Source organism: Hevea brasiliensis, chromosome 2 (genome assembly GCF_030052815.1).
Source record: "Hevea brasiliensis isolate MT/VB/25A 57/8 chromosome 2, ASM3005281v1, whole genome shotgun sequence".
In the NCBI taxonomy this organism is placed as follows: domain Eukaryota; kingdom Viridiplantae; phylum Streptophyta; class Magnoliopsida; order Malpighiales; family Euphorbiaceae; genus Hevea; species Hevea brasiliensis.
In genome coordinates this window covers 105,554,378-105,622,968 of record NC_079494.1, presented here as the reverse complement: position 1 = coordinate 105,622,968, position 68,591 = coordinate 105,554,378, and the positions used below count along the sequence as shown (strand labels likewise).

General features: G+C 31.6%; 6 protein-coding genes across 10 annotated transcripts in view; 2 read left to right on the top strand and 4 right to left on the bottom strand.

The window, feature by feature from the left end:
• Nucleotides 1-8,084: 8,084 nt before the first annotated feature.
• Nucleotides 8,085-14,884, bottom strand: LOC110673144 (uncharacterized). Of its 3 annotated transcripts, none has more exons than XM_058137404.1 (4): nt 14,630-14,884; nt 13,712-13,985; nt 13,327-13,681; nt 8,085-8,662 (listed from the first exon to the last, which is right to left on the bottom strand). In XM_058137404.1, the coding sequence occupies exons 3-4, from the start codon at nt 13,640-13,642 to the stop codon at nt 8,181-8,183; spliced, it is 798 nt and encodes a 265-aa protein (XP_057993387.1). In that variant the 5' UTR covers nt 13,643-13,681; nt 13,712-13,985; nt 14,630-14,884; the 3' UTR covers nt 8,085-8,180. The 3 variants fall into 3 exon arrangements, with proteins under 3 accessions (XP_057993387.1, XP_021691876.2, XP_021691874.2); XM_021836184.2 differs by having other exon boundaries at nt 13,327-13,428; nt 13,534-13,985; nt 14,630-14,878; XM_021836182.2 differs by having other exon boundaries at nt 13,327-13,985; nt 14,630-14,883.
• Nucleotides 14,885-18,668: 3,784 nt separating this feature from the next.
• Nucleotides 18,669-21,505, bottom strand: LOC110672626 (uncharacterized). Of its 2 annotated transcripts, XR_002498341.2 has the most exons (7): nt 21,136-21,505; nt 20,951-21,049; nt 20,625-20,843; nt 19,963-20,059; nt 19,321-19,383; nt 18,907-19,164; nt 18,669-18,833 (listed from the first exon to the last, which is right to left on the bottom strand). XR_002498341.2 is itself a non-coding variant. In XM_021835444.2 (6 exons), exons 1-6 carry the CDS (start codon nt 21,370-21,372, stop codon nt 18,971-18,973), a joined length of 909 nt encoding a protein of 302 aa, XP_021691136.2. In that variant the 5' UTR covers nt 21,373-21,505; the 3' UTR covers nt 18,669-18,970. The 2 variants fall into 2 exon arrangements, 1 of the variants encoding a protein (XP_021691136.2); XM_021835444.2 differs by having other exon boundaries at nt 18,669-19,164.
• Nucleotides 21,506-24,714: 3,209 nt separating this feature from the next.
• LOC131177965 (uncharacterized) lies at nt 24,715-25,747 on the bottom strand. Its single transcript, XM_058143145.1, has 2 exons — nt 25,486-25,747; nt 24,715-24,854 (listed from the first exon to the last, which is right to left on the bottom strand). Exons 1-2 carry the CDS (start codon nt 25,745-25,747, stop codon nt 24,715-24,717), a joined length of 402 nt encoding a protein of 133 aa, XP_057999128.1.
• Nucleotides 25,748-45,228: 19,481 nt separating this feature from the next.
• LOC110672599 (casparian strip membrane protein 4) lies at nt 45,229-46,814 on the top strand. The gene is made up of 3 exons (XM_021835413.2): nt 45,229-46,113; nt 46,205-46,328; nt 46,424-46,814. Exons 1-3 carry the CDS (start codon nt 45,869-45,871, stop codon nt 46,637-46,639), a joined length of 585 nt encoding a protein of 194 aa, XP_021691105.2. The 5' UTR covers nt 45,229-45,868; the 3' UTR covers nt 46,640-46,814.
• A 53-nt stretch (nt 46,815-46,867) lies between these two features.
• On the bottom strand, nt 46,868-47,782 carry LOC110672598 (photosynthetic NDH subunit of lumenal location 2, chloroplastic). Its single transcript, XM_021835412.2, has 2 exons — nt 47,171-47,782; nt 46,868-47,077 (listed from the first exon to the last, which is right to left on the bottom strand). Exons 1-2 carry the CDS (start codon nt 47,633-47,635, stop codon nt 46,979-46,981), a joined length of 564 nt encoding a protein of 187 aa, XP_021691104.2. The 5' UTR covers nt 47,636-47,782; the 3' UTR covers nt 46,868-46,978.
• Nucleotides 47,783-66,759: 18,977 nt separating this feature from the next.
• The window catches only part of LOC110672615 (2-hydroxy-palmitic acid dioxygenase mpo1), a 4,759-nt gene continuing 2,927 nt past the window's right edge, over nt 66,760-68,591 (top strand). For both annotated transcript variants that reach the window (XM_058137385.1, XM_021835430.2), the window contains exon 1: nt 66,760-67,302. In XM_058137385.1, the coding sequence (XP_057993368.1) occupies nt 66,955-67,302 (348 nt within the window). In that variant the 5' untranslated portion in view covers nt 66,760-66,954. The remainder of the gene's footprint in view (nt 67,303-68,591) is intronic.

The window sequence follows — 68,591 nt, the reverse complement described above, 5'->3', positions numbered from 1 at the left end:
ACATGGTATTCCAATGGGGTGCATGTAATGCCCCTTTAATAAAATCTCCCATTGGCACACAGCCCAAGGGCCTAGATGGTCCATACTCAAATGGTTTAGAACTTGGGAAATCATTCTTCAACCTGGGAAAAACTCGCAACTTTGGGGAATTATCCTCATCCAATCTGTTACAGGGAGGGCAAGGAGGGTCATTTTTACTTGCCTTAGGTGTTGTCTGCTTGTTGCACTCATTTCATATAGGCATTTTAGGGTAGTTTTGCATTCATTTTACCCTTATATTTTAGTATATTTTATATTTTTATATTTATTTTAGCTTATTTGTTAACTTTAGTTACTTTATATTTGATTTTTATAATTTTGTTATTTTTAATACGTTTTTGTGGCAAATTGAGAGTCAATGAGTGCATTAAGAGATGATTTGAAGAAATTTGAAGCCCCTTAAGTATGAAAGAAAGTTGAAGATATCAAACCTTGAAATATTAAATTGGCCAAAATTTGCTTAAGACTTTGCTTATGATATTGTTTAGGGTATGCCAAATTGCTTAGCCTTAAGTTTGGGTCAAGCCGCAAGTCAAGCACAGCGTAAATCTAACACATTTAAGCTTTCTTCCCAAAACCTGCCGAGATTTACTTAGGATCCTGCTTGAGATCCTGCTTAGGGTAAGTAGCAGTGCTTAAGGTGTAATTCAGGTAAAGCTAGAAGTCAAGCATGAGCAGAAAAACTCCTTTTATCCTAAACCTGTCGAGATTTGCTGAGAGTCTGCTTAACCTTAAGCAAACAGTGTATGCAAAGGCCGAAAATTGCTAAAGATATTGCTTAGGATAATCAGTACCCTAAGCAGATTGCCCAGAACGTGAACAGCTTTGCTGACCTGGATATTTTTACACCTCATTTTCTATCCACTCCGCTCTTATATACTTTTAAGGCAACTTTTGGGGCCATATAAAAGCATTATTTTCTAGTTTTTACTAAGAAGAAGAAGTGAGGAGAAAGGGAGAACAACGAAAAAAAAAACGCAAGAAAAGAATAAGAAGGAGAAGGAGCACACCATTTCTGCTGGAGAGCTGTTGCCAATTGATATCCACTTACAGTTTTTCAGAGTTTTGGCTCTCTTTTCCCTGGGTTTTTCTATTCTTAGTCTATTTTTATGTTTCTTTTGTTAGTTTTATCATTTTCTCTTGTAAATTTTATCATGATAGAATAGTTTTCTAAGATTTCAGAGTTGGGTTATAATGTTTTGAATTTATTTGTGGATTTAGATTGAGTTTTATCTAGATTTATATAAATAAAAGTTTTGATTATTTTCCTTGTGTGCTTTATGACTTACCTAGCATTGGATCCAATTGGGTTTAGTTTTTAGTCTTTGATTGAAGGACCGAAATGTGAAAATCATTGATAGATAATCAAGGATTAAAACTTGAAATCACCTAGATTTAAAAATAAACTAGGGTTTTAAGAGGATTCATTAATTGGTTACAAAACTTAATGGGTTTTAAGTTAATCAAATATCGTACGAAAGTAGATTTGATTTTCTTAAAATACTATTTGGTTTGCTTGAAAAAGATATCAAAGGATTTTAAAATCAATCACCTTCAAACTCTATTTTCTTTTAAAAATTGGATGACCCAAGACCAATTCCAATAGATTTAATTCATAAACCCCAACTCAATTAGTCTTTGTTTTTGCTTATCTGTTATTAATTTAGTTAATTTTTGCTTAGATTAAGACTTTATTTACGTTACCCATTGCCTATTTTCTTTATTTTCTATTTAAATTGCTGCATTTAGTAAATTTAATTCTTCTAAATTGTCATTAATCTAAATAATCAAAACAACCATAGTCAAGTACTCAAATACAATTTATCGTAGGAACAATACTTTACTTATCACTTTATTACTTGATACGGCTCGTATACTTGCGGACACAACCATCAAGTTTTTAGCGTCGTTGCCGGGGAATTATTGTTTGATATTAGATGATTTGGTTGTTTGGTTAATTTAGACATTTTCTTTTTAATTTTCTTTTATTATTACTTTACTTTTTATTTTTCTTTTTGAAAATTTTCTTTTATATTTCTAATTTTGTTTCCATTTGCTTATCTTGTGAGGTATTTTGAAATGTTTCATGTACAAGTCTTCACAAGTTTTTGCTCAACTGCACTTGGAGCCCTTTTATGCTGCTTGAGAAAGATTTAATGATATGGTAGAGAGACTTTCTAACCATAATCTTTTAAATCAGTCTCTAATTCTTTGTTTCTATGATGGTTTGGATGAAGCGACAAGAAATTGAGTAGATTATGAAGCTTGAGCAACTGGTGATCATGTTCTTCAAAAATGTCATGAGGATGTCATTCATTTATTGAATGACATGGTAGATTTTGATAACCATTGGCATTGAGACCCTTCATTGCAGGGCTGGAGTCACCAATATCCCCCATACGATAATCAATCCAATATTTCTCACCAACCATTTGAGTTTGAAGAAGAAAAGGGAGTAGGACATGAAGAGGCAGAAGATAAATTTGAAAATCTCTTTAACCAATTATTGAAGATTCAAGAAGACCAAGGAATAAAACTTAAAGAGATTGTAGCTAAATTGGATGATCTTGAGACATCAATGAAGAAAAATGAGCTATCAATTAAGATGATGAATGGACTTTATAAGGAGGAACTAAATAATCAAGGTGGGGACAATGGGTTAAGCTATGACAATACTTCATGGGAATTTGAATATGTAGAAGAAGTGGATTCTCAATCAGAAAAAGAAAAATCCCTTGAAAATGAGTTACCAATAGAGTTTCCACAAGAAAATGAGTTACTTGAAGAAGAAATAGAACTTAAAGCTAAAGAAAATAACTCTTTTATCCTTGGAGGGTCATTGGAAGAGGGCTTATATGGAAATGAGTCAGAAATGAAGTTAGTGGTTGAGGAAATTGATAAAACCATCAACTTGAGCTTATTGATGGATCTTTCACATACACCACCAAAAGACCATTTTCTCTCATGGATACTTTCTTCATCATTTTATATCCTCCATGAGCTAAAGCTTTCTTCAACCCAAGCATGTGATTCAACTCCAAGTGTTGTTCATGCTACATGGAAATTTGCTTCAAATCTGGCCAATCTTGATGGCACTTTACATCAAGACCCATATATCATATTATATGACAATTATTATGGAAGGAAGCCGCTTTTTGATTAGCATATCTGAAGGGTCAAGCTAAGACCTTAAACAAGTGCTTCTTGGGAGGCAACCCAAGCGTATCCTTTTAGAGTTTATTGATTTTCTATTTCATTTCATTTTCATTTTTACCCTCATTAAACTCAAGGGTGACATTTGTTTATCTTTTGTAGGTCATTCATGAAGATTGGGCAAATTGAGAGGGAGCAAGTATAAAGCAAATTTCTGCACTTATTCAGTCCCTGTGAACAGTAACACTTTTAAACTTGTGCTAAGTTGCTGATATTGAAATCTACTTGATAGCACATGTTTAAAGATGTGTCTTGTGCAAATTTTATAAAATACAACTTGAATGAGAATCAATTTTGATATTTAGGATTGATGTGAGCTTTATTGAAGTGCAAAAATAGTGTTTGTTGACTTTTACCTTTTAGTATATATATAGTTTTTATAGTTTGTTAGAATTTGTATAATTTTGTTTAAATTACTGTTTATATTATTGTTCATGATACTATTCATGTTGCTTAAGAAGTCAATTTCTATGTCTTTTCTGTAATTTTTGAATGCTTGAAATTTATCTCAAATGCTGCTGAAAATGTGTTTTGGGTATAAGCTTTGGAATAAAATCATTTTTATTAAGTTTACAAGGGTAATCTACAATTTGTGCCTAATTTGAGCCATTTATATTTCAATTCTCACATGCTTATATCATGCTTGATAAGTTTTTAAGAGATGATGAACTTAAATTCTTAAATTTTCTGGTGTTTATGTGTATTTGATAATTGCTGAGGGTCATGATAGCATTCCCTAGTATTTGGATTGTTTTTGGTAAGTGAAATAACAAGTTTTCCCAAAATCTGCCAAAATTTGCTGATGATATTGCTTACCCTAAACTATACCCTATGCAAATCCTGTTTAACCCTAAGCAAATTTGTGTAGACTCTAAGCAACACCAGAATCTTTAGTTTAGCAATTACTACATGTTTAACCTAAGCAATTACCCTATGAAAGTCATGCTTAATCTTAAGTAATTTTGTCTACCCCAGCAAAATCCCTTGTGCCTACCCCAGCAAAATCTCAGTAGACCTATCAACAGCAGATTGAACAACAGTAAAGCCTTGACAGTAAAGCCTAAACAGCAGCAGTAGTTTAGTACTAGTTTTAGTTCTTCAATTCAGTTTTAGTTTCTGTTTTAGATTTATTTTGTAATCTGTTTATTTTAATCTTCAAACTTTAGTAATAGTTGCAATACTTTGGTAATTAATTTTTCTGAATATATTTGCATTCATTTTCTTCATTTTAGTTTATTTTATTTTACCTTCTGATATAAATATAGTTATTTTATGAATGTTTTTTTTGTTTAATTCTTGATTTAACTGTTAGATCTTATTTCATTACACTTTTTCATCTTCTTACACATTATTTTTGTACTTTATCTTTTATTCAGTCCTAATTTTGTTGATATTGATGAGTTACATAGTTTACTTTGAGTTGCATATGTTTAACATCATTATGAGGTAACAGCTTACTCTTCTACTATTTATGCTTATGGTATGTTGCCAATGTTTACTTAACCCTAAGCAACAAGTTAAGCAACATCTTAAGCAATTTCTTAAACAGTGTAAATTCATATATTTGTGATACTTTTTTATATTTTTCTCTTTAAAGCTTCATTATTAATATCATTTTGAGCTTAATTTTGAAATTCTTGAGCTTATATTATTTAATCCCCAATTATATATATTTCATTAATTGATTAGTTCACACAATTTTGTCCATCTTTGTATTCATTTGAGACATTGAGGATAATATCTCATTTGAGTTTGGGGGTGAGAGCAAAATTTTTAAAATTTAGTTTTTAAAAATGTTCATTCATTTATTTATTGCATTTCATTCATTCATATATAGATAATCCATACACTTATACTTATACCACATATATGTCTATTCTCATACACATACACCTGTATATAGTTTTTATATAGATTACACTTAGTTTTAATTTAATTTATGCATTAATTTTAGGATCACGCATATCATAAAAATAAAATTTTACCTTATCCTTAGAGGATTGAGAATTGCTTTGAAGAGCAATTGAGCTTACTTTTAAAAGGGTTTGATGGATTGAAAGTTCTGGATAGGTGCAAAGTTATTAGATTCTTGCTTTAGTTTATATCTTCTTAGCCAAGGGCCACCCAATCAATTGCATTGAGTTTAAGTGTCTAGAGAAAACTCTAGGGTAAAAAGTAGCTAACTGATATCTCAACAATTCTAGAACAATCCTTCTAAACCTTTCAAGGCGAAATCATATCATGCACTTGAGAAAGAAATGATCTAGACATTCTTTGAATTTTAAACCCACATTTTAGCCTTAGCTAACCTTACTTTAAAATTTCCCTTTGGAACTAATTTGAGCCTACATTAATCCCTCTCATTTCTTTGGAACTCATATTACTACCCAAACAATTACCTACCCTTCAAGAGAATAATTTTTTGAGTGATAAATACACTTAAAATAATAATAATAATAATAATAAAATAAAATAAAAAGAACAAAAAGAAGAAAAATATAGAAAAAAAAAGAAAAAGAAAAAAAAAATAATTAGTTAAGAGAAGTGACTAAAATAAAAAAACTAGCAAATTCAATTGTAGTATGTAAAGTAATTCACAACCCAAGCACACAAAGAAATGAGTTTGAGGATGAATTAAAAGGAACAATTATAATTCAAAATCAATGTTATTTATATAATCTCTCTAAAGGCTTCAAAATTATTTGTTAGCATTGGTGAATAGTTATAAAATTTCTTCTCCCATTTGATAAAAAAAAAATGGTTGTGTGTCTTGATTTTTTAATAATTTGATTATTCTCATTCTTTATTACCTTTATCTTTTCCTTGTGAGCCACATTATCACCCCCTTAGCCCCGTTACAATCCTCGAAAGTCCTTTTGATCTTTTGATGGTATTTTGCTACATTGTGGAGATTGTAATAGGAGAATTGTTTACTTCCATCATTATTTGAACACTTTAGTTTATGAATTGCTTTAGAATCTATTTAGGCATAATTATTCTTTGTGATTGATTGATTTGGACTTTATAATATGGATAATTGACTCAAGGCTAAGCGATGATAACTTTGGTAAGGATTGAATTCTTTGTACCTTGAAAGTGAGTATATGATTTTGTTGATGGCTAAAAGTAAACTTGAGAGCTTGGATAAGTAGTTTTCATGAATTTAAAGGAAGGCATCCCAATTGTATTAATTGTTTTTAATTTGCTTGAGGACAAGCAAAAGTTTGAGTTTGAGGGAATTTGTTGCATTCATTTTATATAGGCATTTTAGCATAATTTTGCATCTATTTTGCCCTTATATTTAAGTATATTTTATGTTTTTAGCTTTATTTTAGCTTATTTGTTAATTTTAGTTACTTTATATTTAATTTTTGTAATTTTGTTATTTTTAATAGATTTTTGTAGTAAAATGATGGTCAATGAGTGCATTAAGAGGTGATTTAAAGAAATTTGGAGCCCCTTAAGCATGAAGGAAAGTTGAAGAAATTAAGCCCTGAAAGATTAAATTAGTCAAAATTTGCTTGAGACTTTGCTTATGATGTTGCTTAGAGTATGCCAAATTGCTTAGCCTTAAGCTTGGGTCAAGCCGCAAGTTAAGCACATCTTAAATTTAACACATTCAAGCTTTCTTCCCAAAACCTGTCGAGATTTGCTTAAGGTCCTGCTTGAGATCCTGTTTATGGTAAGCAATAGTACTTAAGGTGCAATTCAGGTAAAGCTGAAAGTCAAGCATGAGCAGAAAAACTCCTTTTATCTTAAATCTGTCGAGATTTGTTAAGGGTCTGCTTAACCTTAAGTAGACAGTGCATGCAGAGGCCAAAAATTGTTGAAGATATTGCTTAGGGTAAGCAGTACCCTAAGCAGATTACCCAGAATGTGAACAGCTTTGCTGACTTGGATATTTTTACACCTCATTTCCTATCCACTCCTTAGCTTTTATCTATTTTTAGGGCAACTTTTGAAGCCATATAAAAGTATCATTTTCTAATTTTTACCAAGAAGAAGAAGTGAGGAGAAAGGGAGAACAACAAAAAGAAACACAAGAAAAGAATAAGGAGAAGAAGCACACTATTTCTGCTGGAGAGTTACTGCCAAGTGATGTTCACTTGTAGTTTTTCAGAGTTTTTGGCTCTCATTCTCCTGAGTTTTTCTATTCTTAGTCTATTTTTATGTTTCTTTTGTTAGTTTTATCATTTTCTCTTGTAAATTTTATCATGATAGAATAATTTTATAAGATTTTAGAGTTATGAATTTGTTTGCGGATTTGGATTGAGTTTTATCTAAATTTATATAAATATGAGTTTTGATTTTTTTTCTTATGTACTTTATGACTTATCTAGTGTTTGATCCCATTGGGTTTAATTTTTAATCTTTGATTAAAAAACTAAAAGGTGAAAATAATTTATAGATAATCAATAATTAAAACTTAAAATCACTTAGATTTAAAAATAAACTAGGATTTAGATTTAGAAATAAACTAGGATTTTAAGAAGATTTATTAATTGCTTACAAAACTTAATGGGTTTTATGTTAATCAAATATCGTACAAAAATATGTTTGATTTTCTTAAAATACTCTTTGATTTGCTTGAAAAAGATGTCAAGATTTTATAATCAATCACCTTCAAACTTTATTTTCTTTTAAAAATTAAATGACCCAATACCAATCTCAATAGATTTAATTCATAAACCTCAACTCTGAAATCATTTTTACTATAAATTAGTCTTTGTTTTTGCTTGTCCATTAGTAATTTAGTTAATTTTTGCTTAGATTAAGACTTTATTTACGTTACCCATTACCTATTTTCTTTATTTTCTATTTAAATTGCTGCATTTAGTAAATTTAATTCTTATAAATTGCCATTAGTCTAAATAATCAAAACAACCATAGTCTAGTACTCAAACACAATTTTTCGTGAGAACAATACTTTACGTATCACTGCCCAAACACTCTGCATGAAAAACATGACAACATGAATGAACCCCAGTAACAGGCATGTCTCCGCTTCTTACAATCTGCTGAGAACTCCATAGGGATCTTTGTGAAAGAAACCTTTCACACAATCCACATTTAAAAGTATCATATGAAATACACAACCGACCTAAAATTTCAGATTCAAATGGTTTAGAAATATCTGAAAAATCTACGCTACTGCTAGCACTGCTCTGACAGTGGGCATCTCTATGAAGGGCAGCAGCATCAAACTCTAAAAGCCCAGTAACTGGGTTTTCAGAAGCTTCTCTTGCAGCTTGGGTGGGAAAGAATAAAGAGTGGATAGCTTTGGACAAAGGAGCGACGACCTGAAAAGTTACAATGAGAGGATGGGCATAACTAGAATGTGTGCTCAGACTCACAGCTATTTGAAAAGGATGAAGTGGATCCCCCCACTCTCTGGGTTTCCAGAAGTTCCCTGCAGAGATTTAATCCAACGCAGGAAGTTGAATCATTGCAAGATACTAGACATGCCCACGGCAAACATAATACATTACCACTATAGTAGGTGAGGAAGGTAATTGCTGCAAAACTTGAGCTAGCAATTACAGAAGGCAAAAGAACACTTAGTTAAATTCAGAAAGCGGGAAAAAAAAAAATCAACATTAGCGACAAATATCAAAAGATGCTAATTGTGAGACTTTCTAGTCTGTTGTAGAACAGTTGATGTTTGAACAGTTGTGGTGTGTCCCTAATTACCTGTGACTTGAACAACTAAAAATTCAAGTTACAATTGCCCAAATCCACTCTTAGTACAAGATTCAAGAGACACCAGTCCAAAACCCTGGTGACTAAACAGACAAGTGATATTTCACTGAAGAAAATAAAATGTTGCTGCACCTATCAGGATATTCAGGGGACCAGATAATAGGCATGAGGGTCCACACCCCACAGATTCCACTCTCCACAAAGCCCCAACATGCAGGTTTACTTGGACTGGGCTAGGTCAAATCACCAGATCTGAACCTAAGGGCAACCAACTTTTTTACTTGTAGTCAAGCACTCGGAAACACAAGTATCTCATACAAGAAACTAAATACGATAATGAAGAGGATGAGTTATGCAGTTGCAGATTGTACCGTCAGATCTCCAAAAAGTTGTATTATATCTTGTGTTATACTTAAGATACGTATTCTGTGAGTGTAATTGTTATTTAGCTTTAACCTATAAAGAAAATGGCACCCTAAATTCTAATGCGTGAGGCTCTCACACAATGGGGGTCAAACATACCCAACTTGTCCCCTACTTTAAAGAGAGGCTTATCTTTATGACTAAAACTTATCATCTCCAAGTCATTATGGAGCAACCTTATTGATGCACCAAGGTGCACATTTTAAGAAGTGCGACATGAGGCCTTGAGGTCACTTGTTAAGAGTCTATTTGGTATTGTTACTGAAAGTGTTGTTTAAAAAAGCACCTTCTTAAATATATTAGTTAAAGGGTATTAAAAATTGATTTAAAATTAAATTTAACGTGTTTTAAATCAAAAGAATATTAAAATAATAAAACAGTTCTTTCCAAACTACTTTTTCAACGGCATCTAAAATTGTACTTTTCAAAAAAAGCATTTTTTGGCACCTGAATCTCAATGGTACTATTTTCTTCCAAGAATGATTAACTTCAGAATTTTGATAGGCTTTGAAGCACATCATGATCACACCACCAACCTAGAAGAAAAGGATAATTATTTTTTATCAAAAAATCTTCATCAATACCAAAGTAAAAACTTTGTTTCCAGATTTGCTGGCAGAACCCATAAACCCTTCTTTTTTTACATGAATGAGCTTTCTTACCTCCATCCCCCAACTTTCCCCCTAAAGGAGAAAACAAGCAACAAAGCATTATTTCTCTATCCCAAGTGGTTTCCATTTCACTTTAAACAAATAGAGAATAAATAGTTTATTAATTCCAATGGCAGAATTCAAGATAAGTAAGGTTGGACCATAACCTCAAATTCACAAGCATCCATGTGGGTTACATGGCCAAATTTCAGCATAAAACTGAAAAATTACTACAATTCAGATATACAAGTTTCAAATCTATCCTTTCCATTAGACCTATCTGAAAACAAAAGCAAATATTATATTGAATCTTCAGCTGACTACCAAGTAAAAGATAAAACAGAAGCAGAAAGGAATGCACAGGTATTATGTACGAGGTGTTTGTTTGTGCCACCACCAAAAACAGAAAAATAGAAAACCATATAAGAGATGACGATGTGGTAGCACATAAAAACAGGGAAATACTAAAACATAAGTACATAATAATAGTAGTGCCCCTTGTAAACCACGAGCAAAATCAATCATACCCAATAGCCTCTCAAACTGTGTCTCACCATCAAATTGCATCTCTAAGGTGAAAATTTTGGAGTTCTTTACAGACAATATGTACTATTATGCTTTAAAATTTTTATGTCAAAACATGTCGAGATTTATCTTTTTTTAAAAAACAAGCATTGGTTCATGTTTTAAGTTACAAATATACTGCCTTAAGCATTTTTTATGCAGTGTGCATTGCAAATATCCTCTCCAAATCATGTCTCACTATCATAATTTGGTTTGCCAAATTTTTTTCACTTTTTTTGGTTTCTTTTTCATTGCCATTTTAAAATTGATCTTGAATGACAGCGCTCTTAAGATCCCACAAACAATTCAATAGTCCAAACACTCAAGGACATTTAGGGTGCAACAGCATCTTCTAAATTTGTATATCCATTTTATGCCAGAAAAAGTTAATAGACTCATAGAATGCATGCATAGATAGATGTATTTACTTTTTTTTTTTTTTGAAAGTTGTGACCAACATAAATAGTTCAAAAACCTTCTGCCAATATGCGAATCTCACTCCCTACAAAGTTGCCTCTACTTCACAAATTTAGTTTCAAGAGGAAATTTCTTAATTTATCTCAAAATGTTTCAAGTCAAATCAAACTGCAGAGATGCAAATGTGTGAGAATAGATGTTATATTTCATAATATTTGCTGTACCTAAGTACCTTATTTTTATAGTGTTTTTAGTATTAATTTTAGTAGTTTTTATTATGCTTTCCTAGTTATTTTGTTAATTTCTTAATTTTATTGTTTTTAGAGAGTTTTGGTGTTTTTGTGCCTGTTTTCAGAAAAATTATCAATTTGGAGCAAGAATTGGGAGAATTCATCAATTGAGTTTGAAAAGTAGCAATTTTGCAGTGAATCTCACACCCAAGCCAAGGGATTCAGCAGAATTTCACTCCCTGGCCATGAGGCTTACTGCTTGCGAAGAGAATAAAAAAAAATTTGGTTTTGAGCAACTTAATTCGGCCATGGCAGTGAAACTCACGGCCAGGCCTTGGGAATGGGTCAAGGCGGTCTTGTGTGGTGTTTTAGAGGGGTATTCTTCCTATTTTGCTCTGGTCTCCTATTCAGATATGGAATTGGAGATTCCAGCTGATCCTAGCCATACAAAAGCCGATATTTTCATCTGTTGAGGACTTATGGCTGCTGAAAACTCGAGGAAGACTAATCTGAGCTGGGATTCAAGCAAGGAGAATTTAAGACCTAGAGATTGAAGAGAAGAACCACGTTCTCTACAATTATTCTAGAGTTTCTATTTCTCTCCCTTGTTCTATTTTGAATTTATTTTCTAGAACTCATTGTGAGGATGATTAAGGATTTTTATTTAAGTGAACTTGTGTTTGATTTTGTTATTATGAGGAACTAAATTCTTAGGGTACCTGCTGTAGTGTGGATTTAAATTCAATTCTAGAAATTTTGTATTAGTTTTCTTTATTAATGGAATTGTCTATTATTTGGGTTTAACACTTTTGGGCATTTTATTTATCCTTGATTGATTTCAATTCATAATTGGTACTAGGAAGGAATTGAGAATCCTAATAAACACATGACTAATAATTGGAGTGGGAATAGTCACTATACTTAGTGAATTAATTGGTATTTATTTTTCCATTGGAAGATAGGTAATAGATTTCAATTAATATTTTTATTAAGTCTCAAGACGGATTTATTAAATAATTTAGGATCATTGATCCTTGCATTAGTAATCAAATTTGGATTATTAAACAAATTGGAATTGATAATTAGACCAAGAGAAATCAAGGATACCTCGTCCTTTATCGACTGAATTTTTAACCAGCTTTTATTGTGTTCTTTAGAGTTAATTTTAATTTTAGATTTTAGTTAAATTTATTGTCCATTCCCATTTAATTTCGACTGTTTAGATATTAGTAAGGTTAGTGCATATTTTTGGTATTTAATTGCATTCCTCATGGGAATTATATCTAATTGATCACTGTATTACTCAAGCGATTTTGTATGCTTGCAAAAAAGCCTATCAATATTATCAATGACACAAACATCAAACGGGAATCAGTTTGATCATCCATCAAAGTATATTACTCCTCCAATATCTACTTCACTCTAAAATTAAAGTAAAATCAAACATGCAAAAGAAAGGAGGGAAAAGGGGGAAATTCACATCAGTGCACCAATCAAGCCGAAGAAACTGACCTACTTGGAAACCATGAGACAGAAGAGGTCATACATAAATTAAGGAAAAGATGAGGTTAAATATCAAAGCCCTGAAAAAATAACTACTAGCTATCATAACAAAGGGAGAGAGGAGGAAGAGCCATATGGTCCCAGCATCGTCCAAAAAGGGCAAACATGAGTACGGGGGAGCTGTGATCATGAACAATGTGTCTTCCAAGATATATCTTGTTGACTACTAATAAAAATTTAAAATCTTCAAACAGGACAACCACTTTTGTCTCTCTTAGCAAGGAGTGAAAAAATGCTATGAAGAAAAAAGCCCCATTTTGAAAATTAAAATGATATATGGAAATGGAACCATCTAAGGCCCCAGTAAAAATTATGATTGTTCTCCTAATTAAGTTAACTTTGCTATATTTTGTAAATTCAAGAAGTTTTGAGTCCTAAACACTATCATGTGCACCCTTCCAAATTCCTTTTTGAAAAAACAAAATTACAGTTCAAACAAGTTTATTAATTATCAGGTAATTTGCAATAAGAACAATATTGGACAGGTTAAAGAAAATGTCAAGAATGGAGGAAATACATCTTTTTACCTCTCCTTGTTCCAGTTTCATAATCATCAGCATTAATTTCCTGTATGACTGGAGGTGTCCACTGAGGACCAGAAGAAAGATCAGGACTAGTCAAAAGCAGGCCTGTGCCAACAGATGCAGAACAACAATTATTATAAAGATGGTTGCCTCTCATCCATCTGCTTTCTTTTCTGTTTGATGCTGTTGAGGACCAAAGTAGTAGGTTACCTTTGCGTGAATCATTCGGCAGCTCTTCAAATGGGAAAGTAAAATCCCATCTTGATGGGGGTGGTGAGACACTTGTATTAGTTTGCCAGTAACGCTCATGCTGAACCATGGACCAATCTCCACTGGTCGTATTTGACCCATGTGGCCTTGCAGCCACACAACACAGTGAACCTGTTTTAGTTATTTTCAATAAACCTCACCAAAATCAATTCTGTTGGCTTTCAACCTTTGTAAAGCTACAACAGGTGATAGCACATCTCAAGGAATCGAAGATATCATCTTCACTGTAGTACCGAACTGAAGCAACATATGCAAGTCCTCTGGAATCAAGTGCAATCTTCAAGATAGAAGGATAATGCAGAGGAATCTCCAACTTTTTAATAAATACACACATCGCAAGCATCCCCTTGTGCAAGCTGGATAAGCATCACTTGATCAAATGTCAATCAGTCCTGACAATAATAAAATCAGCAGGTGAATTGGATATCTTCTTGAAAACAAACTTGACTCTACATCCACCTGAGAAACTTTGCTATAGTTGTCAAGTGGAAAGTGGAACCACCTAACAAATTGAGAAAGTATAGAAATCAAAAGTTGAGTTCTATAGTTTGTAAATCAAAAACTATAGTTTGACAAATTTATCCTGACAAACTTTGCCATAGTTTGTAAATTCAACAAATTTGAGTCCTAAAAGTCACAGGCATCATAGAGAGGGAAAAAATAATTAATAATGGAATGCTACATCCACGATCCAACAGCACACTGCATTATGATATCATATTAAGAAAAAAAGAAAATTCCCATGCTTTAATCCAATAAAATAATTAAAAAAAAAAACACATGCAGGCAAATAAGAAACCAACAAATTGAGAAAATATATAAATCAAAAGTGCCAAACAACAGAAAACCAGTAAAATCAAAAGACAAAATCAGAAGAGGTCCCTCTATCTCTCCCCAAGCTAAATTTTATGGTCAAATTTAGTGGTTGGCAATCGTGAATTGCACATAAGTCTCAAAACGAAGTACCAAATTAACAAATTAAAAAACAAAACTGAACCGCATTATTAAGAATGCAAAAAACAACAGAAGAACTTACAAGCTTATCTGTACACTGAAACATTGAAGTAAAGATTGAGATTAGCTGAAAAGCATAACATCTGAGAGAGAGAGAGAGAGAGAGAGAGAGAGATACAGATGCTGGTCAAAGGACAAAACAACGAGGTAGTGAGAGAAATGCTGTGCTTGGCGACTACCGGGTGACAGACACAGCATTAATTGAAAGTGGAAACCCTAATTTATCAGTGAAAGGGAAATTACTTTAATCAATTGAAATTTATTGAAAGCCCGCCCCTTCGGCGCTAGGCCATCCGTATTTTACAGTACTTTTGCGGCCCGTTTGCAGAAATTATTCAGCAAGGCGGTAAGTAAATTCTTATTGAGTCTAAAATTAATTATTCAATCCTTTTATATATATATAAAAAAATTCTATTATAATTTTATATTATTAATTCTATATAATTATTAGTTTATTAAAAATTATTTATTATAATATAATAAAATTAATAAAAAAATCTTAAACACAGAATTTATTTTTATTAATTATTTTAAATATTTTCAAATTTATAATATTTAATTATAAAATTATAATTAAAAATTAATTACTTAGTTAAAATTATTTTTAATAATTAAATATTTAATTAAATAAAAATTTATATTTCTGCTACTATATATGAAATTCTAATTTTATTCACAATAACTATTTTATTTGTTATAGATTTATAACAAATATTGAAATTGAGAATTTAAATTTTTATTCTAATTTTAACTATAACAAAAAAATTATTGGTATCAATAGAAATATATTTTTTACTATATATGAAAATTTTTTCCATTAACTTTATTTTCATTAAACATAAAATATTCTTATTTTTCAATTCATTATTAGCTATAATAAATTAAGAAAAAATTTTTATTAAAATCATTAATAAGTTTATTAGAATTTCATTTGAATTTTAATTAATTTAGATAAATAGAAAAATTCATAATATTTTTAAAATTTTGATAAAATTAATTAAATCATAAAATTATATATAATTAATTTTAGCAAAAGAAAAAAATTATATAAAATTGAAAAAGGTGCTCAAATTTTTTTTTTTATTAATTAGACCTGCTTTCAAATAAATTTTAATTTTATTGCATCAAATAAACTATTTTAATCTATGAATAAAAATCATTTAAACATTATGAATAAGTAATCATCTAAAATAAAAAAAAAAAATTGATCTTTGTATTATAATGTAATAAAATATTAATGCGCATTCATTCAAAATTTTATCTATTTAAATAAGTTTTATATTATTATCTTAATTAAATATATAGATATTTAAAGTTATATTAAATAATAAATTAATATATAATATATAATTATAAAAATACATTTTTAAATTATATAATTTAAGTTTTCTCAATATATTGAAATATGATATATAAATTTTTATTATAAATATTTAATTTATTAATTTTTAAAAATTATATATATGCTAAATCATATATTTACACGATATATTGTTACATTATTTGATAAAAAAAAAATTGGTATTAACTTATTATCCTACATCTTATACTTAAGGTAGATGTTTAATGAATAATAAATACATTAGTCAACTTGTTTTTGTTTTTAATTTTTATATTGTTTAATCAATGTAGTTTCAATTATTTATACTATTTAATCCATATATAATTTTAATTGTCTATACCATTTAATCTCTTTGATCAAATTATTTTATATGAAATTAATTATAAATTTCATATAAATTATTTTATATGAGATTAATTTAGCATGTAAATTATATTATATAGAGATACTATTATATTATATAAATTTTCCATTAACATTTTTATCTTATTTTATTTATTTATTTATTTATCCAATTCTTTCTTACATTGATATTTCATTAATTTGTCGTTCTCTTTGCACATTTTACATGAAACTATTAATTTATTATATAGCTTGCTCCATTTACCCTTTGTTTGGGAGGAGATTTTTCAAAGTAATGAGAGATTTTTTAAGATTTAAAAATATTGAATTTGCATTTGAAATAGTGGAATATTTTTTAAAATATAATTTTTAAAATTTTTTGAAAACCTCTAAAAATTTCTATTTTTCAATTTACAAAACCGGCGAGTTAATAAAATTTTCACTTTAAAATCTCCAATTATTTCAAAAAAACTTTCCATCTTTCTAATCACTAAAAAATTATAAAGATTTGAAAATTATGAAAAATTTCATTTTATAAAATCTTACTTCACTCTACCTCCTCCCAAACGCAGAGTTAATATAAGAAGTTAAGAAAATATTTTTTAAAAAGGCATATATTTATAAATATTGTGTGGAAAAAAAATTATTAACTATTTTAAAATTTTTACGATAAAAATATATCAAATTTTAAATTAATTTTTAATACCTTTAACATATTTAAAGATAAAAATTTCAATAATAAGAGTAACTTTCATAGCCCGTCATTGAATTTTACCTTATTATTTTACTTTTTTTTTTTAATTTTAATTTATTATTAAAAAATCTTTAAATTTTAAATTTATTTCATAAAAATCTCTCCAATTAAATCAAGCAGTGCAAAAGATTGATAAAATGTTTAATTTAGAATAAATTTTGTAAAATAAAGTTAAAATTCAAAAATTTTTTAATAATAAATTAAAATTAAAAAAAAATAAAATTTAAGAACGACCTATAAAAATTACCCAGTAATAATGTTAAATGCACTCTTTTATACTCTTTTGCTAAAGCCTATATGTCCATATAATCCTTTTTTTTTTTTCTTTTAAGAAATATTATAAATCCGTACCCTATCGTGGGAAAAGTTTAATATATAGGCTTTAAATTTTATATTTTTTAACCGAGCCACTTAGTTTTATTTCCTCATTTTGCTTATCTGATTTTTTAAATTTTTAGAAAAGGTAAAAAAAATGTACTTTAGAGTTGTTGGATTAATTATTAAAATAATGTTAAAAAATAAATATTAATCAAATTAATGTAAAATGAAAACTAATTGCCTAAATAATGTCGGAGAGAGAGAGCAAGTGGCAGCTTTTTTAGATCATAAAAATTGTCTATCTATGTGGCTTTTCTTTTTTATTGTTATTTTCTTGAGTAATTATTTATTAATATTTTATTGTTGGAGATGGTGGAAGTTTAATTTAATTTATTTTTAATTTTTTTATTTAATTTAATTTAAAAATTTTAATTTAATCTCAATTTAATTTAAAAATGAAGAAAATTAGGAAAATAAACTTTTTAATTTTTAGGTTAAATTAAGAAATTAAAAAATTAAATTTGTTTATTTTTTTATTTAAATAAAAAAATTTAATTCATAAATTTTTATTTTTATTTTATATTAAATTTAAATTAAAACTTTTAAGTTATTTTAAATAAAAAATTAAAAATGAATTAAACTGAGCTTTTTCAATAAATACAGAACAGAATTAAATATTTTACCAATCCCTTGTAATGCTTGATTTAGCTACTCCAAATAATTTTAATATAATAACTTGTTCAAAAATCTAACAATTAACTCAGTGGCATTGTAGTTGGATTATAAATCCTTGAATTCAATAAATTATTTAGAAAGAATTTCCATAATCTTTCTATATTTGAATAACTTGCATTTATCTTAAAATGACATGTACTTTTTAAATATGATTTTTATCATTAAATTTTATTTAGAATGTATTTAATTTAACTTATAAAAATAAACTTACAAACACTTATAAGCTAATTTGAATTTATAAACATTTAAAATTTTAAGCAGTTATGTATTTTATTAAAGTGTTTATAAGTTACTGATAAATAATTAATGTGTTTAATAAAAAATAACTTATAAGCACATTTATTATTAAAATGATAAGAAAATATATTAAATAAAATTTATGATGAAATTTTAAAAATTAAATAAAATTAATATAATAAAATATTTTACCAAATTAATTTATAAATATCAAAAATAAAAAACTGAGTCCTTAACTTACTTTTTTTAGCTTATAAATTTAAAAATTGTTATAAATAAAGAAGACTGATTGACTTATAAGCTAGTTTAACCGGTTTATAAGTTAAGGTAAAATCCACTAAACTTAGAATAAGATTTTTTTTTTTTTTAAAGGAGAATAGTAGGATTCTTGAGATATAGAGCTCATTACATCCCCATTATGTTTCCAAAACCAACTAAACATTCCCTCGAAGTACATCACCAAGGAAGAAACAAAAGCATAAACCTGATCGAATTGACCTGCAATAAACGCATTAAGGGTTATTTTCAGTATATACAAGTGCACTTGCATATTAACCGGGATTAGTCTCACATATTCTGCAGCTACTTTCTTGATGATTGGCTGAACAGCATGGCTGCCGTAATCCATAGTGTGATTACTTGCTAGCTATTCCATACACTTGAGGGTTTACAAAAGCAGCATTAGACAAGAAAGCTGTGCTTAATTCAACACCTGAGAAACCTGCTTCATTAATTTTCTTTCCTGTTTCTCTGGTTAGGTGACAGCCATCAGCAACTGTCTGTTGCAAAGGATCAAGGATGTTCTGCAGAAATCTAAGCAATGTTCCATCTGCATCACCCAAAACCAACAACAACTAAGCCTTAATCCCAACACCGGAAAAAAAAAAAATCAACAACAACACTAACAGCATAGAAAATCTAGTAAGTTTGACATTTGTAGATCACTCTGATCTCACCAATGAACCAAGAAATTCAAGCTCTGTACCTTTAGCTGCCACATGCTCCACAAATAAGTAAAGCCCACCTGGCCTAAGCACCCTCTTCACCTCTAGACACAGAAGGTTCAAATTAAATCTCAGTAGCTTGCATTGACACGATTTTAGCATTGCACTCAACAAAAATACATAGATTAGCATAAATTTTGAGAGTAATAGGAATTAAGTGATCTTAAGTTGGTTGTATGGAAAACATAGTTCTGGTATGGAGACATACGAGATAGGGAATAATTTAATTGACCAAACAAATTATAAGCATTGAACTCTCAAGGGGGATTTGGAATTCCCATTGAACAGAATACATTCATTATTAATACATAATGGGTTTATTACAAGGATAATGTTGACCAATCAAATATATCCATGAGAACTAGTTTCCATCATGTCTCTCCATGTTTTCTTTCTGACGTGCCGAAAAAATGTCTCTCCATGTTCTTCCACAGGAATTATTAAGCTGAACAAAATATTGAATATCTTCTCTTATAGAACTAAACAAAGAAATCCAGAATAAACTAACAGAAACAGAAGAAATTCAAACTGGACTATTTATGTTAAATGTTTTCTAGCTTAAGTGCATGAATATAAAGTTTGCTAAACTTCAGAGAATACAGAATCCTCATAAAATCATTTACCTTGCAATGTCTGATCAACATTGGCAACTGAGCACAGTACGAGAGTTCCAATAACTGCATCAACTGAAGCATCACTTAATGGTATGGCCTCCCCCACCTGGATGTAATGAATATCTTGAAAATCAACGAAAAACAACAACTTTCTCTTCCATTTTACAACAATTCCATTTGAAAATATATGTTACTAAAGCAAAAATTGACAAAATAAGCTTTGAACTCAATAGCATTAAAATTGTGAGTAACTTGGATTATTGCTTTGTGATGGAATTAAAAGTAACTGTCATCAAGTAAAGCCTGTCATTTCCTTCCCATCTAAAGACAAATGAAAGATCAACATAAAGGGAGGAAGGGAAATGGGTTGAGGGAAAAGTTTTACCTTTTCACTTCTTTCCAAATAATTTCCCCTTAACTTCCATTTCTGTAGAAAGCAACTTTTCATCTTTTTGGTTGCATAAGATGCCACCATGTGATGGCTATCTCTAAGGTTTATACCAATTTGGTTTCAAAGCAGTAATGAAAAGGCCAATTGAGAATTGTGATACTGATACCCTCGTCTAAAAAGAAACCAATCTGCAATTTGGTTTCCGAGGGTGTAATGGTCATGTATGGCAGGCATTTTAATGGGTTCATTATAGATAATGAAATAGGAGAAACGGACTTACTGCTTGTATAAATTTGAAATTTGTGGGCAGCAGACCAGCAGCCTCTGCAGCTTCCTGCGCATATCTTTCCATCTTTACATTTGGATCCATGCCAAAAACCTCTAAATCAGCATCATTGGCATAGTATTTGAGGTTAGGACCAGTGCCAATGCCAATCTCTAATATTCTCTTGGCCTTTCCCCTCAAATTAGTAAAAAGCTGTGACTTGTAAGCCGCAATCTGACCAAATAACAGAAATATAGCACCACATCACCAACTGGGGAAGCCAAGAAGATGTCAAAAATGAAAACCCAACATGGCAAAACTAGTTCAAAAAGCTCGCTAACCTCTGCCTCATAGGATCTCGTAGCGTCTGAATTCAAAACCGATGCATAAAATTCCTCGTACCAATCTGGTCTTGGAGGGTGAACTCTATTCAGTACAGTCTACAAATTATGCATCTCTTCGGATCAACAATGACACAAATAATCAACTCTTCTTGTTCAATAAATCCATAAAATTTAAGCCATACCTTATAATCAGAAGCATTAGCCGGAGGCACTGAAACTGAAAGTAAACCTGTTGCTGTAGCTTCAAGAAAATGCCTCCTTCCACATGGGCAAAATCTCGATGGCTTGGGCTCATGGTTACTAGTTTTTTCTAATCCTCCAGGGTGATTCGAGGGCGTGATTATCGAAGTTGAAGTCTTATGGGAAGAAGTACAGAGAGTGTTGGGGTTTAGAGGAAAAAGAGATGAATGGAGTAACATCCTTCAGATTGTTGGGTTTGTTGTGATGGTTTCTCTATGAAGATTCAACGCCACGGAAGTGATTGTAGCAATATCTATAGCTGTCGGATGGGAACGTTTGGCATCGCCGTTGAAATTACGGCATCTAAACCCGAACTTGGGTGGTATTTTTAAAGGGAAATTATAATTTAATCCTAAAAGATAAAATTTATTATTTAATTTTTATATTTTTAAATTTAAATAATTTAGTTATTAAAATTTAATAAAATTTTTAATTTAATATTTATTGTTAAAATTTTATTAATTTATCATTCATTTTAATAAAAATAAATAAAATATTTTTATTTTTATTTTTATTTTTAATCTAAAAATATTTTAGTCTATAAGTTATATTTTTTTTAATAATTTAATTCATAATATTTTATTTATTAATAATTTAATCTCTATATTTAAAATATAAATCTTATTAAAATAAAAATTTTAATTTAAATTATTAAAATATTAATTAATTATTTTAAGATCTTTAAAATTTTTAATTAATTAAAAAATTATCAACATATTTCAAACATTGATTTTTAAATATTATAATTATTTATAAATAAATCCTTATAATTTTATAAAATTTTAATTATGTCATTGTTATTTGAATAATATATAAATAATTTTATTTATTTATTTATAATATTTTTATATATTATATTATATTATATTATATTATTATATATATTAAAAAAATAAATGTGAATGTAAATTATTATTAAAATAAAATTTTAAGCATTAAATCATTTTTACATTAAAAATAAAATTAAAAATATTTTGATATTTTTATTAAATTTAATAAATAATTAATTGTAATTCTAACGATAGTAAATAATTTATAAATTTATTAAAATTTTAAAAATTAAATTATTTAAAAAATTATGATAATTAATTTATAAATTTAATTAAATCCCAATCACTAAAGTCTCAATAAAATAAAATTTTAAAATTAAATTATTTTTAAATATAAAATAAAATAAAAAATATTTTAATTTTTTTTATCAAATTTAATAATAATTTAAATGAAAATCTAATAATAGGGATTTAGTTATAAATTTTATTATCGTATATTAAATTTTTTAGTTTTAAAAATATAAAAATTAAATTATAAATTTTATTAAATATTAAAAAAATATATTATAATTTATCTTAAAATTTATTATAAATTATTCAAATTTATCTTCATTATTATTATTATTATTATTATTATTATTATACCTCAATTAATTTAACTTCATATATTTTAAGAGCAACTTTCTCGATCTAATTGTTAGAGTGAGAAATTCTCTTAATTTTCTCATGTTTCTAGAGACTTCGTCTCTCTCTTTTTGTTGTTCCAACAATTCTCTCATATCCCTTCAGTTAAGGGACAACACTCCTTCCATTGTCCAAACGTGGATTTATCCTAGCCACCATCAGGTAGGGTATGTATATAGTTTTCGTTGTGTTTCTTTTGCGATTCTCACAGGTGGAGTGTTGCCCAGGTGAAGGATCTTTCTGTTACTCTGTGATGTTATTGTTGTTTGTCCAAAGGACCTATGCATCAACTTGGTGTTTGCTTTTTGGTTTAAGCCACGGGAAGGCACCTTGATGTTGTAAGGACAAAAATGTTAAAGGGTCCTATAAGCGGCTCGCTCGGTTAGCCACCTGATCCTTTAAGGCGCATAAGCCATATGAACTCTGCCCGTTGACTATCCTTGCTGATTGCCGGATTTGGTTGTTTGTCGTCTACTAAAGGCTCTCTGGAAGGTGGTTTCTTGGGTTTGAGAGTTGTTGGTCTGTTTTTCCCGTGTAAGAACTTGTAGTTCTTTTCCAGGCAACGATGGAAGGCTAGTGACGATGGTTCAGCTGCCTCTTCTACTTTTTGGTAGCTACGAGTTTGTGGGCCTTGGGTCGATCGTAATATAGAGCTAGCTTTTTTGGGCCTCCTTTCTAAATTGTAACCCTGTGATCTTTAGGCTGGTTTTGTTGAGTTGGTTCAAAAGGACTAATTTTGTACTAATCCACTATTTTAATGAAATTTCCTTTTGTTAAAAAGAAAAAACTTTATATATTTTAATTAATAAATTATTTAAAATATATTTTACTAATAATTTATATTTTAAAAATTTAATAATTTTATAAAATATTTAATTTTTATTTATTCAGAATATAATATATAAAAATTTATAAATATTATTATAAAAATATATTTTATATTTAATTCATTATTTATATAAATAAATCTAAAAATAAATATTTAATATATAAAATTCTAATCCAATATTAATGTTATAAATTTGAATGTATCCTAAATTTAATTATATAATACATGAATTTGTTACAAACTCAATTAAATTTAATTATTACATATTCATTGACGATGTAAGTGTAAATCTTAATTAATATTTATTAACTATTTCATATCAATATAATATAATTTAAATTAATAAAATAAATAATTTTCATATATTTTATATTAATTAATATATTATAAGTAAATAGTAGTAAAAAAATAAAAAATAAATGACAACTGTTCTAAAAGTAATTGCTGATGGTAATGGTTTTTTTTTTCTTTTATTTTTTGCACATCGTCTTGCTGGGTAGTTAGTGTTATAATACCATACCCAACCCTGAGATTTTAAGTCGGCAACCCACTCTGTACTTAGTTGTTGGATTTCCAATAGATCACTTATACTTAAGCTACTCCAATTCAAATATATTTAACCTAAGAGTTCTTAGAATAATCTGTTATCATTTCTACTAAAAGCAATTGCTAATGGCAAAGAGGTACCATATTTCCTTTAAGGCTGAGAGCCTTGCATCTTATTAGCAACCAGTACAGTCCTATCCTTTTATGGCATATTTGTCAACTGATTCTTCTAATGTGCAGGAAGGGATAAAAAGGAGAAAAAAAAAAGGGGGTAAGTGCTCAATTGGAAGAATATAACTGCTTCTCTATTGGATCTTCATTGCATGATCATAACAGGAAGTGCTCATCATCTTATAGGCTGGAACACAATGGAAAGGAGAGTGCTGTTGAACAAAGAAATCCATGCTATATATATTTTTTTGTTCATTTGCACCGATAAGTATGGTTGTGGCACTTAGTAGCTTCCATGGTCTTGTTTATACATATTGTGCATACAAGGGCACTGAGGAAACAAAAGTTTGACTTGTTTGTTTTTTATGGATGAACATAATCTGAAGGTGTATCGTTGGTGGCAATTTTGCTTTTGCATCCAGCCAATGTGATTATGTCTGTTTGTATTGATTTGCTAATTTATAGGTTCTTCTTTATCTGCTATAGATTTTATTTTTTTCATTGTATGAATGCAGCATTCTTCATTGAATATGAATATGAGGAGCAACAAGTTGATAAACTAAAGGAACTAGCCAAATGCACACTGATGTTACAAAACTTTTCCATGAGACTAAAGAAACTAATGTTTCAGAAGTAGAAGCAGGAGTCGCAGCAGCAGCTCCTAATGTCAGAAAAAAAAGGGGAGAAAAAAAAAAATAAAGAAAGAAAGATAAATAGTTAGACCATAGAACATAAATTATTTGTCAATGTAAAAGTATCTTGGCATTAATTTCTAGTCAGATTTAAACTGAAAGAATCATAAAGATGTTACCTTGGCAACCATTTCAGGAGAAGGGATGAATCCTAGATATGAAATTCTGTTGCAGTCTTCCTATGTATACTGTTGTCACATAAAGTCTCTCTGCCAATTTGTCCAAAGAACGCTTTTTCAACAGTAAAGTGGCCGAAACTCCCCAAAAGTCTACATTGATTCCAAGCGCCATGCCATCGTAAAACCATTTCTAAATCATCTCCATGACCAATGGTTTCGGATAAACTCCCATGACCAATGGATTAAGTTGAATTCCCATCAGTCGTGCTCTCAAATTCTTTAGGCAGTGTGGTATGGTACCATTGATATTGTTTGCAGAGAGATCCAAGATTTGAACATTTGTTATTTGGCACAATTGCAGGGGTACGCTTCCATGAAACTGATTGGATTGTAGGCTAATTGGAAACTGAGTGCCACCAAAATCGTTATCACTCAAATCCAAGTCATAAAGATAGCTCAAGCAAAGATTGGCTTATCTTACCTCTCAGCGGCTTGCAAATAGAGTCATTGTAAACAGAGTAATACTCTGCAGTGCAAAGGTCAAGTTGTACAACAACATGACCTGTTCGGTTGCTGCAAGCGATGCCTCTCAATTTACAGCAATCTCTTCCGTCGTCTTCTCTCCCCCAAGAAGAGAGAACACCATATTCGTCAACCAGTTCATCTTTCAACCTGAGGAGTGCCTGTCGCTCCCTTTCTATGCATTGAATACCAACATTTCCAACTCCTGGCTTCATGTGCATTACAAACGGGACCAGGGTATGCACATAATGAAGTTGAAGTGGTCTCCAACGCGTTATCAACATGATCACAAGCAACGAACACCAATCTTTGGATTTGTGAATTTTGCAATTGCTGCTTTTATAGTTCATCAAAACCAATAGACTGCAATACCACATAATGAAGTAATTCACATAAACACAGAAAGAACAACCCGTCAATTACGTAGCAAAGTCATCATAAAGAAGTCGGCAATCTGTCGAACCGGTGCCCACTCAAACGTAGATTATGATCAGGGCAATTAAAAATGAACTCTTAATGGAGAACTTTATCTTTAACTCAAAATCCAAATTTTGACCTTTTCCTAATTTGACTTATTCTATTTCATTGAGTGTTTTTAAATTAAGTGGGACTCCTAATCAGATTAGAATTTAAAAGAGTATTTAGCTTTGACTTTGTCCATAAAGGGTTCTTGCCCATTAATAAAAGGTTATTGCCCATTGGAGTTCCATGAAAAAAAAAAAAAAAGGCTTTAACTTAAGATAGAGAAATAACATAGTCTAGAGGAATTATTATAATCCATTGGACTAACTAATTTATTTACTATAAGTATGTATGTAGTGTTTGTTCTCATTTGGATTGATGTTTGTTCTCATTTGGATTGATGGGTGGTATAGTTTGAGCTTCTAATTAATGATTTAAAATAGTGAAATATGACATGTCTATGAAATGTAGCTCTATGTTGAAAGGGTGAATTACGTAAATATTATTATTTTGTGTGTTTTTATTTCTTTATAATTTATATGCTTCCACAGTACATAACAATTGGGATCAGAGCTTTGAGAATGATCTTGGTGAAGCTATTGTAATATGTAGAAAGTCGTACATGCAATTATAGTAATGGTAGAGAGTTAAAATTGAAGTAGAACTCTTGATACAAAATCAATAAAATTGATGACGTGAAGATTTTTAAAGAAAAAAGCAAGTTATATATAAGATAAAGATTAAAAAATTAAAAATTTAAAAAACTCAAGCTCAAATATGAAGAATTGATAATTTAATGGCACCCTTAGATGCTTTCGTGGTGCATAACAGACTGTTTATGGGATATTAGAAATTATATATTAGAAGGTGTATGAATTCAGGATTAAAATACTCTCCATTTGACTTCCTCGTGCACTAGTATTAGCCAAGTCTATCAGACCCAGACCAAATGATATTCTTGAACCTGATGAAAGAAAATAATACATAATATCAGTGAAAAAAAAATTCAGAGCCTGCTCAAATGGCGGGGCATCATTTATAGTTCCAAATTTACATATTAGTGAACTTCATTTTTTAAAAAAAAAAAAAAACTAAAATGCTTGAATAAATTCATAAAATTAAAACAAATTATTAAATTAATTCACAAAATTAAAAAATTATTTTTTTTTAAATTTTTTCCTTAGTAATTCACAAAAAATTAAAAAGAAAAAGCTTTTCAAACAATTTTTTAGTTAACAAGTTCAGAAATTTATCATCTCAAAAGCTGCATTCAGTAACTATCTCCAAATATTAATTAGTTAATAATGAATAATACAAAACATTAATTCATAAGAAATTAGAAAAATATTTTACTAACTTTTCAAGCTATACACATGGCATCAAATTTCTCATTGAGCTAAAGCTTAGGGGCATCCTAAGGCCAGGGAGAGCTGTGGTGATAAAAAGCTTTAGCTCAGAGAAGAAAATAAAGGTACGCATTTGACCAGAAGCCGAAGTGACATTTGGAAGAAGAAAATGTGCTTCAAAATGGATTATTATGCTATCCCTTACCTTATTTTCCTCTTTTTTTCCTCTCTGTAATTAAATTTAACGGTACAAAAACTCAGCAACCTTATTACTTATGATACATCTCTTATCCTCATTCTGTAATCTTCAAGTTACAGAAGAAATGGAACAAAGGGTACAATCTCGTTTGGTCTTGATATGCCATGGCAGCTCTAAAACTCAGGAGCACTGTTCTTATCATTCCCAGCATCCAATATGCTGTTCTCATCCTCAGAAGATGGATGATTATGGCTACTATCAACTCCTAGTAAAATGGAACGGGTCAGACAAGGTGTTGGACAAATGCAAACAGAGACTTTTCAAATGGTTGAGCTCTTGAAAAAGAGAAAACCAGCAATATATACCATCAGAATCATCTGCAGGAGCATAAGCTGAGCGCCTTGAACGCACTTGGTGCTGCTGTGGGGAGGGCTGCAACGCACACAAACTAAGTTAGACAACGACACAAGTTGTATAACGGTCTGAGTTCAACCTTGGGTGGTTTTTGAAATTTGGACAACCATTCTTATCAAGAAAGCATAAGCACTAGTTTTTGAATTCAGACAGACAAGGAAGAATTTATGTTCTTTCAAGGTATCATCAGCGCAAGAAAATATAGAGTACCTGCAATTTTGGGCGGAGAGCTTCAAGTGGTCCTTTAGGCTTTTGTGCTCCTTGCTGTGTTGCCCACATTGAAGACACAGGCCAAGATCAAGGTATCAGGCAGTTGAAGTCGATTGGAATTGTAAAATGAATATCAAATTATGATGATAATAATAAAAAAAAAATGAAACAAAAAAGAGTAACCTTTCCTAATGCCCAATCTGCAGAATCAAAAAATGCGCGTTCCTGATCCTGCGGAGAGAACGAGACATGCTCATCAGTATACTACCAAATACTCGCCATATAATCAATCAGGTATTCGGATTAAACCTCTTGACCAACACTTTCCTTGGATATCAATGGCTTCTTCTTTGGTAAAATTCCCCCATATTTTTTCTTGATTGCTTCCTCCTGAACAAACCACAAAACGCTAAGCTTATATGTTAGCTCGCAAATGAATCACAAATTCTGGAATCAATTGGCACTGGCATACGAAATACCTCCTGCTCAGTTGAAGGCAAGGCCATGGAGTTTTCACCATTTTGGTCCGATTCTTTGAGCTCTTCCACTGAGTGATCAACATCATCATCATAATCATCGACAACAACATGATCTTTAAGAGTATCTTCACAGAGCTCTTGCTCCTTTACCTTCTCCTCCATGTTTGTGCTCGACATCCTGCAGTTTCTGGACTGGTAAAAGGCTACCACACAACAAGGTAAAGAAAAACTGTGGAGACATAAAAATGAGCATAAAATTGCAGGAAAAAAAAACCCAGAAAAATCTTTAAACCAAGAACAGTGCTGCTCAGAGAAACTCTTTACTGTGATAAATCAATACAGGACCATGCATATGCATAAACTTTTTTTTTTATTAGTAGAAGCTTCTTGACTGGAATAATTGATCATTAAACAATAAAGATTAGTTGATTAGGTAGGTCTTTGTACATTTATTATTACCTGATGATTAAAGATCGGACCGAGAGGCTTCGTCGGCGGCGTCTGCTCCGGCTATGGGTCAACCCGAATTTGGCTTTATCCTTCTTATTTTCTTATCGAAATGAAGCCTGAAGAGGACGCTACAGTTTCCTTTTCTTTTGTGTTTCTGTCAAAGGTAGGGCAGGCCACGGGCTTTTGATCCATTTCCCTTTTTATTTTTATGGGCTTTCAAGCAAGGGCCGTGAAAGCCCAAATTATTTTCTACTTTTCTTATTGCTATCATAGCAATATATTTATATTTGATTTGAGTCTTCAATCACGAATTTTTTTTTATTAAAAAATAAGCCTATTTTATAAAAGAAAAATGGTTAACTATTAAAAAATTTCTAAGACTTATCCCAATAAAATAATAATAATAATAATAATAATAATAATAATAACTAAGAAAGATACGAAGAATGGAAGGAAAGTGAATAATGAAGATAAACTCCTTTATCTTTCGGCATTGTAGCTGTTCACCTACATCTGTCGCCATGTGGTAATAGGGTTTAATACATGTATCGATCCAGTCCAATTATATTCTCATATTTCGCCAAGTCACTGTCTAAATTGGGCCATATGCACATTTTTTAAGATGTTATTTTACGTAGGTAAGCATATATGGAAGATAAATTGCTCGTAAAATAATAATTAAATGAGTGTTTGACTTGATTATTTATTTTTTTATTTTTAATTAAAAATATATTTTTTAATTTATAAATTAATTTAAAAATAAGTAATTAATTATTTAATAAAATTATTTAAAATTGACTTTTAAATTATTTAAGTGTTTAAAAATTACTTAATTTGTCAAAATAATCAAAGAGTATTATTGAGTATTGTGAATGTTAAAATAAGGATCATATTGATGTATTAAAAAATTATTAATATAATATAATCTTTTTAGTTGATTAAAATATAGTTTTAAAATAAGTAAATAATTTACATATAAAATAATATCTTTTTATACTTGTCAAAATAACAAAAAAAATATAATTAAGTAAGAATACTTTACTTATAATTTTTAATTTTTTAATTTTTTTTAATTTAAAAGTCAAACTAAATATTAATTCATTTATAATTTTTTATTTATAAGTAAATTTAACTGACTTATAAGTTAAATCAAATATTCTTTAAGCTATTTAGAGTCTCACTAAATTCAGTTTTGACTATTATTTAATTTTTTTAAATATAACTATTTCTTTATATTTAATTATCATTTCATTATCAATTTACCATTTTATATTAAATGTTGATATAAAATTATATATATATATATATATTTCTCACAATAGCTTAGTAAAGCTCAATCATGCTTTCGTGGGGCAAAAAATTCTATAAAGTACACAAATTTAGTGCTTCTACACTTACATAAAAATAAGTTTTTATAAAATAAGAGAAATAATCCACTTATAAAAATAAGAGCACATACACCGAATGCATTGAATTATCTTGCTTATATTATTCGGTCCATGCATGCATACCTTCGTATTCTGCCATGCTAACAATATGGGTTGTGCCACCTGCTAATATGAGCAAGCACATATTAAGAATGGTATGCCATTAGTACCCTTTTAGATGTATGACGTGGTCTCTCCCGTATCTTCTACTATTTCGACTGTATTGCATGGTGCTTTCCGTGTCTGCCGTTTGGAACGTCCCTTCTCATATTTTCTCGGCCTTTCCATCTCCTTTAGCATGGGTAATGAAAATAGACATCCTGTGGATGTGAAGCATTTGTTAATTAAATCATGTGAGAATTGATAAAATAAAAATAATTAATAAACAAAAATTTTAAATTTATTAAGAAATTTAAATTAATATAGCATATATATAATCTGACTTAGTTTACTAATTAAAAGTATATATCATTCACTTCACAAAATTAAATTTAAATTTTTAATTTTCTATTAAAAATTTAATATAACAAATAAAAGAATTAAAAATCACAAAAAAAAAATTTTGAAATATCAAAAATATTCATCAGACACAATCAGGTTTCAATCCTTAATCCTCTATTTAAAAAAATTAATATAGTAAATAAAAGAATTAAAAATCACAACAAAAATTTAGAAATATTGATGCTATGAGAAGTTTATAGAATCTGATCCTAATGCCACATAAGCCTGTAATAAAGAAAAAAAGATGAGGTAGGTAGCCTTTTAGAAAGTTACTCCGATGCTCAAATCAGAGAATTAGATATGAAAATATAGAAAAAAAGTGTAATGAGATTTTGATAATGAGAATATTCGTGCCTTGGCTTTAGTTATTTGGTTGATATTTTTAGACCTTTTATAAAAATAGCTATTGCTTCGTTTATGAAGATAATTTATGTTGATATGCTTAGATTGTCTCTATGAAATTCGTTGTTACATCATTACTAACGTGACTATTGCTCTATATATGAGATCCGATCTTGTCACGACCCAACCTATGGGTCGGACCGGCACTAGGACCTGGATCAGCATGAAGCCCCCGAGACTCGTAGTAAGCCTTACTGTTTTCAAATCCATAATCAAGCCCATAATTTAGGCCTAATATGCGTATAAAATAATTTAAATTAAACTGTTATAATTTCATTTCAGGCCAACTTAATCCAAAAATTATCAGAAATTGAAATTAGGGGAGCCCAGCTCAACCCTGTTACATCATTTACAAACTATTTAAAACTCATAAAAAAATTTTCATTTATTAATACAAAAACTTAAATTCACGCAGTCCCTGACAGGATTAATACTACTATTAGTACATGCGGAGTCCTAAATTACAAATTTGGAGAATAATAATACAATTAAGTAATCTTTTCATAACCTGAGAGGAAAGGGACAGGTTATTCTGAAAAATGTCTCCTCCTGTAGCCTGGAAAAATATAGTGAACAGGAGTGAGCGTTCAACTCATAGAGTAAAATATCAATTTTAACCATAATCTCTATATCTATCTAAAACTAATGCACCCTGTAGAGTGAAATGCAACACCAGCAATAATTTCACATCATAACATCAAAAAGGTAATTTGGAGCACTCACACACCCAGTAATATCAATCATAATATATGGGAGTTGATCCCCTATACAGCTCTCTTAAATCCAACCTGTGCCAGCGAAGAACTCAAGCCGGACTTTCGCTTAATAAACCAAATCGGGGTCCCAGCGAAGAACTCAAGCCGTGTCTACCCCGAAGGACCGGGTCACAGCGAAGATCTCAAGCCGTGTCTACCCGTCCTGTCCATAGCCAACACCACACCACACGCATGCCAACTTACGCACACTGCTCCAAATTACCACAACAACATCCATGGCACTTAATAGTTATGAATGCAATATAAAACATGCATAGAGTTTAACTACATAGATATTTACATATAAGTGATGCATGGGCATGCTTGAACATATAATAATATCGAAATTACAATTAAAATTAATATTTTACTCACAGTACACGATGACTATTGTGGCTGCTAGATGCAGAAAAATAGCTGATCTCGATCACCTAATAATTAAATTATAAATTTATTAGTACTAAGTTAAGATAAAACTCTAAAGAAACAATAGACAGCCTAATTCATGTCGAAAATCCGGCAGAGTTTCCCCTATACCTGAGACCTACCCAACCTGCAAAAAGGCTCAAATAACATTTCTAAATTCAACTGATATCTCATCATTATTATATGGCCCCTCTTGAGCCCTCCAAACCAAGCAATATTAAAAATCTTAAAAATTACGTTTTAGTCCCTATAATTGACATTTTGTAAAAATCCACTCAAACATGCTCTAAAAATTCTAAAATTTTGTCCCGTAATCCTTAATAATATTATAAGGCTATTGCGAAATGAATTGTAATTTTCTAATCACCCATGAATATTTTATTCAAGAATTTTACTCAATTCCATAAGTTTCCAACAGCTAACATATTCTTAATTCAACCCAATTCAATATTCACATATTTAAACCTCCATCCTCAAGCTTCAACCAATCATATAAAATTTAAATATCTTAATTTCAAATAATCTTATATACCCATATGCTAAAAATCTAACTAAAATCTATCTATATTTTTCAAAAATATTCTACAAACACTCAAAAATTCAACAAACACCATAGAATATCTCCAAATAATTTTACTTTCATCATATATTTTTCTTAAAATTTTTCTCCAATTTTTCCTATTTAAGAAACACTATATTTATGCTCCACAGACAGAGAAATAATGAAAATAGTCTTACCCGAAGTTTATCTGTGTCTCAAAAATTTCAAAAATTTATGAGGAAGCATCTGGAAGTTGAATCATCTCCAAAGCCCACCGGACCCACCGCCGGAACCACCGCGCATGGTAGCCGGCCGCCAGTCGCCGGCGACATTTACCGAATCTGATCATACCATCATGTTCCTCTCCTCTTCCTCAGTCCATATGTGGTCTCGGATCGTCGATCCAACGGTCGGATCGTCCTAGATCTGACGAAAAAGCTTGAAAAACCCGAAACTTCTCTCCTCCATATCTCACTCATCCGACCTCCATTCGCTGCAAAATGGGTATCAAAAGAAATCTCTTGGAACAAGCTTTCCAACGCCACCTGAATCGCCTTGATCGGACGTCAGATGAAGCCGAAATAGCGTCGGAAAGCCGCTGCCCATTGTGTGCGCATTTTCTCTCTCTTCTCCCTCTCTTGACGCCGTTTCTGATGGTCTGGCCGTCGCAGGAGGGTCGCCGGTCGGGTGGGGAGCCACTTGGGAGGTCGCCGGCCGGTCACCGGAGAAGGAAAGAAGAAGAAGAGAGGGGAGGAGAGGAGAGAAGAGAAATTGGGGGGGGGGGGGGAATCCTCCTCCCGATTTTTGAAACTTTTTTTTTTTTTATAAAAAGCTAGCAGTGACAGTAGAAACCCATTGTCACATGCTAAAGTCCCATCTCTTTTTTTTTTTTTTTTTTTCTTCTGGTTGTTACATTCTTCCCCCCTTAAGAAAAATTCGTCTTCGAATTTTCGAATAAACAAAGAAATAAAGAAAAGAAGATTATTAGAACGAGTGCAATCATTACTCCTCCAGCTATGCAGAGATTGGTAAAATATTTATTCTTCAAACTCTTCGTATATTATATATGACATTCTACCGCTCTCTGATTCTACTATAGTGTCCTATTTGTCATCATCTCTTTCTAGAGGGCTTTTATCTTGTAACTATTCATTGACCATTTTTCTGACTTTACAAGTATTCGCTATACCTCACTGTTCTTGACTTGATGTCTCATAACTTCTATCAACTTTGGTGCTTACCTCACTTTTATTACGTCCTAACGTGTCTCTTGGTGACTTTAGTCTTCATTCCTTTGTTTCGATAATCTCTGTTTCCCCAAAACATGACTTATGTTTCTTATCCTAGAGCATCCTATGAGTAGCTTTCCTGCAGCACCTAATCTAGGCATCTTGTTCAAGATCTTCACTCTTCTTATGACCTCAGTGGTTAATACCTATAAATCTTATCACTCCCATGATACTTCAAATTTTTAATCTCTTTTGTGTCATTACTAAGGTACTTAGACCAACCTCTATCCATCTTATGTAACTAGTTAGGTAGAGTCTCCTCCAAGGGCCAAGTGTATCATTTATCAACATTGGAAAGTAAACTGGGTCTCTCCTTCTAGGTAACAAAAGTGTTTATATTCCCTGACAACTCAATCCATGCGACTTTATCAATTCTCACTCCTTCTCTGGAATGGAAATATCTAGACTTCTTCCTTTAGCTTCTTAGTATATGGCCTACTTCTGACACATTAGTACTCAAATTGAGGCTCTACTACTCCTTTAATCTATCATCTCATAATAACTTATTTTAAACATCTCTTAGTGTGTTCCTAGCATACCTATTCCTCCTTATCCTCATCATTATAACTAGCTTTAGCGAGCTTTCTTCATATTCTTTGGATCTTATCCACTTCCTTTTCCTATTTCTACTATTGTTGATATCTTTTCAACCTGCTGCACTTATTCCTTAATCTTAATCCTATTTCACCCTTACACCTTTTCCTTCAAGGATGTCCATCCCATCATCAACTTTAACTTTCATTTTATTTCTTAGTCTTATCTTGATTACTAGTTCTATTACTCAGGGAATTCTAACCTTACGATTTACTCCTACCAGCACATTCTTCACCTTATGTAACACTTGTAATTAGCTATAGAAATTTTTTTCTTGTATCTCCTTTTTCCAACTTAACTATCAAAACATTATCATTCTCTACCAGCCTAAGTAGGAAATTGTTTATCCTGGATGGATATGAGCCCCAGAAACTATAAGTTCCATCTGAACTAACACAGCTATGGAAAATGTGTGCCATGCCTTAATTCTAAACAAGATACTTCACATGTTCATTCTCCTTAATATAATCACATATACTGCCCATAGCTTTCCAAACTTCAGTCTCAACTTTTCCCATTAGCAACAATTCTATTCACTGTAACTCATTAGCAATTAGCACTTCCTCCAGCTTATAGTTCAAAAAGGTTGTAAGCCCTAGTAACTAGCTCGATTTAACTCTTGTTATTACTCTGGTCGTCCTTTCATACTTAACACTAAGTATGCACTTACTGTCATTCTCATATCAGGAAATTGTGTATGGATCGATGCCTACCAAACTCTTAAATAACTAGGTCTCCTTGACTCAGTCTCTATTCTTTATATAACGCTCTAGAATAAAAAACACGAGCTAAACTTGGAAAGAAAGAAAAAAAATATTCTCTTATATTCAACTACGCCCAATTGTTCATATAATAATATTTAACCTATGTTTCTTGGTTTTTCTCTCCAAATTTCATTATCTCCTAGCACAATTGTGCTCTACCTATAAGGTATCATCTACATGAACCCTTTACCGTACCATTGTCCTTCCTGACATAATATTTCATAATTTATTAACTTTACTTATACTCGACCTATGATTCATATCTATCATCATTTATATTGTGCCCTTAACTTTTGTTGATTCTTGAAAGATTTCTCTCACTAATAGATTCTTTCAGCACTAATTCTACCCTTATCTACGGTCATTAATTTGATCCTTGAACTTTCTAGTGATTTATAACCACCCAGACTTGTCACTTTTCGTTCTACCCCTACTGTTGTTCTGTCGTTATTGTTTCACTGCAAAGTGATTCTGTTGATCACACTAACAATGTTTGCCTGACATTCATAATGAACCTCTAACTACCTTCTCACTATCTCAAAAGTCTAAACTAAGCATATGTGTCATTATCTATCATTCTTTTCCTATCATCATACCTATTTGATCCCTTAGATTGACCCTTATTCAACTTACTACTTATTAACTTCTTTTTCTTTGCCTAATTAGACAGTCCGCAATACCATCACACACCTTCTAGCTTTTGCTCATTATTATTGTATTCCTCGCCTAATCTTCTTGATACTGTTAACAAGTTAAAAGAATCTTGCCCCTTTGCTATCCACTTCACTTTAGGAATAGGGAATAGATAAAGTATGATCCAATCATGTAACTCCAAGCTCCATATTTTAGCCCCTGGCACTACCTCAACTACATCATGCTATGAGTATCACATTACTAGATTCCACACCTCAATCACTATCCTCACTAATATGGTCCCATTTTGGGTTCTCCATCCTTGTCATTCACCTTGCCAAGAATAACACTTAGCTTACCCTATATCTTAACTTTGTTCCTTTTATTATGTGCCCTTCAGATTGTCCTTTCATTTATTTCCTTTGTTTTACCCAAAATAGAACTTGACTATTCAATCCCTGGTTCCATTCTTCTTCCTAACATCACAGCTATACTTGCTAACTATATCTTTCAGAGTCTCTATCGCGTTATCATATGTCTGTGCTACACAGATTTGGTCCTTTGGCCACTCTACCTAGTACTTCCACTGGCATTTAGATTATATTTCATCTGGAATCAATTGTCCAAACTTTCATTATGCACTTTCTTTATCCATTGGCCTTCTATGACTTATTTTTGCTAATTTATTACTCTTAATACTATTATAATTAGATTATACTATTGTTTTGAACAATATGAAGTTAGAAAGGAACTCAGAAAATTGCAGTCATACTTTTATTGTATGATCTCTATTCTTATCCTTTAGCTTACATAATACCCTTACTACCTCGAGAACTGATTCTGTAGTATTATTATTATTATTATTATTATTATTATTATTATTATTATTATTATTATTATTATTATTATTATTATTATTATTATTATTATTATTATTATTATTATTATTTTCCATGTTTACTCAATTAGCCAAAACTTAAGATTCCGGGTACCCAAACCCGTCATCCAATTTAAAGGATTTACATCCATCGTGATCTGATTATATATGATTCCTATAATGGAACTTGCATCCTCTGCAGGATACCCGAGCCAACTACTCTCTACCACACTCTACAGTCCCATCTGGGACACTATTCCATAAGTCATCATTATCAGCAATAACCTTCAATCCCTTCTAAAAAGATAGGACTATACCCTAACTTGCTGCAACAAAGGTACTACATTTACCACCTTGCCAAAACCATGTCAAGTTAATGACTCTTTTATCATATCATAGCTCTATAAATCATCAATTCATAATTTTGACCTTCTTTAAGTAGTAGAGTTGTACTTTACACCTTACTGATACACACAAGGTATACTATTCTCAGTGAACTCTAAGCAAAACATCTGTCGTACTACAAAAATGATCCAAAATTCCATACTGAAGACTAGATGATCTCACTCTATAAGTGTCATGTTTACTTTGCAACTAATCCGAAATCTCTGGTCTGATGGCAACTCTTGATGTAACTCTAGTTCATGCTAGGGTAACTGAGTCACTGACTCTAGTTATCACCCAACTGTGACCTTTCAATATTTTAACTCTAGACCCCTAACTAGGAGTTCCCAACCTCTCTGTAGATATAGAACTCTGTTCTGGCATAACTGTACCAAAACAGAGGCCATCCGTAAACATCCTCATTAGGGAGCACCACGAGGATGCACGCAGCTCTACACAATAATCTCATGTTGGTACTGTAATCTGCAACTTACAGAGCAGACATTGAGAACATTGTATAGTTACTACGATACGTCCTGACAGACTAGGTCTCCCAATTTCTTATCTCTCTTTAATTTTCTATTATCATAAACTTATTATGACTGGGTCATCCATTGATGACTGCCAGCAGTGGCATCCTCATCCTTATCTAGGGCAACTGTACTTTCAAGACATACCTTTATGTACCCGTGCCTAGCACTAGATAGGCACAACACTTAGACCCATACTGATAGAAATATAGTGTTTCTTGGAGTACGTATCCTCATGATAGACCTCAACATGTCTACTAACTCTATTTCACATTTCTATGTACTCCACGAAAATCAAGACACAAACTGAGGCACTTTTATATTTCCCGAGGTATAACGCAGAATCTAGAAACAAAGAATTATAGAAAAAGACAAACAGAATCCTATACTCCACATGTAACATCCTAACAGGACTCCTTTTATACTCCCAAGTATATTATTTCCCATGAATCTAGAGCCTAAGCTCTTATACCAACTTTATCACGACCCAACCTATGGGTCAGACCGACACTAGGACCTGGGCCGGCATAAAGCCCCCGAGGCCTGTAGTAAGCCTTACTGTTCTCAAATCCATAATAAAGCCCATAATTAAGGCCTAATATGCGTATAAAATAATTTAAATTAAACTATTATAATTTCATTTCGGGCCAACTTAATCTAGTAATTATCAGAAACTGAAATTAGGGGAGCCTAGCTCAATCCTGTTACATCATTTACAAACTATTTAAAACTCATAAAAAATTTTTCATTTATTAATACAAAAACTTAAATTCACGCAGTCTCTGACAGGATTAATACTACTATTAGTACATGCGGAGTCCTAAATTATAAATTTGGAGAATAATAATACAATTAAATAATCTTTTCATAACCTGAGAGGAAAGGGACAGGTTATTCTAAAAAATGTCTCCTCCTGTAGCCTGGAAAAATATGGTGAACAGGAGTGAGCGTTCGACTCAGAGAGTAAAATATCAATTTTAACCATAATCTCTATATCTATCTAAAACTAATGCACCATGTAGAGTGAAATGCAACACCAACAATAATTTCACATCATAACATCAAAAAGGTAATTTGGAGCACTCACACACCCAGTAATATCAATCATATTATATGGGAGCTGATCCCCTATACAGCTCTCTTAAATCCAACCTGTGCCAGCGAAGAACTCAAGCCGAACTTTTGCTTAATAAACCAAATCGGGGTCTCAGTGAAGAACTCAAGCCATGTCTACCCCGAAGGACCGGGTCCCAGAGAAGATCTCAAGCCGTGTCCACCCGTCCTGTCCATAGCCAACACCACACCACACGCACGCAACTCACGCACACTGCTCCAAATTACCACAACAATATCCATGGCACTTAACAGTTATGAATGCAACATAAAACGTGCCTAGAGTTTAACTACATAGATATTTACATATAAGTGATGCATGGGCATGCTTGAACATATAATAATATCGAAATTACAATTAAAATTAATATTTTACTCACAGTACACCGGTGACTATTGTGGTTGCTGGATGCAGAAAAATAGCTGACCTCGATCACTTAATAATTAAATTATAAATTTATTAGTACTAAGTTAAGATAAAACTCTAAAGAAATAATAGACAGCCTAATTCATGCCGAAAATCCGGCAGAGTTTCCCCTATACATGGGACCTACCCAACCTGCAAAAAGGCTCAAATAACATTTCTAAATTCAACTCATATCTCATCATCATTATATGGCCCCTCCTAGGCCCTCCAAACCAAGCAATACTCAAAACCTTAAAAATTACGTTTTAGTCCTTATAATTGACATTTTGTAAAAATCCACTCAAACATGCTCTAAAAATTCTAAAATTTTGTCCCATGGTCTTTAATAATATTATAAGGCTATTGCAAAATGAATTATAATTTTTTAATCACTCATGAATATTTTATTCAAGAATTTTACTCAATTCCATAAGTTTCCAACAGCTAGCATATTCTTAATTCAACCCAATTCAATATTCACATATTTAAACCTCCATCCTTAAGCTTCAACCAATCATATAAAATTTAAATATCTTAATTTCAAATAATCTTATATGCCCATATGCTAAAAATCTAACTAAAATCCATTTATATTTTTCAAAAATATTCTACAATCACTCAAAAATTCAACAAACACCATAGAATATCTCCAAATAATTTTACTTTCATCATATATTTTTCTTAGAATTTTTCTCCAATTTTTCCTGTTTAAGAAACACTGTATTTATGCTCCACAGACAGAGAAATAATGAAAATAATCTTATCCGAAGTTTATCTATGTCTCAAAAATTTCAAAAATTTATGAGGAAGCCTCTGGAAGTTGAATCATCTCCAAAGCCCACCGGAGCCACCGCCGGAACCACCGCTCACGGTGGCCGGCCACTGGTCACCGGCAACATTTGCCGGATCTGATTATACCATCATGTTCCTCTCCTCTTCCTCAATCCATATGTGGTCTCGGATCGTCGATCCAACGGTCGGATCGTCCTAGATCTGACGAAAAATCTTGAGAAACCCGAAAATTCTCTCCTCCATATCTCACTCATCCGATCTCCATTTGCTGCAAAATGGGTATCAAAAGAAAGCTCTCGGAACAAGCTTTCCAACGCCACCTGAATCGCCTCGATCGGACATCGGATGAAGCCGGAATCGCGCCGAAAAGCCGCTGCCCACTGTGCGCGCGTTTTCTCTCTCTTCTCCCTCTCTTGCCGCCGTTTCTGGTGGTCTGGCCGTCGCCGAAGGGTCACCGGTCGGGTGGGGAGCCGCTTGGGAGGTCGCCGGCCGGTCACCAGAGAAGGAAAGAAGAAGAAGAGAGGGGAGGAGAGGAGAGAAGAGAAATTGGGGGGGGGGGGGGGGAAATCCTCCTCCTCCCAATTTTTGAAACTTTTTTTTTTTTTTTCTGGTTGTTACAGATCTTGCTTAATTACTAGCATGATTATTATTTGATGCATCTTTTGCTCACCTTATTGGGCAATTGAAGGTATTTTGCTCGGTCTTATTTCTGTCTTATGATCCTTTGACCAGTATTTAACTTTTTTTACTATTACGCTGAATATTTGTGTGAAATTGATTATTTGACTCTAATTTTTAGTCGCATAATATCAAATATCAAAGTTTAAAAATGAATAATTTACACAAATCACAAAAATAGATTACCAATAATGAAAAGAATATAAAAGTTTTTTATATAAAAATGTATTGCTATTCTTAATGATGTTTGCATATGTGCAAAGTGAGAAATTATATTATACCCTGTTATTTATATAGGATTAACACAAAAAATATAAACTAATCATAATGTAACAACTAGATGAAAAATTAGTTATAATTTTAAAAAAATGTTTTTAATACAATAAAAAAATAATTTTTTATAGGACTTAACATTATTGATTTGTTATTATAATATTCATTTGTTATACCACATAGACTATTATATATAGAATCAAAATGATAGCATATAATTACTTGTAAAAAAGAGATTATGTACTTTTTTTTGTATTAAGATTGGAGGGTTAAAATAACTTTTTAAGAAAAAACACTATTTTAATATTATTGAAAAAAATTATTATTTTAATATTTTTATTATTAAAATTTATTAAATTTAATTTTTTATTATTTTTTAATATTCTCTTATTAATATATTTAAAAACTTGATTTTTTCAATAGCTCTATCAATAATGGCAAACATACACTATGTTGGTATATATATTGTCATCAATTGACATGTTACCTTTGAAAAGAAGACTAGATGATGTTGTGGTGCAACAGAAAAGCAAGTGGGTGTTGTCAGATTGTACATCAACCAGTTCATGCAAGACTTGAGTCACCCTCTAACTAATTAGCCGTACTCTTCTTTCACGAGATGCCTTACTGCCCATTCCATTACATCACACTTTGCAGGCACTACGCCATCTCTTTCTCCCTCTTTTCTTTTCTTTTCTTTTTTTTTTCTTTTAATTATTGTCACTCAAATAATTTTCTTTATTTTTTAATATTTTTTTAATACTTAATTACTGAAAAAAACATTAAAAAAAAATCATGTAGTTTGACTGATTTTCAAGTATTATGTATTGGGTTTTCATAAACCAATACGCTGTGGTGTTCAAACACTTTAACGTTAATGGACTTAATTAACATTTGATATATTGAAATCTAAATTACAAGACTACTTAATTAAAATAGATTAAATCATAAAATACTTTTTTTATAAAAAATTATCATATTTATGATTTTTTTTAAGTGTTACCATTTATAATGTTGATTTTATAAAAAAAATTATCATGTTTATGATTTTGTTAAAGTGTTACCATTTTACGTTAGATTAATATGTTTTTTCATCAAAATAATTATTCTTCAAAAAATAAAAAGTTGATTTCGTAAAATTTATGAGATAAAAGTGCATAAATTTTATGAAATTTTAAATTTTCTTAAATAAAGTAATCCCATGACCAAAAATGCATTCTCTGATCATGTTCGTTAGATGTATCACATATTAGAGATAAAATGAGGAATCAATTGTGATTATATGTAGAGAATCAAATGTTTTAATATAAAAATGTGATATTAGTAAAAGAAAAAGAGACTTAATATGATATGGAGAGGAGTAGTATCAAATATGTTTTAGATATTAATGTAAACTTAGCGTCCAATAAAATTGAATGGAAAAACGGATCCATATAACTGAATCTAATATTATATTTGGGAAAAGTATAAGAAGGTAAGGGAATTCTTTTTTTTTTTTTATAAATAAGATAAAATAAGATAATTAAAATCGAAGTTTTTTTAATCTTATTTTATTTGGATAGAAAGTACAATTTAATAACTTAATATTATTTGGAAGGAAAATATGGGAAGAAAAGGTAAAGTATAAGATCACAAAAATATATTTAATTATGTAAGGAGATATATTTTAATATTTATTCAATCGTATCTATTTTTTGATAAATATAAATTTTCAAATAAAATTTAAGAAAAAATTAAATGAAAAATAAATCTGAAAAAAAATATCATACCCTTTTTTCAAATAAAATTCAAGAAATAAGCATAGGAAGTCAGTATAATCTAACAAATACAACGAAAAGTGCAATGACCCAATAAGTTGAAATTAACATTTATATAAAAAAAAAAATTGAAATGATATCAATCTTTGATCTTTTCAACATACCAACATCAGTACTGTTGGAGGATAACATGATTAATGTAAAATATTTAATTTAAAAAAAAAAAGAGATAATATAAGAAATATAAAATTATTATTTATTAAAACCTTCAAATCCATTAATTTGGCAATCTCCAGCCATAATGCAATTAATTTGATATTAAAGCTTGTTGTGTTGTAAAATAATTTCATTTTGTTTTAAATAAAAATTCTACAGTAATCACCTAAATAATTCTTGTCAATACAAATTGGAATATGATATGATAATTATCAGAGAGATTCTTAAGTAGACTTAATTAATTTATCATGTTATCTATAAATTAAGTCAATTAAATCACTCCAGATCACTCATGTTTAAATATAATTATATAAATACAGAAAACAATTAAAAATTAGATTACATATTTTGTCATAATTGTATTACCATAAAATGATTTTATTTGAGTATAGCTAAAAATTTATCTAATAAATAAATATAATTTCTCCAAGCAAGTTAGGCAGGGCTCAACTATGTATGGATGGTTTTTCGGTGACGGGGGACAAAGAAAGAATTGGTGGTAAGGACACAGGATAAGGGTTTCTTTTTTTATCACTGGGAATGACAAGTGAAAGTGAACTTTTGAACACAGAAGGAAGCCAGCCATTGCCTAGTTTCCAAATTTTCTTGGAGAGTGTGATTCACCACAATCTATAGATAACTGGATCAGTAATCAGTTATCAATCCCTATCCTGAACTTGAAGCTGCAAAATGATAAGATTTTGTTTTTTTTTTTCAAAAAATAATAAAAAAAATTGAAATGAAAGTGGGGATGATGTTCCAATTGTGGATTAAATACTGTCAAAGTTAAAACTTTCTTGCTAGCTAACCCTTTTTTTGGTGCTAAATAAGTAAAAGATAATAGTAATTTAAGTCATCTGTTTGATTGTATTTCGGTAGCTTTGATAAGAAAGTATCAGATTCAAATATTAATTTTTAAATAACTAATTAGAAGAGAAAATTGGAAAGAAAATTTGTTTAGAGATTAGGCTACACTTTAACATTTTAGATTTTGTACTTTGGATTCTATTGGCTTCTCACAGCCCTTGCTAAGGTCACATTTCCATGCAATGATTGCTTCAAGAAGTCCTAGGCCTAAATGCAACTCAACTAAAGCACCCTTTATAAACCAAAACACAACTAGCTAGTCCTTCTCCAAAACCCTTTATTTTCCTTCGCTTGCAAGACAATGCTACTCCTTTCCTCTCCTCTCTTCCCCATGCACCAGGGCCTATTTTCCTAGGTCTTTTTCCCTTGCATGGATGCTGGAGTTATTATTCTCATCTAGGATCCTGCATGTGATGATGAGGTAATGTGGTGCAGCCAAGGATGACTTGCCGGAAAAACTCTCCATAATTTTCAGGTAATTTGGCTTGAATCAGAGTATCGGCAAGTTAATCTTGGCTACATTTCTACTTCATCATCCTCACATGCTAGATTTATAGATGATTATTCATTGCACTACCCATAAGGTAAGGATGTTGAGGATGATCATCCAACTATCACCTTTTAAAAATGATTTGAAGGTACGTAGTTTTTTTTTAATAGCACAATCTCCTTTCTTATTAAATATTGAAGAAGCCAAAATATATAATCGGTAAATTTCAAACTCTCATACTATTTGTTAATAACTTTAGAATTTTCACATATGCAATCATCTAATAATAGCTAATACTTTTCTCTCTCTAGTTTGTAGAGAGAGAAACTTTTCTTTATTTTTTTCTAGTTTATACTTCATAGAAGCTAGCTTCTAGTGTCTCACCCCTTCGGCAGTTGAAGGCCTTTCCTCATATCTGAAGGTAGGTTTTCCCTCTCCATCTTATAAAATTGCCTACATGAAATTATTATTGTATTATATAATTTCTCTTTATGTCATATTGTGGATAAAAGTAAACAAGAGGGGGCAGCCGCAGATCTTTGGAATTTGGATCCTGACCAAAGACTTCCACTACCTCTTTGTGGGCTTGTGGCCCATGACACGAATCCAGGCACTAGAGTACACCAGCATCAGCAATTCAGGATTGGGGATGTTATCGTATAGGGCAATAAACATTATCAGATAGCCAAAAGAACGCTTCATTTTACTGATCATCACTTGCTAGCTAGAGAGTAGGAAGAAGGATAAGGATCCTACCTTTACATTCAGTGTCTGGCTGAAAGGATTTGTATAAAATAAAACAATTAATATCTTGGCTTTAGTTAGACCATGTAGCTTATCAGTGGGCTGCTTAGACAAGCAAAACCAACTAATACCCACTTTTAGTTGGTTCTCAGCATTGCTTCCATTGAGAAAATCCAATTTTGCTTTGGTGTGCTAATTCACATCTACACCTAGATTTTTCCCTGCCTTCCCACTTATTTCAGCTTAAATTAGCATCATTGAGAACCTGAATCAGAGCTTTAAAGAGGGGAGACCAAGAAAATATAAGCAAGAAACTAAAAAAGATGTCCTCACCCATGAAGACAGGACCTCTGGAGGCTGGTGAAGCATCAAAGAATGAAACCTCAAAACATGGGTTAAATACAAACAGAGGGAGAGCGATCTCAATACTAGACCTCATTTTAAGAGTTTTTGCAGCGATTGGCACATTAGGAAGCTCTGTTGCCATGGGAACTACTAATCAAACACTTCCATTTTCGTTTCAATCTTTCCAATTCAGGGCTGAGTATAATGATCTCCCTATGTTCATGCAAGTATTCCTTTCTTGTTTCAAAAATTTGATCATTTCATGTTATGTATACCATACAATTTATAAATGTGTCAACGTATATGTGTTGCAGGTTCTTTGTGATTGCAAATTCTATTGTATGCGGATATCTTGTTCTGTCTCTTCCCCTGTCTATCTTTCACATCATCCGGAGTGAAGCGAAAATCAGCAGGGTCATCTTCATCATATTTGATACGGTAGTAGTTCTTGATTCCTCTTCTATTTAATTAAATACTGTCCAAGAACCAGCTTAACTTAGAAGCTAAGTCTTTGAATTTCAAACTTGTAAAAGGTTATGTTGAGTCTTCTAGCTTGTGGGGCTTCTGCTGCAGCAAGCATTGTATACTTGGCACACAAAGGGAATGCTAATGCCAATTGGCTCCCGATTTGCCAACAATTCAGCAACTTCTGCCAGCGAATATCTGGATCTCTCATAGGCTCTTTCTTCTCAGTGATCATTCTTATTCTGATTATTACTACATCAGCAGTGTCTCTCTCTCAAATCTAGTATATTACAAGACTGTCTCATGTATCTTTATCCCATAAAAAAACTTCACCAAGTTTGTTTCCAATACTGTATTAGACCAGAAACTCGATGTGGGTAAATAAGGTCTAACCAAGATCTTTTGACCTCTTGCCCTGACTACTAGATTAATAAATGTTTTTGATATAATTGGTTTCCACTGACGCTCAAGTTCAAGATCTTATCATCCTAGAGGTGGAACTCATTGGCAGATTTGAAGGCAAAGAGCATCAATTTTAGATAAGCATTAAAAGTAATCAATAAAAGGGCAGAGTTGCATTCTCACTTGACAACATATATGATTCAAACACATATAAGCATGTTCTATGCCAAATATGCCACAACATCATCTATGGATTTCAACGTCTTCTCATAGTATAGATACGATTCGTATACCTTCGGCGAACGAACATATTGATCAAACTGCAAGAAAAGAAAAGAAAAAGTACCAGTCATTACATATACCATAAATCATATTTGCAACCTCATTAATAATCTGCTTAATTAAAAACATACCCGAGCCATGTTTTCAACCAGGTCATTAGCCAACTCAACGTACTGTTTCCAGCGACCTTTAGGCAAAGTAGCCATGGCTATTTTCAAATCTTTAGAGAGATAGGCTTGCTTGAGCCTGATGTAGAACATGACATACCTCCAAGACATAGTTTCCAGCATGTCCCTGATGCTATGTAGCCCCTCAGCAGTTTGTCTAATTCTTGCAACTGAATCTTCTGGAGATAAGTCAGGCTCAAAGAAACGTTCCCATAAGAATGAACGAACACCCCAATTCTCAGCCAGTGCTGGAGGGGCTACTGAAGTGGCTAAAGTTGTAGTTATTACGATTCTTCTGCGATTGGAGGTTACATTTTCTCGGGATGAAATTGATGCGTTAATCACTGGGAGAACCGAGTGATTGTGGAGCTTGGAGGCGCTGTGTGCACGGAGGAGAGCTGGGGTGTTGGTGAGGCTGCTGGTGATCATGGTTTTGGATACAATATTTGGAGCAATTCAAATTCACAGGCAAATTTTGTCTCTGTGGATTTCCTGACCCTCTAATCTGTGCCTTAGCATTCTGCCATGTGTCCTTCATTATCTTGTCAGGAAACAAGTTGTCTTCCCTGCTATTTTGTTTATTCTTGTCCTGCAGTGTAGGGGAAAAAATTCAGCTTATTTCGTGCTCTTTTTTTTTTTTTTTTTTTTTAAGTAATGGTCTAAATTTTATTTCATTAGAACTTTAAGCATAAATACTTTATAAAATAACATTTTAAAAATATTTTATAATCTTGTAAATATAATATGAAAGTAAAAAAATTGAATTAATAACTTTTATTTTTGTGAAAAGAAAAGTATTTTATTTTATTTATTATACATTGCCGTTTCATTAAAATTAAACGCCAATTTATTAGTTTATTAAAAATTGAACTACATGCTATATAGTAAAATAATAAATAATGATATGTATATATAAGTGGACCAATAGAATTATAGATTCAATAAAATTGCTATTATAAAGAATAAGATAAATGAAAGGAATTAAAATATTAAATTATTTATTTAATCAATTTAATAAATTATTATTGTATTCACTGCACAATGTATACACAACAAAAAAGTCATTCTACAAAAATTTAATTAGATTAATTAAAAATTTTATTTCTCTATCTTATATTATTAGTTAGTTTTTTTTTAATTATTTTTATTTCAATTATGGGAAAATTTGTTACATCAACTTTATACTTTTTCTTAAAAATAATGAAATAATAAATTTTAATCTAATAATATTGGATTTATTTTCAAACTATGAAATATTAAGTATAGTGTAATGTATTAAAAAAATTAATAATATAATTTTAATTTAATAATATTAAAATTATTTTATGATAGATATATAGAGAGAGAGCTAAAAGATTTTTTAGATTCCTTTTGATAAGAATTTTTTTGTGATCATTTGCAATCAAATTATTGAGATAAAGGAATTTAAACTAAAAGAAGATATTGCTCTCAGCGTAACTTATTTATGCTATAATTAAGGCTTTTATTTCATAGAAAATAATTTATATATGAAAAATATTTTTTATAAAAATATTTTTTATTATTTAATTGTAATGTTAAATTATAATGGTACGTGTTTATTTTATGTGTATATAGGTATTTTTTGTATTATAAATTTATTATTTATAAGAAAAATGACTTTTTTCTTTTAAAAAAAAATTATTTTCCTAAAAAATGACTTTATTTTTTAAGTAGAAAAATATTTTTTATTTATTAATTTTTCTTAGTACCCTAAACATATAAAATTTAAAAAATATTTTTTGTAAAATAAACGAAACCTAAACGATAAATGATATAATTTTTAAAGGACGGTATCTTTTTAAAGCGAATATCATAAATGGTAGCCATCCTTGAGTCTAAAGAAAATCTAACCACTTATTCCCTACATGATCTTATCATATATTAATATCCCTTATAGCAACTCCTAACTACTTATTTATAATATATGGCTACATCTACCAAATTTTATGAAAGCTTTTATTTCTTGTATAAGTCTTTTTTCTTGATGTGAGTTTGAATAATTCTCTTTTTTTTTTTGGTAGATTGAATAATTCTCAATTTAATGATTCAGTATTTGAATTATAAAAAAAAAAAAAACAAAATGCTAGCGAAAAAAAATCATATTTTCTATTTTCTTGGACCCCCAAACCGGAAACTTGTAGGAAAATCACAAATTTGCTGTCAAAAATCTTAATATCTCCTCGGCCACTGCACTTCTACATTACGCTACTTAATCTAAACGGCTGAATTTCAATCCTCTGTCACCATCTTCAAGTTCCCCACTAAACTTGAATATTGTTAGGTTTATTTGAATTATAACAATTTGAGTCATGATATTATACTCCTCAAAATGCTCAAGTACGTAATCTGATAATAAAAAATGTAGGGAGGTTTGATTGAATGGAGTTTTGGTGTCAAAATATAATTTCAGTATTTAGGTTCTGTCATTTAAAAGAATAGAGTAACTGATGTGGATGTAACTTATAAGATCAAAACAAGATAAATGAAATGGAGAAATACGATAGATATATTATGCAACTATAAGATTCCTGACAAAGTAAAAAGTAAGTTTTATAGAAATGTGCACCTGCCAACTATTTTATATGGAAGTAAATATTATGCATATTGTAGATACCATATTTTCGTCGATCCTCAAATGCATAACTTGTGTAATTAATATCCAATTCTCTCTTAAAGATGTAATTTAGTTTTAATACTTTCTTGAATGGATCTCCCACCTTAATGTTATCCGATCTCAACTAATTACCTGACTACAGATCATTTTCTCTGAACCAGTAATAGTCCATGATGATTTCCCAGACAAATAACAAATTCCAAGTTTATGCTCAAGTTAGGGTGTTTTCCCGATCTTTTCGTCTTTATTTGACTTGTTCATATCGATGTTCGATCTTCGGACCATCCGATCTTACATTCTGTGCTTTCTGATCTCGTTGTGTTCAAATACTTCAAAATTCCAAACTGCTGTTAGCTTTATGATCAGGTATCTCGCTCGAATTGTTCAAACATTTCTTCACCAAGTTAATGTCTTATACGATCTCTAAATAATTGTCCCGATCCTAATTCCACTAAGACCTGATCTCAAGTCATTTTTCAAATCTTTACAATTTTACAAATCACTCTTCAAATGTTTTAAAGTTTCAATCGATATTCAATCACAAGGTCTTCCGATCTCATGTTCGTTTGTAATGGTTTTCTGATCTCTTTAAGTGATCTTATGTTTTATGATAACCAATCTCAGGCTCTATGTTCAACTTTATTCAATCGATTAGGGGTTAATTCTGTTTTTTGATGTCATCAAGAATTGATCATAAAAGAACTTGATTCATTTCAAAAGATGGAAAAATACAAAGTCATTCAGCAGGAGGGTCTTCCCTAGCCTACTGTTCAGGTACATTTTCAATATTCTCTCCCTCCTTTCTCGCTTATTCCTCCTCACTCTCGGCCTCAACACCCTAGGCGAGCTTCTCCAACAAGGTAAAGTCTTCTTCAGGGTAGCGCTTCACCAGCTCGGCTAGGAGATCGCTGTGGGCATTCACATAAGCACCAGCTTCCTTCACCAGAGCTTCGTCCTCCTTGGCCCTTATCTCTCTAGAGAATCGAGCCAGATCAGCAGCTCGGCAGGCCCGGCGTCTTCAAGTTCCCTCTCCAACTGAGCCGTTCTCTCCTCATAAGATCTCACCTAGCCCTCTAAGTCAACGATTCGATCATTAGTAGCCGGAAGTTGGGATCTTTGCAGTCGCCGCATCCTGAGCTGCCTTGAGGATCTCCCTCCTTAAGAGATGAGCCTTTACCCTGATCATCTGTTGGTTTGTGACTGCCTCTAAGTCCAAGCTCATCGTCTGGGTCAAAAGATCTTCGATGCTCTCTTGGGCCATCCGAGTTTGATCCTCGAAAAAAACAGATCGAAGCGCCCAAGACTTTCGCCAAATTGAGATTTCCTAGAACCGAGAGATTCCTCTCCAACGATTGAAGTAGGACCTGAGCACCTCGAGAGAGCGGTCGATCGGCTGGGACGGTTGGTCTAGAAGAACCACCCTCTCTACCCGAAGATACCAGAGGTGGAGGAGGAGGTTCAGCTGATCGGGTGGGAGGCTTCGAAGGGATGACCTTTACTTCCGAAGGCGGCTATTCTTGAGGTCAAAATGGAGAGCTCGACACTTCCACCAAAGCCCATTTCTGTGCTTGGGTAGCAGCAACAACCTCCTTCATCTCTAACATTTTTCGGGTGAGCTCCCTCTTCCGCTTACAGCTTTCCTTTGTGGTTTTGCCCCCCTCCATACCTGCACATAAAATAAGTTAGTGAGTTCGCTAAGACTAGAAGACTTAAGATTCAGGTTTTGTCAATCCCAGGGTCTAGGTCAGAGAGTTATAGTTCAATATTTTCATGGACGATTACGCTTATCATCTACCATTTTAGTTCAGCCATAATCACATCCAAACATGAATATTTGTAAGTGATCGCTTGGTTTTTCAATTCCTTCATCATGGCATCCTTGACCTCGTTCAGAGTGATCTTCTTTTCTGGTTTGGGGACCAAATAATTCCAACTACTCAGAACGCCCATAAAACCCTCAGGATCTTTACTCCTAAGAATAAAAAACTGATCTTTCCAATTCTTTAGCGAGGAAGGGAGATCGGTGAAGAGCTCACAGTTCGGCTTTGTTTGAAAAACCCAGTATTCATCATCTTTTTGTCGAGCAAGTCTGTGTTGTTCGGTGAAGACCTTCTCTGTGTGCTCAAGTCCCTTAGCTCGGCAAAGACCTCTGAAGGCCACCATAGTTCGCCAAGAGTTCGGATGCACTTGAGCTACGCAAACTCGGTGATATTTTAGAACGTCTCTATAAAATTGATCCAAGGAGAATCATAGCCTGGCCTTCAGTTATTCTTCGTACACCATGATCATATCTGTTTCATCAAAGAAGTGGTTAGCTCGGAGAGCCCTATGACAACTAATAAGCTTGAAAGTGTCAGGTGGGAGATTATATTCTTGGCTAATAGATTGGAGATTGGCTACCTCAAGGACCGATGGGAGTTCATCCACCAGTAGATTCTCTTTCCTTGTGGCTGGAGCTTGTACTTGCTTTAGTCTGGCGGACTGATTAGTGATCGGAATGATAGCTGTAGTAGGTTCGGATTGCCCACTTGGCCCGGATGCATCACCTTCCTTAGAGGTCCATGAAAAGTGAACGGAGGTAGGGCTCGTAACTCTCTAACCTTTGGTACCGCTCATTTTGAGAAATAAAGTTAAATTTGACCAAAAAAAGATTAAACTCTTACCAGAGTGTAAATCAACGTCGGAAAATTTAGAAATCGAGAGAAAGCATTGAGTTGCTCGGAGAAATTGAGAAAGCAAAGTGTGTAAATGACTACCCCTCCCCCCTCCCTTCCTATTTATACTCGTCCGAGCATTAAATGCTCTCGAGGCCGTAGGTGACGCATTGATTTGCAGAAATCCGGTCATTCCAATTCTGCATTAAGAGAAAAATTCATAAGTGTGGGGAAGAGATCGGACAAGTGAGGTCTGTTACGGAGATTGACCACAGAGCGGATAATAATGGGGTTCGAACGGGAGAGATCGGTTAAATAAGGGTTCGATTAGGGATCAGATCGGACAAGGTTATTAGTTAAAAGAGATCAGAAAGACGACCAACATAACGCAAAAATAAAATAAAAATAGAATAAATAAAATAAATAAAAGTCCATTTCATTTTCAAAAGATCAGATTACATCATTTGGGCTATCTCTCCAGATCAGTAATTACAAATATCCCTTACTCTACCCTACATTCTACCTATCTTGCTTCCACAGTTCGGACACCTTCCGACCTCAAGATGCCGTTCAAGAAATAAATGGAGATCGGGAAAGTGGCTTTCGTTAACTATGGTAAAGACTACGAAAAGCTCGGTGTCATCGTCGATGTCATCGACTAGAACCGAGCTACAATTGGGACCCCTAACATGGTTAGTAGCCAAATGAACTTCAAGAGGCGGTCACCGACATTAAGATTGAAATTAGCAGTCCCTTGTCCGAGATCGGTCTGAGGCTCAGACCGAAAACCCGATTAGAGATCGGCACGGTAGTCATTTTGGACCTTGATCGGTCGTTTAGTCTGGTTCCCTCACCATCATCAGATGACGTTCTCATAATTCTCTGATCACCGGTATCGTCTATTTTCAGGTGATAGGCAAAAAAGGCTACTGAAAAAATATCAAGAAGGTTGTCATGATGAGGATCTATACCGAGAAAATAAGGCTTATAGAGAAAACACGTCGGAAATTTACTAGAGAAGGACAGGTGGGAATGTGAGAATGACAGGGTTCCCTCACACATATATATAGGCCTTAGGATTTAATGCTTGCAAAACTCGAAGCGGCTCATCGATAATTGAAGAATTTAATACTTTACCATTATTTGAGGTTTACCGATATAGGCCAAATACAAAGAAGAGATAGGAAAGAGATCAGGAAGCGAGAAGAGATTGAACACAAAAAAGATTGGGTTAAGAGATCGGAATAAGAGGTCTCAAAGTAGTCAACCATAATGAGAGATCAGGTAGACCGAGAAATGACCAATAGAGATCGGAAGGTTTGGGAAATCAAGTCACTTTCAATCATGACCCTTAATTTGTAAAATTAACTCTTTCACCGTCGGATCTGAGTTGGTTAAAGCATTTGGGGTACGATCCAATCCCCACCATCCATCCTATTTAACGAACCTGAACCATCGGATCTCAAGCGGTTAAAGCATCCCAGTACACCTCAATTCACACCGTTGATCTCACTTGTAAGGATAAGTTTGGGACTGTCAGATTAAAAGTAAATAACTGAGTCAACACTTTTCGTTCCCAACCTTCAGATCCATTCTGTAAGGCAAAACTCCTACCCGTTGGATTAAAAAAGGAAGGATAGAAATTCTAAACTAAATCTCAACTCTCAATTTTGATTTTCTTTAATTCCAAGACGTCGGATGATGTCATTTTAGATCCAGACTCTTCATCTTTTCCTACTCAAATCCTGACCCTCCATTTTAAGATCCCGATTCCTATAAATACCTGAATGCTACACTTTAGAAGGGGTCGAAAAATCGCTAGTCTTTGGGAAAGTCTCTGAATTTGAATGTTACTATAACTTCATTGCCCTCATTCTGAGGTTCTAAAAGTTTCTAAGGGACTTTAGAAACAATTTTTCTAAAGGATCTTATTACCAAAGCTCCTAATACGGCGATCCATACCTTCAGCAGATTCGCACACTAGCTCAATGGTCCAATCCTAGTCCGTCATTAAGGTTTTGTTCCTGTTATCTTTGGTGTCTCAAAAGTCACTTTTGGCCACCTTAGCTTTAGTGGTCCCAGCTTTGTGAGACATCAGTGCTGGTTCTTCCATCATTTCAGCCCTTCACAGGTAAACGTTTTAACCGATTATTCTTTAATGGAATATGATTAATCAGTATTTATAATGTAAGAACTTTTAGGACACCGTATCATACTGAGCTTTCAGGATAGAATAGTATTTGACTGACTTATCTCACAAAATATTGCCCTTGGCATGCTGTCATAATTAGTATGTCATTTCAAAAGATTTTTATTTTTATTAGTGTAAGAATAAGAGCTCGGATGATATAAACATTACTGGAATTTCAGAAAAATAGTAAAGAGTTCGGAAGAAAGTTAGGCAAAAATGAATCACGACATAGAGAGTTCAGATTCGATTAATAAGGGGAAATAATAGGGGAGAATTACTGTAGTTCGGGTAGATGTAGAAGGTTCGGATAAGTTACGAGATCGGAAACCAAGAAAAGCTCGGACAGTAATAAAGAGATCGGGAAATAACGTGTGTAATTCATCACGTTCTTTATATTATTCTGGTCTTCTAGAAAGAGATTGGGAAAGAGTTCGTCCCTTAACCTTTGTGATTTTTATACCTTTATCAAAACTTGCTTTTCAAAATAGGGGAGATCAGGAGAGAGTCATTTCCTTGAATTCCTGTAGTTTTACTTTTATGAAGTTATTCGGTATCAAGTTAGGGAGATCGGGAGAGAGTCATTTCCTTGAATTCCCGAAGTTTTACATTTTATAAGTTATTCAGTATTAAATAGGGGAGATCGGGAGAGAACCCTCTCCTTAAAAACCCCAGCACTTATTTTTATAGAATTCTACAAATAAAATCTAACACACATTTCAATGATTGGTTCACGGGAGAGTCCTTCCAAGAACCTCAAACTTCATATTTTGGACCCAATGGAGAGTCCTTCTTGGGAGCCATACACTTATATCACTTCAGTTTGGCTTAGTTAAATAGAATACCATTGTTGTAAAACACTAAAAAGCTTAACGCGAAATGATATGGGTAAAAGTTTTATAGATAATTATGCCGATGATAAGACCTTCCTTCTTTAACTGAGAGTCCTCATTAATGAAGGAAACTCTCTAGGTTTTAATTAACACATACCTTTTGAATCAGAGTCCTAATTGAAAAGAATGAAAATTTATACCCATATCGATTCTTGTATATCTATTACACACATATCGCACCCTCAGTTATTTGATGCCAATGATGAGATACATAATGTGTGAGCCGAGAGTCCTCCTCACTCGTTATGAATTTTTAGGGACCAAATAACACCTCTTCGGAATTAGAGTCCTAATTCGAGGAGGGAGGAACTTAAAAAATACATAATAAATTAAACAAATACAACATCAATTCACTGTAGGGTCTTCCCATATACTCGTGTTCTTGGGTAACCCAAATTGGTGAGATATCAAACGTTCCTTTTTATCAATAACAGGGGTCAACATTATAATTTTAACCTCAAAATTATCGATCTTAAATCATAAAGAGCACGTCGTTAAATCTGCTTGCCCTCATTGAGGGACGAGGTGGGGTGCCTAACACCTTCCCCACGTGTATACAGACCCCAAACCTAAAATATCTGTTTTAGAAGTGGTTTCATTTTTTTTTTATAATAAATAGTTTTCTTTAAATTTCCTTAAAATTAAAGTAGCGACTCATCACCTTTTCACTTCAGTGAGAATCGTTTTACGACCGCAAAACCCTTGCGACACATCTAAGGTATAATATATCCATAATATAAGTGTGACAAAGATGTAGATTTTACAATTGGTTGCAAAATTGATTATTTTTTTTAGTGTGATTTGATAATCAACAAATCAGAAGATTGTTTTTTTTTCTTAAATTTCATTTAAAACATATGAAAAAAATGGGATATGTAAACAATTTTTAAAAAATAACATTTAAAAAATTCAGCTTATTTCATGCCTTTTTTTTTTTAAGTAATGATATCCTAAATTTTATTTCATTAGAACTTTAAGCATAAATACTCTATAAAATAATATTTTTAAAATATTTTATAATATTGTAAATATAATATGAAAGTCAAAAAATTGAATTAATAACTTTTATTTTTTATGAAAAGAAATGTATTTTATTTTATTTATTATACATTGCCGCATCATTAAAATTAAACGCCAATTTATTATTTTATTAAAAATTGAACTACATGCTATATAGTAAAATAATAAATAATGATATGCATATATAAGTGGAACAATAAAATTATGGATTTAATAAATTTGTTATTATAAAGAATAAAATAAATGAAAGAAATTAAAATATTAAATTATTTATTTTAATCAATTTAATAAATTATTGTTAAAAATTTATTATTCTATTCACTGCACAATGCACACAAAAAAGTCATTCCACAAAAATTTAATTAGATTAATTAAAAATTTTATTTCTTTATCTTATATTATTAGTTAGTTTTTTTTTTAATTATTTTTGCAACACCTTGCATTTTTAAATAATTATTTTATGCATAGTTATATGATTTTTGGCTGATTTAGCGAGCCTAGAAGACGTAATATGATGTTGTGATGTGGGCCTGCGCCATTGGATGTAGAAATGTTGTTTGAGTTGTCTTGCAGATTGGGTAGGTCCTACGCACTGGGAAAATTCTATCAGATTTCAAGCATAAATTTAGGATGTCTTTGACTCTTTAACTTTCTTGTTTTATTTTAATATTAATAAATTCATGGATATAATTGTTTAGGTGATTCGGGTCAACCCTCCTCTTCCGCCCAGCCGTCTCAGTGATTTCCAGTTAATTTATGAGTAGATATTGATTTTAATTATAATTTTAATATTATTATATATTTAAGGCATGCCTATGCATTCACTTATAAATATATGTATATAGCTAAATCTTAGGCCTGGTTTGTATTGCATCTTCATTTGATGAAATTGTTGTGAGTGTCGCCTTAAGATAATTTAGAGCTGTGTGCATGTGTCGGCGTACGTGTGGTGTGATATTAAATATGGGTAGGACGAGTAGAACGGTTGGAGATTAATTTGCTGGGACCTGATCCTTTTTGTGGATAAGTCGGAATGAGTAAGACTTTGAGTTGATCTCGCTGAACCTCGCATTTAGATTATTAAGAGAAAGTCCAGCTTGAGTTAATCCCTCGAACAGGTATTGGAGTAAAAGAGTTGTATAAAGGATCAGTTCCCATATTTATATACACTGATGTGACACACAGGTGTATGAGTATTCCAAATTATATTTTATTATTATTTTTCTTAAAAATGACTTAATGTTTTTTTAAACAGAAAAATATTTTTTATTGATTAATTTTTCTGAGTGCTCCTACAACACCCTAAATTTTTAAATAATTATTTAATATTTAAATTATAATATTTTATTTATTACATATTATGAAAATTAAATTGGATTTTTTTTGGATTTTTAAAATCGGATTTGATTTTCTTGAGACAAAAAATTTTATCAATTTTTAAATATTAATTTAAAGACCACGTGGCAAATTAAAAATTATATTTGGACTCTAAAAATTTTTCTAAATTTTCTGTAATTTTTTTAGAATTTTCAGGCCTCATTTTGGGTCTCAGAGCAGAGTAAAAATTAAATTTCGAATACTCTAAATCTAACCGGTTGAATCGATGAGGATCGAATCGAACTAGTCAAATCGGACCGGTCCACTTTTTCTTCCTTTCCCTTCTTCCCCGCGGGTGACCCTCCCTCCTTTCCCTCTCATTTTCTCTCTCCTCTCTCCTCCCCACCTCCAGCCAGCCACTCCCCTCCCTCCCCCACTCACTGGTGGCCCACCAGGACACCTCCCCCCTGTTTTTGGAAAAACGAACCCAAACTCCCTCCTACGTGCAGCACGCCGTTTCGACTTCCAAGGCCGATTTCAATCGATTTGGCCACTAATTTGATCGGGTCTAGCCCCAATCATGTTCTACTCTCTGAGAGCTTTCTAAAGACATTAAGAACACAAGTTTTTGTTGAGCGATTTTTCGGATTTAAGCCTGAGAAATTTTAGCCAATTTCAACTTTTAAGCTAAATTTCTCTCAAACCGGGAACCCCACGGTAATTTTGAGACTACCGACACGCTCTACTCAGCGAAAGCTTCGCGGTGATATAAATTTCAAAATTTTTCAACACCGAAAATTCGATGGGTCCTGCGAATTTCGTAGTATTTTTTCGAGTCTTTAATAAGCTTATCTAATTAAATAAAAATTATATTCTAACTCCTGATGTTGTGGGCTTCACGTAGGTACCTTCGTTTCGTGGAAATTTCATCAGTGCCCAGATTTACATTTTTGGGCCAGACAGACGAGCTGTCGGAGTCGCCCTGGAAACGGGTTGAAATTACACTCCTCGTCACTATTTTCAAATGCCCCGGACGCATTCCAAGTATCAGAATTGACATAAGTAAACCCGAACTTCGAGTTGTTCATTTTTGCCTAATACTGAGTTTAGAATAAAATTTATAAAACATTCATGGTTATCTAGAAAATTGTGAATTCTTTTGCAATAACCTTATAATATTATTAATGACTGTGGGGCAAGTTTATAGGATTTTTAAAATTTGTTTGTTTAGTTTTTGAAAAATATTAGTTTTAAGACTTATAGCTGAATTTTTTGATTGCTTGAGTTTAGCCTGGTTTGGTGGGCCCAGGAGGGGCCATGTGATGTTGTTGAGATGTGGGTTTGAGACTTGTGATTTTAGAAGTGTAATTTGAGCTACTTTACAAGTTGGGTAGGTCCTAGAGACATGGAAAACTCTGTCAGATTTTCGGCATAAATTAGGGTGCCTTTTATCTCTTTAAAGTCTTGTTTTGAGTTAGTACTAATAAAAATATAATATAATTGTTTAGGTGATTGGGGTCAGCCCTTTTCCTCCACTCAATTGCCACAGTAGCTTCTAGTCAATCTGTGAGTAAATATTAATTTTATTTATGATTTCAATATTATTGAATATTCAAAGCATGTCCATGCATTCACTTATAAATATATGTATATACCTATTATTAAGCATGCCTTGTGTTGCATTCTTGTTTGATGAAATTGATATGGGTGTTACCATAGGGTAATTTGGAGCTATGTGCGTGTGTCGGCGTGCATGTGGTGTGATGCTGGTTATGGGTAGGATGGGTAGATCGACTAGAGCTATTCTTGTTGGGACCTGATCCTTTTTGTGATAAGTTGGGTTGAGTACGAATTTGAGTTGATCTCGCTGACCTCCGCATTTATATTATTAAGAGAAAGTCTGACTCGAGTTGATCTCGCTGGTAGGCATTGGATTGAGAGAGCTGCATAGGGGATCAACTCCCATATATATATAATTTGATGTGACATTCGGGTGTGTGTGTGCTCTAAATTATCTTTTGTACGAATATTATTGAAATTGGTTGACTTTGAATGTATATGTTGTACTGCATGCTTAGGAATGCATTAGTTTTAGATAGTTATAGAAATTATATTTAAAATCAATATCTTATTCTATGAGTCGAATGCTCATTCCTGTTCACGTTATTTTTCCAGGCTACAGGAGGATCCCTTTTTGAGTGTCCTTTATTCTTTCTCACAGGTTCAGTCATAGAAGTTCTATTGTATTCTTCTTTTTCCTTATCTTCATTCTAGAACTCCGCATGTATTAGTAGTGTAATATTTATTTGGGTTTGAAATAACTAAACTTTGAGGTTGTAATATTATATATGTGACTGTGTATGAGGATATGAGATGGACTGTTTATGGATAAGGGAGCAAAGCTCCTATTTGATTAATTTGTGATTGATTGAGGATAGTAAGGGTGAGCAGAGCTCCCCAATTTGATATATTTTGTATCTATAGGTCGGGTGAACTAAAACTTCCCATTGGATAGTTCAGTTTATGGTCGAACTTTGTCCGGTTGTTTTCTTGAAATTGAACTACAAGAATGGGCCTTAGAGTTGGGCTAAAAATAATAAACTTACTACGGGTTTTAGGGACCTTATGCTGATCCAAGTTTTAGTACCGGTCCAGCCTATAATTTGGGTCATGACAGCCCCAAATATGTAAAATTTAGAAAATATTTTCCGTAAAATAAAAGAAACCTAAATGACAAATGATAGAATTTTTAAAGAAGGATGTCTTTTTAAAGCGAATTTCATAAATGGTAGCCTTGTTAATTAAACACAATGCATGATCTTAAGTCTAAAGAAAATCTAACCACTTATTCCCTACATGATCTTATCATATATTTATTTCCCTTATAGCAACTCCTAACCACTTATTTATAATATATGGCTACATCTACCAAATTTTATGAAAGCTTTTATTTTTGGTATAAGTCTTTTTTCTTGATGTGAGTTTGAATAATTCTCAATTTAATGATTCAGTAGTTGAATTAAAAAAAAAAAAAAAAAAAAAAAAAAAAAAAAAAAAAAACCCAAAATTCTAGAGAAAAAAAAAATCATATGTTGTATTTTCTTGGACCCTCAAACCGGAAACTTGTAGGAAAATCACAAATTTGCTGTCAAAAATCTTAATTTCTCCACGGCCGCTGCATTTCTACATTACCCTATTGATCTAAACAGCTAAATTTCAATCCTCTGTCACCATCTTCAAGTTCCCCACTAAACTTGAACGTTGTTAGGTTTGTTTATTTGAATTATAACAATTTGAGTCATGATATTATACTTCTCAAAATGCTCAAGTACGTAATCTGGTAATAAAAAATGTAGGGAGGTTGGATTGCATGGAGTTTTGGTGTCAAAATATAATTTAAATATTTAGTTCTATCATTTAAAAGAATAAAGTAACTGATGTGGATGTAATTTATAAGATTAAAACAAGATGGATGAAATGGAGAAATGCAGTGGATGTATCATGCGACTATAAGATTCTTTACACAGTAAAAGGTAAATTTTATAGAAATGTGGACCTGTCAATTATTTTATATGATAGTGAATGTTATGCATCTAAGGTATAATATATTCATAAGATAAGTGTGACAAAGATATTGATTTTACGATCGTTGCAAAATTGATTGTTTTTTTTAATGTGATTTGATAATCAACAAATCAGAAGATTGATTTTTTTTTTCTTAAATTTCATTAAAAAAATATGAAAAAAATGGGATATGTAAACAATTTTTAAAAAATAACATTTATTTTATTGAATAGCTATTATTAACATATCTTAATTATGTAATGACATTTATTGATAAAGAAAATGTTGATCTTGAATTAATTAATTTTGTGATCAACTTAATTTTATTGACTTTTGAACCTCTTAGTCGTTATTTTTATTATATTTTCTTTCTCATAACTAATTTTAATAAATTAATTAAGGCCTATTTAATATTATATTTTATAAGCTAAAAAGTAAATTATATTTTCCATTATATATATATATATATATATATATATATATATATATATATATATATATAACTTTTAAAAAAATATTAAATTACACAAATTTGAATCCATCAATAATTAGCATTTTTTTTATATACTGTTAGTGGGAATTAGTTTTCTAATATCAAAACTAAGTTTCTTTAAGGTAATTTTAATGTTGTATTTTCAAAATAATATCAGTCTAATATAAAATACTATTAATATGTTCATAATAATAATAATAATAATAATAATATAATGAGATTGTCAACATTGTTTGACTTCTATTTTGATTTATTAAAAATAACATATAAATTTATTATTATTTAAAACTTTTTTTAACTTAATTAGCTAAATTGATTTCTTATTTAAATTCAAATTTTATTTTATTAAGAAATATAATTCTAAATAGAATTAATTTAAGATTTAGTAAAGTTTAATTGAATATATTACTTGCTAAATTTTTTTTTTACATTAATTAATTATTTAGAGACATTAGTTTTTAAATATCCAAACGGAGATTGATTAAAGAAATTAAAATATATTAACTAAATTTAATTAGGTTTTCAAAGAATATGATTTTTGTAACACCCCAAAATTTTTAATTTTATGAGCATTTTTGGTATTTTAATTTTATTAAATTTTTAGAATTTTTTTGAGATTTTTCGGATTTTAAAAATCGGGTTCGATTTTCCGAAAATATAAACTTTGATGATTTTTAAAAATTAATTTAAAGACCACGTGGCAAAACTAAAAATATATTTAGAGTCTACGTATTTTTCTGAATTTTCTGAGATTTTTTCAGAATTTTTGGACCTCGTTTTCGGTCCCGAGGCAGAATAAAAATTCAAAATTTTGTATTCTGAATCGAACCGGCCGAATCGAACCGGACCGGTCGAATCGGACCGGCCTTTTCCTTCTTCCCTTTTTCTTCCCCGCGCGCGTCGTCCCTCTCCCTTTTCTCTCTCTTTTCTCTCTCCTCCCCACCCTAGTCGGCCGACCACCTGCCAGTCCCCCAGTAGGCCGTGCGCCGCCTTGACCCTCCCGGTAGGCTGCCGCCCAAACGGCCGGAAAAACGCGCGCGAAACGCCCCCTGTGCGCGCGCGTCGATTCAGCTTCTCCGGCCAAAATCCGGCCGATCCGGCCACCAATTGGACCGGGTCTTGTGTCTAAAATCATCTACTCGGCGAGAGCTTTCCATAGACACCAAGAACGCCGAAATCCATCGAGCGGTTTGTCCGATTTTTGTTCGGGAAGATTTTAGCCTATTTCGACTTTTGGGCTAGATTTCTTGAAAACCGTGAATCCCACGAGAAAACCGAGACTACCAACGCGCTCCACTCGTCGAGAGCTTCGCGGTAACATAAATTTCGAATTTTTTCGACACCATTTTTCGGTGGGTCCCACGGAACTTCGCAGTGTATTTTCGAGCATTAAATGAACTTAGAAAATTCTGAAAAATTCATGTACTAACCCCCGTGTTATGGGCTTCGTGTAGGTATCCTCGATTCCCGGAAATTCGACAGTTGACCGGTGCGCAAAATTCGGCGCATGGACCGTTCATGGAAAAGTCTCCGAATTGGACCGAGGTTTTGGCTAGCCCCCCATTGTCAGACGTCCCGAGCGCGTTTCCAAAGTCAGAATCGGCAAAGGTAAACCCGAACCTTGCTTTTTTCGTAATTTTCTAGTGCTTAAATAGGATTAAAAATCCATAAAATATTCGTAGTAACTTAGAAAATTACGATTCTTTTTGCAATAGCTTAGTAATATTGCTAAGGACCGCGGGGCAAAGTTTTATAATTTTTAGAGCTTGTTTGGGCAGTTTTTGCAAAAATGATCAATAATAAGGACTAAATTGAAATTTTGCGTATTGTGATGGATGATTGATTTGATAGGCCCAGGAGGGGCTGTGTGATATGATTGAACTGTGGATATATGAATTGTGAATATAGAAGTGTGTTTTGAGCCATTTTGCAGGTTGGGTAGGTCCTAGGTATAGGGGAGACTCTGTCGGATTTTCGGCACGACTTAGGACGTAATTGGTCTTTTCTTTGTTTGTATTGAGTCAGATTGTATTAAATAAATGTAATATAATTGTCAGGTGAGCCGGGACAGCCTTCTTCCTCCGCCCAGCCGCCACAGTGATTGTCGTCAAGTCTGTGAGTAAAATGTTAATTTTAATTGTAATTTCGATATTATTATATGTTCAGCATGCCCATGCATCACTTATATGCATATATTTATGTAGTTAAACTCTAGGCACGAATTATGATGCATTGATAACTGTTAAAGTGCCATGATGTTGTTGTGGTAATTTGGAGCAGTGTGCGTGCGTTGGCGTGCGTGTGATGTGGTGTGAACTATGGATAGGACGAGTAGTCACGGCTTGAGTTCTTCGCTGGGAACCCGATCCTTCGAGGGGTAGTCACGGCTTGAGTTCTTCGCTGGGACCCTCGATTTGGTTTATTAAGCGAAAGTCCGGCTTGAGTTCTTCACGCACTGAGTTGGATTTAAGAGAGTCAGATAGGGGATCAGCTCCCAATATGTTATGATTGATGCTACAGGGTGCGTGAGTGCTCCAAATTACCTTTTTGATGTTATGATGTGAAAATGTTGTTGCTGTTGCATTTCACTCCACAGGTTGCATTAGTACTAGATAGTTATAGAGATTATGGTTAAAATTGATATTTTACTCTCTGAGTCGAACGCTCACTCCTGTTCAAAAATTTTTCCAGGCCACAGGAGGATATTTTTGAGGTTAACCTGCTTTCTCCCTCGCAGGTCGATTACTAATGTTTGTATAAACTTGTTAAATCTTAGAATTTCCGTATGTGTTAGAAATGTTTATTTGATTTGAGTCTGTAAACTAAATTATTATTTTGGACCTGTAAACTTAATATTTTATGCATGTTGATGGATTGGATGAGGGAGCTGAGCTCCCATTTATTTTTATGCTGATGAGTATGTGGAGGGTGAGCTGAGCTCCCCAATTGAGTATTTATTGTGTTTACAGGTCGGGTGAGTCGAAAACTCCCCGTTGGAAAGTCCATTTTATGGCCGGACTCTGTCCGTTTGGTTTCTTGAAATTGGACCCAAATGGGCCTTAGAATTGAGTAAATGAACAGTTAGGCTTACTACGGGCCTCGGGGGCTTTAGGTTGGCCCAGGTCCTAGTGCCGGTCCGGCCCATAGGTTGGGTCGTGACAATTTTTTAAAAAATGCTACTCCAAATTTTTTTGGAATTAATAGACTAACATAAGCCAACTTAATTAGAGTAGAATATACTCATAATAATTTATTACGATAATAAATAATTAAATTTTATTAAATATTAAAAATCAATATACTTATAATATTATATTATATGTATGAGAAGTTAATAAAAAATTATATTATATTATATGTATGAGAAATTTAATAAAAATTAAAATTAAATCATAACTATGTACCACAAGTATAAACAAATTACGTGTATGTTAAAAAATTTAATAATGATAAAGTATTCATATAGTTTAATATATTTAGAATAAATTTTACATGAAATATTTTTTAATGTATTATATTAAAAAAAAATTGAAAAACATTAATCAAATAATTGATATGTTTAACTAATAAAAATTATTAAAAATATTTTTATATAAATAATTATAAGATAAATCTATTAAATAGTTTCATATTTTTTAAATAATATAAATAATAAAGAACATTTTGAGCAATTTCAATGTCCCCTTCCCCTTCATACATCTAATCATATATATGTGTGTGAAAGCTAAGCCTACAAAAATGCATTCCAAGAATAAGCCATTTAACTTCTTGAATAATTGCTATGTAGCATTTTAATGGATTAAATTAATATAATTTAAAAAAAATAATAAAAATAATATGCTAACAAACTTATTACAAATTTTAAAAATTAAATGACATTTTAATAGATTAAATTAATATAATTTTAAAAAATAATAAAAATATTTAAAATAATTAATTTTCTTAGAAATTTCAATTTAAAATAATTACTTTTCTTAGAAATTTCAAAGTAAGGATATAAAGAAAGTGATTTGCAGCAAAGCTATGAACTGGAATCATTACTAATTTGATTAGTTTAATTGATACTTGGGTGTTGATTTTGATCAATGGTATTGCCTACCTTTTTATCTCTTGTTGATATATGAAATATGTATATAGAAACATAAAATATGTAGAATTTAAAAAAAAATAAAATATTTAAAATTTACCTTAATAATTTTATTTTAATAATATATGTTATTTTAAAAGTATTAGTTTAAATTGAAATAAATTTTGAATTGATATTTTCTTTATTAGATAATTTTCATTTAATTCAATTGAAATTTTTTTATCAAAATAAAATCAAAATATTTAATCGATTTTTTAAAAAATTCAAAACGAATAAATTAAAGTTGAATTTATCTAGGTTAAATAAAAATTAAATATAAAAAATTTTAATTATTATTGCACAATGTACAGGTATATGATTAGTTTATATATATTATAGATAATTATAAATAATTTTTTAATAAAATTAAATTATAATTAATAAAAATAAAGACTTTTATTTTTTTAAATAGATTCACCTTTCTCTTAATCAAAGAAAATCTTTTCTTGGATAACCATAGAAAGAAAAAGCTTTTAATTAAAGTATTTAATATATATATATATATATATATATATATATATATATATATATATATATATATTATAGAAAGATTGAAAATATGAATGATAACTACAACAATAATTATCATAAAAAAAAAACAATATTAATTTTTTATTAAAAAAAAAGGGCCAATCAGACCATCACCTGAGATGCAGCAACATGTGAAGTCATCAAGATATATTGAGTCTCCAATTTCCTGGCGTCTCTGCGGTGACTTTAGAGTCTTACTATATCGTGATTTTTCTCCTACAATTTATCGTTCCATAAAAGCAAACGAAACGCACCCACTTTTTCAAGGAAATCCAGCAACTTTACTGGAGATTTTCTCTTTTATTGTTTTTCCCCGAAAAATCTGTAATGGGAAATTGTGGATTGTTTGATCTAGAGAAGCATTTTGCCTTCTATGGTGCATACCATAGTAATCCGATCAACATAGCGATTCACATGATATTTGTTTGGCCAATCTTTTTCACTGCTCTTCTTATTCTTTACTTTACCCCTTCTCTGTTTAACCTCAAGTTCTCTCTGTTTGGTAACGATGTTTTTCTGCTTTTCAATTTTGGTTTCTTGTTTACTTTGATCTATGCTTTGTTTTATATCTGTCTGGATGCGAAAGCTGGTTCCTTGGCTGCTCTGCTTTGTGCTTTTTGTTGGGTGGCTAGTAGTTTTGTGGCTAGCTGGCTTGGGTTTTCTCTTGCTTGGAAGGTAAATTTTGTGTTTTAATTAGTTTTTTTTTCATAATCAATTTAATATTGTTTCTCTTTTTTCTCCGTCCAAATTGATGCTATATGGAAGTTTTCCTCGAAAGTTGATCATCTGTGCTTGTTCATCTGGAAATTAAATTTGCTTGTTCTGTGTTTGTGGTCTAAGGAAAAAACTGCAGAAGAATCATAATTAGGTTTTGAATAGTATTTGTTTGATGCTATTGACAGAGTTTTTCCTCCATGGAAATTGAAAATTGTAAATCAGTCAATTGCACGCCAAATAGAGGCATTGGGCTTGAAAATGTTGGCAGTAACAATGGTATTGATATTTTTTTGTACCCTCATAATGAAATTGTTCACTCCCTTTATCGGGTGGAATTTTCTTTAGTTTTGTTTCAGTTGGTTCCTTAAATCATCATGGGTGTTGGTTACTTTTATGTGTCAGGTTTACATCATATTTGAAATTAAGACTAGGTGGCTATTGAAATTTCAACAAATAACTATCTATATGCTTTGTGCTTTTTAATTTCCCTCATCAACGAATTTAACAATTGCTCCTTTAAAGTCAGGGTGGTTCTGTGTGGCACAATGTTATGGCATTTTCATCTTTCATTATTGGTTGTTCTTGCATTTATTTATTTCCTTGCTGCAAATTAGATTATGCTTAGTTTATAGTTTTGTTTCTTTTTAATTAAGCTAGGGAGATAAATTGGAGATAGTCTTGTCAATAGATTAGGTTATGTTTTGTGTTTGTCAAGCAAAGTTTGTTCTTTGTTTGCTAAGCAGTTTACCTCTTTCTTATAGTGCAGCTGTAATATCAATTTTTTTAGCACATAATTATATCATTTTTTATTCATTTTTTTAGCAAGTGCCAAATTAGTTATGGAGAAGTATCTTTTTGCTTTTCGATTTTAATAGAGATCCTGTGAAATACAGTTTTTGTTTACTTTAGAAGCATAAACTATATGTAGTAGAACAGTTCATGGTTAAATTCTATTTTCTTTCTTTATTTCGTTCTCTTAAACTTATGTTTAACAAATAGCTAGCAAAAATGTTACAATTAACTGCATGATCAGGAATTGGACATGGATGGTGGAATCTTTGTTTTAGAGTTTCCTTCTTCCTCCTGACTTCATGTTGTTATTCTGTATGTAAATTTGTATTTGGAATATAGTTGATATATTTGTATATGGAATATAGTTGATATAGCTCACGTCCTCTAAAAGATCTCAATTCATAGCTACCCCTTTGATGGGAAATGCATCACAAAACTTTAATTAGAGGGCTCAT

Bases quoted from the DNA above. Each gene is read 5' to 3' on its own strand.
- LOC110672598 (XM_021835412.2), bottom strand. From the start codon at position 47,635: ATGATCACCAGCAGCCTCACCAACACCCCAGCTCTCCTCCGTGCACAC. The intron at 47,078-47,170 runs GTATGTTTTTAA...CTTTTCTTGCAG, and splicing joins TGGTTGAAAACATGGCTCGG to TTTGATCAATATGTTCGTTC.
- LOC131177965 (XM_058143145.1), bottom strand. From the start codon at position 25,747: ATGCACATGAAGCCAGGAGTTGGAAATGTTGGTATTCAATGCATAGAA. The intron at 24,855-25,485 runs GTAAGATAAGCC...TTCTGACATTAG, and splicing joins TATTTGCAAGCCGCTGAGAG to GAGCTGCTGCTGCGACTCCT.
- LOC110673144 (XM_058137404.1), bottom strand. From the start codon at position 13,642: ATGGTTCAGCATGAGCGTTACTGGCAAACTAATACAAGTGTCTCACCA. The intron at 8,663-13,326 runs GTAAAAAGATGT...AAATCTCTGCAG, and splicing joins TGAAACTGGAACAAGGAGAG to GGAACTTCTGGAAACCCAGA.
- LOC110672599 (XM_021835413.2), top strand. From the start codon at position 45,869: ATGTCCTCACCCATGAAGACAGGACCTCTGGAGGCTGGTGAAGCATCA. The intron at 46,114-46,204 runs GCAAGTATTCCT...TATGTGTTGCAG, and splicing joins AATGATCTCCCTATGTTCAT to GTTCTTTGTGATTGCAAATT. The intron at 46,329-46,423 runs GTAGTAGTTCTT...AACTTGTAAAAG, and splicing joins TCTTCATCATATTTGATACG to GTTATGTTGAGTCTTCTAGC.
- LOC110672626 (XM_021835444.2), bottom strand. From the start codon at position 21,372: ATGTTACTCCATTCATCTCTTTTTCCTCTAAACCCCAACACTCTCTGT. The intron at 21,050-21,135 runs GTATGGCTTAAA...CATAATTTGTAG, and splicing joins CTAATGCTTCTGATTATAAG to ACTGTACTGAATAGAGTTCA. The intron at 19,384-19,962 runs GTAAATGATTTT...TTCTGTGTCTAG, and splicing joins TGTTGATCAGACATTGCAAG to AGGTGAAGAGGGTGCTTAGG.